The sequence below is a fragment of the Fistularia commersonii genome, chromosome 24 (assembly GCF_037954325.1).
Source record: "Fistularia commersonii isolate RoL2024-O1a breed Wild chromosome 24, RoL_Fcom_v1.0, whole genome shotgun sequence".
In the NCBI taxonomy this organism is placed as follows: domain Eukaryota; kingdom Metazoa; phylum Chordata; class Actinopteri; order Syngnathiformes; family Fistulariidae; genus Fistularia; species Fistularia commersonii.
The window spans coordinates 1,494,674-1,565,784 of NC_141307.1; the positions used below are offsets into that span (position 1 = coordinate 1,494,674).

Sequence of the window (71,111 nt, forward strand, 5' to 3'; positions counted from 1 at the left end):
AAACTTTTTTTTTTTTTGAGCACGACTGCTACTTTACACAAAGAAAAGCATCGTCCTAAAGTTGACTTTGACTTCTTTAAAAAAGGGACAATTTACTGAGCTTTGCACTAAACTGTTCACCAAAAACCCTCTCGTCTCATCAAATATCAGCCTGTATCTGCGTGCATTTTTAGACTTCATATCTCATTGTTTCATGTCTGTCACTTTATTGCTAATTTGTACTCTATTATTTACTTCATTTCATGTCAACGTTGGCTGGTGAAAAATGTCTTCTCCATTCCTGTGTACGTCCAGGCACAGACATTTACAAAGCTGACTCTTGAGCAAAAAGTACTCGCCTTATTTTAGACCTTTTCTATAAGTGTATTGATTTCGTGGGTCGGATCAGGTAAGCGGACCACGCCTGCAGGAGCAGAGATGGTCGAAACGCCACGCATGCTTTCTGTGGTTCTTGTTTCTTTTTCTACCTTTGGGTGACTTGGAGGTCCTGGACAGGTTCGGCTGCTTCAGGCCCATCAGAGGCTCTGCTAGCTGGGCGCTCAGAGCAGACACACCTGAGGGACACCACACACACACACAGCTCCTTCCAACCTGTCAGAGTTTAACTGAAAGAAAAGGGACATTAACTGATATTTGCTGGAGGAGAAAGTCAAGAGTCATGTTTCTACAGGAGGACAGGGTTTATTCATGAGAAGGAGGTGATTACCAGTCTGTAGTCTTTGGCCAACAGCTTGGTGAACCACTGGTTGTATTCCAGGGACCTATTGAGGGGAACCAGGTCCCTGCAGGACACACACACACCTCGAAATCCGTTGAACATTAAGCATGTACTTTCCCCAGAAACATGCAAGAGATTTGCAAAACACTGGCGAAAAATATATATATCCAGTGGCCATTCACTACTTTCATCTACACAATTAGATTCCCTGAACCGAATAAGCGAAGCTTCCGCCGCTAACTTCCGGTTCAGCCCTTGGCTGCTTCATCCGAAATACATCGAGTGATTCTACGTCTTTTAAATTGTAATGTTGACACAGATCCAAGTCAATCAAGTCGGAATCGTTCAACGGGTCATTCTCTGGCTTTTGAAATCAATAAAACGATAACCTGTGTTAATGTCGCACCTTTCTTAATGCATTTCCAGGCAAGCTTTGGGCAAACTCCGTCACTTTAGCGCCGCCATATTTGCCATCTTCAAAACCAAGGAATCTCACAACAGCGCGGTTGGAATTGTGGCGCCCTCTTGTGGACTGGCGGGGTAATTGCAGCTAATTGCCATTATCCGTCCTGTTTACCGTCGGGTTCTAATGACCACTTTGGGGGGAATTTCTTGCTCCTTTTTACCACAATTGTAGCAGATATTTTGTGATTTTGTGCATATTAAACATGATGTATTTTTGGATATTTCACGCATTGTCTTGAATGTCTTTTCGATTTTTAAGCAGTGAAAGGTTGTCTTTTGAGAGTCTACGTCTGGCAAATTTGAACAGAGCGGAAGTATGGAGTATTTACAAATGTCCTTTCTGTCACCAAGCAAGGAGAAAAAAAGCAACATTTATCCATCATTATTCAAAGCCCCATTCAGTGCCTCTTGTCGCTGTTCTGCAATGTAAAAAAATACAAGAATTTCGAGAATAATTGTTGGTGATTATGAATGATTACAAAGGACGTTACATATAATCTTTATTTTAAAGCATTTAAAATCGAGGACTATCTTAAGGCAACACACCGTATTCAGACCAATTTTTGAGCCCGATAAGAATCCCCTGTCTCAGAATAGGACCAAATCTGCACAGACTATCTGATAAGTATTATTGATTTCTGCAAATCACAGCCAAAATCTCACCTGAGAAGAAACAGCAACAGCGCCATCTTGTGGTCATTCTGAAGAAGACACCCAGCCCAGCGAGTTTTTGAAGAAATACAAGAGTCGACCAGCTGTTTTTAACCAGAAAGAAAACCTTGAATCATCCTGCACTCGTTTGCAGAAGGCATGCTGCTGCGAAGATGGAAGGATGATGACGAGGGTTTCCACTTCTCAGCCACATGCTTGCCGTCCAGTTGTCCAGTCAGAATACATTCTGTCAACTCGATAAAAAGAAATAATAAACAGTGTTTGAATCAGTTTCATTCTCTCTCACTCACACACACATGTAACTACTAGCACATGCAAAGTCTTCCCATTTCAACTGGACCCATCCTTTCACCTGCCCTGAGTCACAAACCAAGCTGCACTCAAATGTTTTATTTCACTGCTAACACTGCTCATATTCATAATAATTTTACTATCATTATTTCCTATCAATACATATCCAAATGCAGTGGGGACAGCAAAGTATGAATTTCACTGTACATGCGAAATACGTTGCCACACTGTGTATGTGACAAAAAATACAATATTTAAAAAACAAATTAGTCCGCTATCCGTTACTCACCTGTATGTTCAGTTTCTTTTAAACTGTCAACACAGAAGGGGAAAATTTGATATGCAATACCCACTCCGACCACCAGGGGGCGCTCAATATATTTTTCGCATCTGAACTACTTTTTTGTTCTTTTTTGATTGAACATAAATAGTATAAACAAATATACATATGTACAAATAAACATGGCAAGGTAGAATTGAATGTCAATGAAACGACCGGGGATGAGGAATGATTGGACATAAGAACATTTGTTCTGTATGTAATTACTGAACCGTAGGTTAACAGTGTTAAAGGTTTGTGAGAAATGTGCTAGAATGAAAATAAAAAAACAGACTAAAAAGAAAAACGGCAAAGAAGGATACATTATGTATTTAACTAGGTGGTTCATAAGGAATAGGCATCAGATCTACACATTTAGATTCCCTGAACCGAATTAGCGAAGCTTCCGCCACTAATTTCCGGTTTAGCCCTTGGCTGCTTCATCCGAAATACTTCGAGTGATTCTACGTCTTTAAAGCTGTAGAAATGTCACATATCCAAGTCAATCAGGTCGGAATCGTTCAACGACTCATTCTCTGGCTTTCGAAATCAATAAAACGATCTCCTGTGTTGTTATCGTACCTTTCTCAACGCATTGGGAGGCAAGTTTTGGGCAAACTCCGTCACGCTAGCGCCGCCATACTTGCCATCTTAAAAACCAAGGAATGTCACAACAGCGCGGGTGGAATCATAGCGCCCCCTTGTGGACTGGCGGGGTAATAGCAGCTAATCGGCATTTTCAGTCGTGTTCACCTTCGGGTTCTAATGACCACTTTGGGAGGAATTTCTTGCTCGTTTTTACCACAATTGTAGCAGATGTTTTGTGATTTAATGCATTTTCAACATGGTGATTTTTTTTTGAGATTTCACGCATTGCTTTGAATGTCTTTTCGATTTTATAGCTGAAAGGTTGTCTTTTGAGAGTTTATATCTGGCTAATTTGAACAGAGTGGAGGCATGGAGTATTTACAAATGTCCTTTCTGTCACTAAGCAAGGAGGAAAAAAAAAGGCAAATTTGCTCTGTAGTTATCTTTTTTCAGATGAATGAAACGATTGAAAAGAATAAAGAAAAAATAAGAATTGATAAAGCACTACAAAACCTGCACAACAGCGGGAATGAAAAAACATCCAGAGGCAGTTGGTTGAAACGGCCACAGAATGTTGCTGTTCTGCATTGTAAAGTCACCGGAATTTCGATAGTAATTTTTGTAAATTATGAATGTTTACAAAGGTTGTTTCATATCTAGATATTTTCTTTCAAAGCACTTAAAATCTAGTTCAATCTTCAGGAGGCCACACAACACAGTGCTCATAGTAAGATTACACGGCATTGATTACGCTTCAATTCAACTTTTATTTACTGCATGGTTTTTGCTGTTTTTTTTTTTTTTGTCTCCCCATTTTTGGATCTTTGGAGGAACAAATACTTTTTTTTTTTTAAAATGTGTTTTGACAGTGCATCCCTAAATGTTGTTTGTGCTTGTAGGTGTGGCGAGCCAAGAAGTACGGCATGTAAGCGAGCCAAGGTAGTGTCTGCAATCTGGCTAGTTTTGTGTAATGTTTGTAAAGTATTTGGGCAGTTTTTTTTTTTTTTTTTTTTAATGCTTGTAGTTGTGTGTTTTTTTGTTTTTTTTTTAATCTCTCCCTTTTTTGGGGGGGGAAACATGTGAACCAGGTTGTCAAGAACCATGGCCACATTCCTGTGGATTTCCAGGGCGATCGATTTAACACCTTGTCCCACGTGCATCGAGAGCATCCACTTGGATTTGCTGTGGTTGCTTGAGGACGGGTGTCTGATGGAGCGGTTCTTGGCCGGCCACACCAGCAGGGTGGTCCAGTCCAGACCTGAGCAGAGGACGGGTCTGTCTGAGAAGTCAGAAAGCAGGGGTTTCTAAACAGCTGGAGTGACTCAGAATGTTCTACAGATTCTGGGAAGGACAAACAAAGAAGTGCTGAAGGAAAAAAAAGTTTTTTTCCAAATACTGTCAGCTCTTTTGTATTCTGATAACATATCAAAACTTTTTTTTTTTTTTGAGCACGACTGCTACTTTACACAAAGAAAAGCATCGTCCTAAACTGGACTTTGACTTCTTTAAAAAAGGGACAATTTACTGAGCTTTGCACTAAACTGTTCACCAAAAACCCTCTCGTCTCATCAAATATCAGCCTGTATCTGCGTGCATTTTTAGACTTCATATCTCATTGTTTCATGTCTGTCACTTTATTGCTAATATGCACTCTATTATTTACTTCATTTCATGCCAGTGTTGGATGGTGAAAAATGTCTTCTCCGTTCCTGTGTACGTCCAGGCACAGACATTTACAAAGCTGACTCTTGAGCAAAAAGTACTCGCCTTATTTTAGACCTTTTCTATAAGTGTATTGATTTCGTGGGTCGGATCAGGTAAGCGGACCACGCCTGCAGGAGCAGAGATGGTCGAAACTCCACGCATGCTTTCTGTGGTTCTTGTTTCTTTTTCTACCTTTGGGTGACTTGGAGGTCCTGGACAGGTTCGGCTGCTTCAGGCCCATCAGAGGCTCTGCTAGCTGGGCGCTCAGAGCAGACACACCTGAGGGACACCACACACACACACAGCTCCTTCCAACCTGTCAGAGTTTAACTGAAAGTAAAGGGACATTAACTGATATTTGCTGGAGGAGAAAGTCAAGAGTCAGGTTTGCACAGGAGGACAGGGTTTATTCATGAAAAGGAGGTGATTACCAGTTTGTAGTCTTTGGCCAACAGCTTGGTGAACCACTGGTTGTATTCCAGGGACCTATTGAGGGGAACCAGGTCCCTGCAGGACAAACACACAGCTTGAAATCCGTTGAACATTAAGCATGTACTTTCCCTAAACACATCCAAGAGATTTGCAAAACACTGGGGAAAATATATATATATCCAGTGGCCAATCACTACTTTCATCTACACATGTAGATTGCCTGAACCGAATAAGCGAAGCTTCCGCCGCTAACTTCCGGTTTAGCCCTCGGCTGCTTCATCCGAAATACATCGAGTGATTCTATGTTTTTTAAGCTGTAGAAATGTCACAGATCCAAGTCAATCAGGTCGGAATCGTTCAACGAGTAATTCTCTGGCTTTAGAAATCAACAAAACGATCACCTGTGTTGTTATCGCACCTTTCTCAGTGCATTTCGAAGCAAGTTTTGGGCAAACTCCGTCACGATAGCGCCGCCATATTTGCCATCTTCAAACCTGAGGAATCTCACAACAGCGCAGTTGAATTTACAGCGCCCCCTTGTGGACTGACGGGGTAATTGCAACTAATTGGAATTTTCAGTCCTGTTTCCCGTCGGGTTCTAATGACCACTTTGGGGGAATTTCTTGCTCGTTTTTACCACAATTGTAGCAGATATTTTATGATTTTGTGCATATTAAACATGATGTATTTATTGGAGATTTCATGCATTGTCTCGAATGTCTTTTCGATTTTTAAGCAGTGAAAGGTTGTCTTTTGAGAGTCTATATCTGGCTAATTTGAACAGCGTGGAAGCATGGAGTATTTACAAATGTCCTTTCTGTCACCAAGCAAGGAGAAAAAAAGCAATAGTTATCCGTCATTATTCAAAGCCCCATTCAGCGCCTCTTGTCGCTGTTCTGCAATGTAAAAAACACTAGAATTTCGAGAATAATTGTTGGTGATTATGAATGATTACAAAGGATGTTACATACAATCTTTATTTTAAAGCATTTAAAATCTAGGACTATCTTAAGGCAACACACCGTATTCAGACCAATTTTTGAGCCCGATAAGAATCCCCTGTCTCAGAATAGGACCAAATCTGCACAGACTATCTGATAAGTATTATTGATTTCTGCAAATCACAGCCAAAATCTCACCTGAGAAGAAACAGCAACAGCGCCATCTTGTGGTCATTCTGAAGAAGACACTCATCCCAGCGAGGTTTGGAAGAAATACAAGAGTCGACCAGCTGTTTTTTACCAGAAAGAAAACCTTGAATCATCCTGCACTCGTTTGCAGAAGGCGTGCTGCTGCGAAGATGGAAGGATGATGACGAGGGTTTCCACTTCTCAGCCACATGCTTGCCGTCCAGTTGTCCAGTCAGAATACATTCTGTCAACTCGATAAAAAGAAATAATAAACAGTGTTTGAATCAGTTTCATTCTCTTTCTCACTCACACACATGTAACTACTAGCACATGCAAAGTCTTCCCATTTCAACTGGACCCATCCTTTCACCTGCCCTGAGTCATAAACCAAGCTGCACTCAAATGTTTTATTTCACTGCTAACACTGCTCATATTCATAATAATTTTACTATCATTATTTCCTATCAATACATATCCAAATGCAGTGGGGACAGCAAAGTATGAATTTCACTGTACATGCAAAATATGTTGCCACACTTTGCATGTGACAAAAAATACTATGAATATTCAAAAAACAAATTAGTCCGCTATCCGTTACTCACCTGTATGTTCAGTTTCTTTTAAACTGTCATTCAACACAGAAGGGGAAAATTTGATGTGCAATACCCACTCCGACCACCAGGGGGCGCTCAATATATTTTTCGCATCTGACCTACTTTTTTGTTCTTTTTTTTATTGAACATAAATAGTATAAACAAATATACATATGTACAAATAAACATGGCAAGGTAGAATTGAATGTCAATGAAACAACCGGGGATGACGAATGACAGGACATAAGAACATTTGTTCTGTATGTAATTACTGAACCGTAGGTTAACAGTGTTAAAGGTTTGTGAGAAATGTGCTAGAAGAAAAAGAAAATAAAGAATAGACTGAAAAGAAAAACGGCAAAGAAGGATACATTATGTATTTAACTAGGTGGTTCATAAGGATTAGGCATCAGATCTACACATTTAGATTCCCTGAACCGAATTAGCGAAGCTTCCGCCGCTAATTTCCGGTTTAGCCCTCGGCTGCTTCATCCGAAATACTTCGAGTGATTCTACGTCTTTAAAGCTGTAGAAATGTCACATATCCAAGTCAATCAGGTCGGAATCGTTCAACGACTCATTCTCTGGCTTTCGAAATCAATAAAACGATCTCCTGTGTTGTTATCGTACCTTTCTCAACGCATTGGGAGGCAAGTTTTGGGCAAACTCCGTCACGCTAGCGCCGCCATACTTGCCATCTTAAAAACCAAGGAATGTCACAACAGCGCGGGTGGAATCATAGCGCCCCCTTGTGGACTGGCGGGGTAATTGCAGCTAATCGGCATTTTCAGTCGTGTTCACCTTCGGGTTCTAATGACCACTTTGGGAGGAATTTCTTGCTCGTTTTTACCACAATTGTAGCAGATATTTTGTGATTTAATGCATTTTCAACATGGTGATTTTTTTTTGAGATTTCACGCATTGCTTTGAATGTCTTTTCGATTTTATAGCTGAAAGGTTGTCTTTTGAGAGTTTATATCTGGCTAATTTGAACAGAGTGGATGCATGGAGTATTTACAAATGTCCTTTCTGTCACTATGCAAGGAGGAAAAAAAGGCAAATTTGCTCTGTAGTTATCTATTTTTAGATGAATGAAACGATTGAAAAGAATAAAGAAAAATAAGAATTGATAAGCACAACAAAACCTGCACAACAGCGGGAATGAAAAAACATCCAGAGGCAGTTGGTTGAAACGGCCATAGAATGTTGCTGTTCTGCATTGTAAAGTCACCGGAATTTCGATAGTAATTTTTGTAAATTATGAATGATTACAAAGGTTGTTTCATATCTGGATATTTTCTTTCAAAGCACTTAAAATCTAGTTCAATCTTCAGGAGGCCACACAACACAGTGCTCATAGTAAGATTTAAGGAAAATAAGAACTCTTTGTCTTGAAACCAAATTCGCATAGAACATCTGATAATATCAATTATTATTCATATGTGAAATTCACATTAAAATCTTAGAACTGAGAACATACAACAGCGCCATCTTGTGGCCTTTCTGAAGAAGGCATGTCAGTCGAGCAGCTCTTTTTAACAAGATTATATATTACAGAAACAAGGATTTTTACTTCCAGACATTATAAAATAATACTTATCTTTTCAGCACCATATTTCACCGTCGAAATGTTTGTCCCCACCAAACTGAAAACAAACAAGGAATTGAGGTCATTATTCGGAGAATCTCAAGTTTTCCTTTTTTTTTTTCATTTGAATTTTGTCCGTCGCACCCCGTCTCCCTCGTCTGTTATTTTAAAAATGAACGAACACATCAAACCGTAAACCTCGCACAAAACTCGCCATGAAATGCTTTTGAATCTTACGCGGGCTCTTCCCTCGCGCGCTCCCCTCCGGCCTGCCGTCCCAAAAACAAAGCTCAAAGATAACGTCTCACTGTTTTATTTCTTTCTTTGCAAACCTTAATCCTGATAAACGCAGGGCTCGGCCGACTCAGACCTGCTTGCAGAGCCTTTAAAATAACCTGAGAGCACACGTCGAGGAGATGTGACAGAACTGGAGAGTCACCTTTTAATCATTACAGTGGAAGCAAAATTTAACAGCACAGTACAGTTGATAAACACTAAAAAAAGGGATATTAGGATGAAAATATGGCCACAGATTCTTTGGTTGTACACAATGAGTTTGGACGGGGCTTGAACAGGCCGGCAGCTACAGGGAATAAATACAAATGAAATATATCACATTTGTCCGAAGTATTAGGTGGTCCGTTTTTATCCTTTTTTTTTTTTTTTTTTTTTAACACCCCCTTTTTTAGTTTTCTGAGCAAAGTTGCAAAGCGGTTGAGGAAAAATGTTTAATGGTACCTTTTTGTAATTTTTGTTGCACACATACAGACAAAAAAAAATGAACAAACAAACTTGGCTGAATAGAATCGAATGTCAATGATATAAACAACTACAAGGAAACAGAAGGGCATTCATATTGTATGCAATCAATTACTGGAAGAGTAAAATTCATAAATTAAAATAATAAAATTGACAAGGGTAATATAACATGTATTTAACTCGATGGATCTAAAGGAATATTTTTTGGGTTTTTCCATAACTTTTAAGGATTTCTTAGATAATTCAACATCATTCATAAGAAAGGAAAATTGGGGCGACATTTTTGCATTCTGTTTTTGTGTATGAAGAACTTGACGAGACCTAAAATAACATTGACACAGAGTTTATCTCTTTTGTGGCTTAAAAGTAAACTAAATGTTATATCACCTCTTGAGACAGAAGTTGGTGACAATGAAATTTGTCTGGAATCCATTTTTGAGTTTTAGCTCAGAAGCCTTGTACTTTTTCGCGAGAGAAAAATGTATGATCTGTGGTTTCAATGTTGTCTTCATAAAATGTACAAAAATTATCTTCAATGGCTATCATTGATAGCTATCGTTGACGGCTATCATTATTAAGTACGTCTCTTTTGACTTGGGGGGTAATGGTAGAATCAGATACATAATCCGCAGAGTCTCAATCGTTTCCTTATCAAATTTATTTTGAAATATTATTTTTGTTTTGACGTCAAGGGAATAAATTTTCTGGAAAACATTTTCATAAAACACAAATGTAGCTTCCTACCGAGAGTAGCTGGGTCATGACGTCACGTCCGGGTATTTGCCGCCGAAAGACGTGATTGGTTTGTTTAACAGTGACGTAATGCCTCTGCTGCCCTCTGCTGGCAGCATCTGGTCATTACAAGTAATAAACAAATAGACAAATAAAAAACACAATCATTAGCTGTTGCACAAAAAAAAAAAAAAAACACAAGGCAGAACTGCAAAAAAATAAATTAATCAAAATAACAACAATTAGGACTATGTTAAGGAACAACAAGGAAAACGCAAACGGTATTGATTTAAATCAATACTGGAAATCGAAAGTCGAATTGAAAAGAAGAAGTGACAGGGAAAAAGAAATTCACTTCACAGAATAATAGAGGAATTATATGAACATTGAAATGATACATTGATTACATAAAGTGTGATAAAGTTTATGTATTATTGTGATATTGTGATATTATTGTGATATAATATTCCTGTCTCTACCGGTCCTACGTTCTCGACTCGTTACTGTCCTCCAGTGGCGTAAAGTGGTACTGCATGCTGTACATCTTACGTCTGATAGTTGTTAAATAAAGTCCTTTAAAATCAAATAAATTCTCCGATTTTTAATTCGTTACATGAAATAAAGGAATATTTTAAGAAATTTCAAAGCTGTTTTCTAATATTTTAGGCCCTGCCTTGCAGCCGGATCATCTCTCTGTCTTCATTTTAAAATATTATTTGGGTTTTATCAGAGCTTATTATTTAAGCTAATTATTAAAGCGCATCACTTTAGGCCAATTATTAAGGTTGATAATTAAGACTCATTGCATTCTCGATATTTTTCCCAAACGTTGAATGACCTAGAAACTTATATTCCAATTTTTTATAATTGTGATTTGAATAAAACCCCAGACACATGAAAACAACGGCAACGGTAATGCAGCCTCAGGGCGGCACTGGCCCGTGCCTCTCCAAGCCTGCCTTGGGGGGACACGGAGCAGTGTCTCCCTGTGCCGGTCCCAAGCCCGGATAAATGCAGAGGGTTGCGTCAGGAAGGGCATCCGGCGGAAAACTTTTGCCAAAACAAAATATGCGAGACAAAAAACTATACCATACCGGATCGGTCACGGACCGGGTTAACAACGACCGCCATTGGTACTGATGACCTACAGGGTACTAATGGAAATTGGGCTACTGTGGGTCGAAGAACAAGAACAAGAAGAAGAGGAGGAGTGCGTGTTCGGAAGCAGAGAGAGAGGAGGAAAGGAAAGAGTCTGGGACTGAGACTAGGGACTTTGAATGTTGGGACTATGACAGGAAAAGGTAGAGAGTTGGTCGACATGATGCAGAGAAGGAAGGTGGATATACTGTGTGTCCAGGAGACCAGGTGGAAAGGTAGTAAGGCTAGAAGCTTAGGAGCAGGCTTTAAGTTGTACTATTATGGTACTGACAAGAAGAGAAATGGAGTAGGAGTTATCTTGAAGGAGGAGTTTGTTAGGAATGTCCTAGAGGTGAAAAGAATGTCAGATAGACTTATGAGTCTGAAACTGGAAATTGAAGGTGTGATGCTCAATGTTGTTAGTGGCTATGCCCCGCAGGTGGGATGTGAATCTGAAGAGAAGGAGAAGTGAGTTAGATGAAGTGATGCAGAATATTCCGAGAAATGAGAGAGTGGTCATTGGTGCAGACTTCAATGGACATGTCGGTGAAGGCAATAGAGGGGATGAAGAAGTGATGGGCAGATTTGGTATCCAGGATAGGAATGCAGAAGGACAGGTGGTGGTAGATTTTGCAAAAAGGATGGAAATGGCTGGTGTGAACACCTTTTTCCAGAAAAAACAGGAACATAGGGTAACTTATAAGAGCGGAGGTAGGAGCACGCAGGTAGACTACATCTTGTATAGACGAGGTCACCTGAAAGAGATCAGTGACTGCAAAGTAGTTGTAGGTGAGAGTGTAGCCAGACAGCATAGGATGGTGGTTTGTAGGATGACTCTGGTGACAAGGAAGATGAAGAGGACAAAGGCAGCGCAGAGGACAAAATGGTGGAAGCTGAAAAGGGAGGAGTGTTGCATGGTTTTCAGGGAGGAGTTGAGAAAGGGTCTGGGTGGTCAGGGTGACCTTCCAGATGATTGGACAACAACAGCTAGTGTTATCAGGGAGACAGGTAGAAGAGTACTTGGTGTGTCATCTGGAAGGAAAGTAGATAAGGAGACTTGGTGATGGAATGAGGAAGTGCAGGAGTGTATACAGAGAAAGCGGTTAGCGAAAAAGAAGTGGGATACTGAGAGGACTGAAGAGAACAGACAGGAGTTCAGGGAGATGCGGCGAAAGGTAAAGATAGAGGTAGCAAAGGCAAAACAAAGGGCTTATGATGACTTGTATGCTCGGTTGGATAGTAAGGAGGGTGAGAATGATCTATACAGGTTGGCGAAACAGAGAGATAAAGATGGAAAGGATGTACAACAGGTCCGGGTGATAAAGGACAGAGAGGGAAATGTATTGACAGATGCTAGAAGAGTGATGGGAAGATGGAAAGAGTACTTTGAAGAACTGATGAATGTGGAAAATGAAAGAGAGGCAAGGGTAGAAGAGGTGATTTTCGTAGACCACAAAGTAGCAAAAATTAGTAAAAGTGAGGAAGGCATTGAAGAGGATGAAGACTGGAAAAGCAGTTGGTCCTGATGATATACCTGTGGAGGTGTGGAAGTGTCTAGGAGAGGCAGCGGTAGATTTCCTGACTAGATTATTCAACAGGATCTTAGAGAGTGAGAAGATGCCTGAAAAATGGAGACGACGTGTGATGGTGCCTATTTTTAAGAATAAAGGGGATGTGCAGAATTGTGGAAACTACAGAGGGATAAAGTTGATGAGCCATACAATGAAGTTATGGGAAAGAGTAGTGGAAACTAGACTGAGAGCAGAAGTCAGCATTTGTGAACAGCAGTATGGCTTCATGCCTAGGAAGAGTACTACAGATGCAGTATTTGCGTTGAGAATGCTAATAGAAAAGTACAGAGAAGGCCAGAGGGAGTCGCATTGCGTTTTTGTAGACCTAGAAAAAGCATATGACAGGGTGCCAAGAGAGGAGCTCTGGTATTGTATGAGGAAGTCTGGAGTGGCAGAGAAGTATGTTAGACTGGTGCAGGACATGTATGCTCGCTGTGAGACACTAGTACGGTGTGCTGTAGGGGTAACAGAGAAGTTCAAGGTGGAGGTGGGACTCCATCAGGGATCAGCTCCGAGCCCCTTCTTGTTCGCAATGGTGATGGACAGGCTGATAGATGAGGTTAGACAGGAATCCCCATGGACCATGATGTTTGCGGATGACATTGTGATCTGTAGTGAGAGCAGACAACAGGTAGAGGAAAATCTAGAGAGGTGGAAGTATGCTCTGGAAAGGAGAAGAATGAAAGTTAGTCGCAGCAAGACAGAATATATGTGTGTGAACGAGAGGAACTCGGGTGGAGCGGTGAGGCTACAGGGAGTGGAGATCAAGAAGCTGGAGGATTTCAGGTACTTAGGGTCAACAGTCCAGAGCAACGGAGAGTGTGGAAAAGAGGTGAAGAGACGGGTCCAAGCAGGTTGCAATGGGTGGAGAAAAGTGTCAGGGGTACTATGTGATAGAAGACTTTCAGCCAGAATAAAAGGAAAGGTGTACAAGACAGTGGTGAGACCAGCGATGATGTTTGGACTGGAAACTGTTACAATGACCAAAAGACAGCAGGCAGAACTAGAGGTTGCAGAGATGAAGATGTTGAGGTTCTCTTTGGGAGTGACCAGGATGGAGAGGATCAGGAATGAGTCTATCAGAGGGACGGCGCATGTTCGATGTTTTGGAGAGAAGGTCAGAGAAGCCAGACTGAGATGGTTCGGTCATGTACAGAGAAGAGATAGTGAATATATTGGTAGATGGATGCTGGAATTGGAGCTGCCAGGCAAGAGGTCTCGAGGAAGACCAAAGAGAAGATTTATGGATGTAGTGAGAGAGGATATGAAGGTGGCTGGTGTGAGAGAGGAAGATACAGAGAATAGGGTTAGATGGAGAAAGTTGACTCGCTGTGGCGACACCTAATGGGAAAAGCCGAAAGAAGAAGAAGAAGTTCAGTTCTGGTTGTGTATTTTCCCCCTTTACTATTCCTTTATGTTGTCCATTATTATGCCTAATGTTGTTGTTGTTGTTGTTGTATCTGTTGTGTATTTATATTGATACTATGTATACATATTTATACATGTATTTTTTTATTTTTTGACATTATAAGTGTTACACTGCTGTAAAAAATGACTTTCTCCCCGTAGATGGATGGAGTTAATCTTATATTATTCTATGTAGCAGATAATGTGCAGCAGGTGAAAGCGTTTAGTAAATGCTAATTGGTGGCGGCCTCCTATTGGTCCCTGCCAGGGCACGGGGCTTATTATACTGGCCGGACGTCATTTCCGGGAAACGCCAGGGCTATGGGGAGAGCGAGCCGAACCCTGCAAGGTCGCTTTTCACTCTTTTACTCGGGAATTGCTTCTTTAAGGGGTATCAAAAGCACATTTTTGTCTTTTCTTTCAGTTCCGATGAAGATATTTGAGGTTTGTCTTCGTGTCGGGAAGGTAAGTAGGGACCAGAGTTCGCGTGGGTTCGGCGTTTGCTTCCGCGTTGGGTGAGTTGGCACTTCCGTTTTTCTTTTTTTTTAATCAAATTCAATAAAATTGTGCTTGAATAAGTTATAAATACTGCAATCTTTGCACCTGTGCTCGTCTGTTTAGGTTCATGGAAAGCTGTCTCCACGTGACTGAAGATTCTCGTGGATGGTGAGGATTTATTTTTGTACTGCAGTGTTTTTGCTGCCTTTTTTCCCGCTATTTTAGTCTGTTTGAAGAACCTTTCTGTGTTTTTTCCTTTCTCTCCCTCCAAGTAGGTGTTGCTGATTCGTCTCCTCTGATGGGCGATCGTGACCCCGTGCCTTCACAAGAGACTCCTCAGGCTCGTCTGTCCGGAACGCAATGCTTGGCTTTCGTTTGGATCACCACCTCTGGATGTCAGTCGGTATGTTTGCATGATTCTCCTTTCAATGTATGTGAGGTGGAGAAACCGTTCATTTTGGGAGGGTAGAGTGACACGAGTGGCCCTGAGACATTTGGACATTGCTATTGCAAACTGTCCTGAGTGACAAGATGCAGTCTTAGTATTCTGCATGAACTGCAACAGGGCTCAGAATCAGGCAATACTGCCTAGGAGGTGGTACCAGAGGTGTAGACAAAGTCTGATGTGTTTGTAAAAGTGACAGGATAACATTTGTAGCGTTTAAGAGTTGGTGCATTTAGAACCTGCCGATGTTGCTAGAAAAGCTTAGAAAACCAAAATGATGTCTGGCTGTTTCTTGCCCCATGTCTGGCAATAAATGGGAGCAGCTCCCAAAAAGCTCTGGTTTTGTGCAATCTGCTCAGCTTTTTTGATAGCTACTGTGGAACGGCCGTATTAGCATGTGATTTGAGATACAACTTCCTTTGCACAGCGCTTGTGTCTGCTTGTTAAAGTGGTGTCTGTTAACCTATGGAAGTGCTTTAGTGTTGTAACTCTTTGCAGTGTATGTCGGTTTCACTGTCTGTTCATCTGTGGCTCTGTTTCCCTCTGTATGTTGCAGGTAGTTCTGAGCAGCTGAGAGCATTTAGTAAATGGGAACCAGTTGCCGTCCCCTATTGGTCCTGGGCGACGCCAGATACCCTCTGGGAGCTGCACGCTCTCTGAACTGGGGAATTGCTTTTGGAGGAGGCAGCGGTTGTCAAGCCACAAACTGCTTAGGAGCCGAGGACTTTCTGCTTTGTACCATTGTTTTTGCAAATTTTGAATAAATACCCTTTCCTATAACTTGTGTCTGGATACTTTGGTTCCTGTTGTTTGGTCTCCCTGGCCTAGACGGACCTGATAAATGCCATGAATGAATGCACAAGTTGCATCAGACATAACTTGTGCCATGAAAGGAAAGTCTGATGCAGAGAAGGAAGGTGGATGAGCAGGTGCAAAGCTAAAGACTTGGCAGAGTCAGTTGTACTGACAGGAAGTGACTTGGCGACACCTTGAGGAATGTTTTGGAGGTGAAAGTCAGGATTAATTCTGTCATGGAAGATGTGGTGGGTAGGTTTGGTGTCCAGCATAGGCTTTAGTGAATACATTTTATAAGGTGACTTAAGAGCGGAGGTAGACATCTTGTCTAAGAGTTCATCTGAGGTTCAGTGAGTAACTATTTTGCAGATTGAAATGTTCTCTGACATGCTTGTGGTTTCTTGGAACGTCGTCTACTAGCTGGTCTTTATGTGAATCTAGTCACTATATAGCTGTTGGACACAGGATGTAAAATCTGTCTCAAAGCAGGTTCTTCTCCTGCATAGATCAATATATATATATATACTTCAAATCAGCTTGGCAGGAAGGATCCCAGTGCATTTGCTTCATATTGCAAATGCTTATGTAGATTTATGTTTACCAGATCAGGCATCAGCAGGCTGATCTTCTGAAACAGAAGGGCGCTGGTTCAAGTCCATGTATATAGTATATATCTTTGTAGTCTCTGTAAATAGAGAAGTAATTGTGTCTTATCTGTAAAACAGCTCAATGGATTGCATGTATTCCTCGGGACGCTCCTGTTTGAAGGGCAAACTAAAAATTGTCTTGATATACCAAAAGTAGACTCAATGTGGACATTCACAAATATTAAATAGTCAAATATGTAAATTGTCACTAAAGATGTCTGGCCACTGAGGTGACTGTTGGGTTTCAATGCAGACTGTGAATTAGCATCTAGAAACAGGGTTGAAGGTAAAAGAAGCCTTGATGGAACGTCATTGTATTGTTTGTTTTGCAAAGTGTGATGAGAATCTGTGTTTTTCAGATTGTCCTGAGAGTGGAGAAATGTACATCCCAAGTGTTTGTAAATATAATGGTAAGTGATGTCTTGAATTGTTGTTGTTAATTTTGTATAATGTTATTTAGTGTTAAGCACAATGTTAATTGCTGATATTTAAGATGGATTGTTGTGTAGTTGAGGAGGTTTTCTTTGTATGTGTTGAAATGAAAGTATTGTGTGACAGTGCATCACTAATTGTTGTTTGTGCTTGTTGCAGGTGTGGTGAGGCCAGAAGTTGTGCATGTAAGAGTGTGCACTCTGGCTAGCTTTGCAAAAATGAATAAAGTATGTATCCCCTCCAAATGTGTGTGTGGGGCCCCTATGTGTAATTTTCCAAAAAGTAAAATTTAGAAATTTCTCTAGCAGGGCTGTTTCTACGGTGCTCGTCTGCCTGCCCCCCTCTCTCTACCCCCAAAGTCCCCCCGGGGGGCCCTGGTTAGTGGGGCCCCCCCTCCTCCCTATCTCGGCCTGTCTGCCTCCCGCCCTCCTCCTTGCTTCGCCTGACTCCCCCACGTCGGCCTTGTATCGGGGTTGGGACCCGACCTGGCTGTTGTCGGCCTTCCACCGGGCGGGTACCCGATGTGGCTGTGTGACTGGTACTGGACTTGAACCAGCGGTATCACATACAGCGTCAGTGGCTTATGGCACTGCGCTAACCAGTCACAGAGGGAAATCCGGGTTTCTCCTACATAACGTCACACTCAGAGGGAAAAAGCACTTAGAAAAAAAAGAAATTGTACTTAGATACATTTGGCAAAGGGAGACTTGATGTAGGCAATATTGACCGGTGCTGGACTCGATCCAGCAGTTTCCACATGCAGTGTCGGCAGCTTATGGCACTGAGCTAACCAGTAAGTTTCACGTTTCCGGGTTTCACGTATACAGCCCTACTCTTAGAGAAAAGCACTTAGAAGGAAAAAAACTCTTAGGCAAGATGCAGAGCATGCTGTGTCAGGTAGAAAGTAAATAGGCAAAAGGACTTAGGATTTGATTCAGAAAACACTTGGAGGGGAAAAAAAAAAAAAAAATCACCAAATGTCGATGAGACACTGAGCTTTCCAGTTTGCATGTGTCTAACTTTACACTTAGAGAAAAATACTTAGGAAAAAAAATGGATGAAGCACTTAGGTTTTGAACCACATAGGACCCACTGACTTTGCACATGGATACTTTATTTTACTTTAGCATTAAAAAAAAAAAACATTTTGCTGACTATACACAAAACACTTAGGAGGGGAAAGAAAAAATCACTAAATGTAATTTCGTCATACACAAACGTGTGCACGTATAAAAACATACCGGCAACCGTATTTTGTCGGTCTGGGAACGGAACCTTCTCCACCATGTGGACACTGACTTGTTTATCCAGAAATCTCTGAATTCATGGAAAGGAAAAGATCAACTTGACAGAACCAGTCCTGAAGAGTTGTGTGTCAATAAATTGTCCGACTGGTGATTGATGCTCATGTGTGTTCTGGGTTTATTGGACAGAATCGGACATTTTACAAATGATGGCACTTACATCTATGTGGACCTTCAGGCCGTAAAGCAGAAGAAGCTTATTTACATTTCGGTCCAAAAAAAATTGGGGTGTGTTTCCCCTTCACACCCAGGTAGGGTCAAGTTGTCTTCCCGCTCCTGCAGATACAATTTCATACAACAGAACAGCGACCCAGTCAGAGATCAGCATCTGCAGGTCTTGGTCTCCCGCTGTATGTATCCCTTGTGGCGGTCGAGGTCTTCCTTCGGACGTGAGCGCCGACCACGGAGTTTCTCTCCCTGCAGCTTCCTTGCGAATCCATAAAGGTTCACGACGAAGACGCTGCGCTTGCAAGCCGTCTCCTTGCCCAGCACTTACCTGTAGGTTCTGAACACCTTTAAGGATGAACTATACCGACTCACATGTTCTTTGGCATCACATCTACACATTTTACATTTAGTTTCCCTGAACTAGCACTCGAAGCTTCCGCCGCTAACTTCCGGTTCAGCCCTTGGTTGGTGGTTTCAGGTGAGTGTGTTCTGAGGAGCAAGCTCAGAATTGAACTGAAATGGTTTTTTTCTTACAAGAAAAAAAAGTGGAGCTTCAGCTGAAATTCAGAGAAACAATTCAGCTTTGCCAGAATAGTTTGCAGACAATGTGTCACGACATGGCCAGGCTGAGAGCCTCACTGGGACATTGATAGTTGCAGTGAAGAAACAGCGGGTCAAACATCTGTGGAGGTCACTCACCAGACTCCTCCATAGAGGACGTATCCGACGGCAACCAGAGCAACAGCCATCATGGCTTCGTCCATATTTTCCACTGGAAAGTCACTTCCTACTTTGGCTTCGCTGCATGTTTTGCAGAGCAGACGTTCAAGAACCGCATTGCTTTTACTTTGAGGGGACGCCATGATAAGGCGTTAGCATGTTAGCATCAAATTAACTCTGCCACACTTTTACTGTTCTATAGCGTGTACGGGCAGAGCAAGTAGTGTCAATGCCGTGATTCGATGCGTAATTGCATCGTATGATTGGCTGGACGCCGGGCAGAGTTACAGAAAAATGATACATAACTAATTCATTTGCGGTGCACTGAGTGTGCAGCGTAAAAACATGCAATAGCCACATCCTGGTCATTTCTGACCAGTCAATGATTGAATTATTCTTAATAGTTCAAATTAATCATAAACAGTCCAAAATGCAGACAGAAATACTGCAAGTCAATCTCAAAGTGAAGGATTTCCAAGTGCAATATTTAGAAGAAATACTGAAGATTATCTTTGCACTAAAGAGTCACTGCGTCAGACTCGGAGTCAAACTTAGAAAAATGTTTAACAGGAAAAGGATAAACTAAAAAGGATTTTAAAAAATAAAGTGACACTGATATCAGGGTGTACAAGTACACTTTATTTTCACAGCAGGAAAACTACAAGCATGTTAAATTGCAACAGGTAAAGACAAACATTTTGCTAACTTTACACAAAAGTAAACTTATTGCGCGCGCACACACACACACACACACACACACTACCTTTCTTGTGTTGGACAGGCTTCTTCTGGGGCTCAGGATCCTTGTCAGGAGGCCTACAAGACCAAACACAACATTTATGGACGTCGTCTGAAAGAACACTTTAGAATTAAATGCATTGATTTAACCACGGCCGTAACCTGACATGTAACTCCTGCAGCTCTGAGGCAGAGCCACTAACACTGAGCATCACATCTGCAGTTTCTACTTTCACCTCCAGAACATTACCTTAAGTCCTCCTTCAGGGGAACCCCAGTTCTCTTCTCATGAAGAACTGGTCCCAAACAGTCTTCAGGACTGCAAACAGATGAGCACAGGTACAAAGATCACTGGGGAGGAGAATCTGAAACTTATTGAAGCACTGAAGTCTGCAGCAACACTTGCATTGAAGACAAACAAGGACAATAACTCACCAGAGCTCTCAGGACACAAACACTCCAAACAAATGCATCAGATCTGAAAGACAAAACACAAAGTAGTTTTTCATCACCAAAAAAAAAAAAAAAAAAAAAAAATTGAAAAAAAAAAAAAAGCAGCAATTTCCCAGTGAACCTCAACCTCTCAGCTGGCTCTCCACAGAGATCAGGCGTCGCCCAAAATGACGCCAGTATAAAAAGCCCAGCGTCCTGGCAGGGACCAATAGGAGGCCGCATTTACTAAACGCTTTCACCTGCTGCACATGACCTGCAACATGGAGTAAGATCTGATCCACTGTATTCATCTCCAGAGGGGAAATTCCTTTTTTCACACCAGTGTAAAAGTTATAAAGGAATAAAGTTGCTCCGATCTTATGTGTTGTAGGAAATTCGCAGCAGGTGAAAGCGTTTAGTAAATGCTAATTGGTCGCGGCCTCCTATTGGTCCGTGCCAGGATGGCGGCCTTTTTATACCGGCCGTGATGTCATTTCCTGGCGATGCCGAGGCTCTGAGGAGAACCTGCTGAGTGCTGGATGGTCGCTTTCGGCTGTGGAATCGCAAGAGGTGTCTTGCACACATTGAGTTGCTGCGCTTCATCTTAGTGTTGGAAGGTAAGAAGGGACCAGAGGTTGTGCTTCAATTTAACTTTTATTTACTGCCCATTTTTGGATCTTTGGAGGAACAAAAACTGTTTTGCTCTTATTTCTGTCCAAGTAGGTGTTGCTGATTCGTCTCTGATGGGCGATCGTGACCCCGTGCCTTCACAAGAGACTCCTCAGGCTCGTCTGTACGGAACGCAATGCTTGGCTTTCGTTTGGATCACCACCTCTGGATGTCAGTCGGTATGTTTGCATGATTCTCCTTTCAATGTATGTGAGGTGGAGAAACTGTTCATTTTGGGAGGGTAGAGTGATACGAGTGGCCCTGAGACATTTGGACATTGCTATTGCAAACTGTCCTGAGTGACAAGATGCAGTCTTAGTATTCTGCATGAACTGCAACAGGGCTCAGAATCAGGCTGTGGGAAAAAAAATCAATACTGCCTAGGAGGTGGTACCAGAGGTGTAGGTGTTTGTTAAAGTGACAAGATAACATTTGTAGCATTTGACAGTTGGTGCACTTAGAACCTGCCATCATGAGAGCTGATGTTGCCAGAAGAGCTTAGAAAACCAAAATGATGTTTGGCTGTTTCTTGCCCCATGTCTGGCAATAAATGGGAGCAGCTCCCAAAAAGCTCTGGTTTTGTTTGATCTGCTCAGCTTTTCTGGTAGCTACTGTGGAACGGCTGTATTAGCATGAGATTTGAAATACAACTTCCTTTGCACAGCGCTTGTCTGCTTGTTAAAGTGGTGTCTGTTAACCTATGGAAGTGCTTTAGTGTTGTAACTCTTTGCAGTGCATGTTGGTTTCACTGTCTGTTCATCTGTGGCTCTGTTTCCCTCTGTATGTTGCAGGTAGTTCTGAGCAGCTGAGAGCATTTAGTAAATGGGAACCAGTTGCCGTCCCCTATTGGTCCTGGGCGACGCCAGATACCCTCTGGGAGCTGCACGCTCTCTGAACTGGGGAATTGCTTTTGGAGGAGGCAGCGGTTGTCAAGCCACAAACTGCTTAGGAGCCGAGGACTTTCTGCTTTGTACCATTGTTTTTGCAAATTTTGAATAAATACTCTTTCCTATAACTTGTGTCTGGATAATTCGGTTCCTCTTGTTTGGTCTCCCTGGCCTAGACGGACCTGATAAATGCCATGAATGAATGCACAAGTTGCATCAGAATAAACTTGTGCCATAAGAGGAAAGGTGGATGAGCAGGTGCAAAGCTAAAGACTTGGCAGAGTCAGTTGTACTGACAGGAAGTGACTTGGCGACACCTTGAGGAATGTTTTGGAGGTGAAAGTCAGGCTTAATTCTGAAACGGTGGGTAGGCTTGGTGTCCACCATAGGCTTTCCTGAATAAATTTATAAGGTGACTCAAGAGCGGAGGTAGACATCTTGTATAGGAGGTCATCTGAAGATGAGTGAGGAACTATTTTGCAGATTGAAATGTTCTCTGCAGTTTCTTGGAATGTCTTTATGTGAATCTATTCAGCTGTTGGACACAGGATGTTAAATCTGGCTCAAAGCAGGTTCTGTCCCTGCATAGATCTATATATATATATATACTTCCAATCAGCTTGGCAGGAAGGATCCCAGTGCATTTGCTTCATATTTTGCACATGTTTATGTGGATTTATGTTTACCAGATCTGGCTGATCTTCTGAACCAGAAGGGCACTGGTTCAAGTCCATGTATATAGTATATATCTTTGTAGTCTCTGTAAATAGAGAAGTAATTGTGTCTTATCTGTAAAACAGCTCAATGGATTGCATGTATTCCTCAGGATGCTCCTGTTTGACTGAAGGGCAAACTAAAAATTGTCTTGATATACCAAAAGTAGACTCAATGTGGACATTCACAAATAGTCAAATATGTAAATTGTCACTAAAGATGTCTGGCCACTGAGGTGACTGTTGGGTTTCAATGCAGACTGTGAATTAGCATCCAGAAACAGGGTTGAAGGTAAAAGAAGGCTTGATGGAACGTCATTGTATTGTTTGTTTTGCAAAGTGTGATGAGAATCTGTGTTTTTCAGATTGTCCTGAGAGTGGAGAAATGTACATCCCAAGTGTTTGTAAATATAATGGTAAGTGATGTCTTGAATTGTTGTTGTTAATTTTGTATAATGTTATTTAGTGTTAAGCACAATGTTAATTGCTGATATTTAAGATGGATTGTTGTGTAGTTGAGGAGGTTTTCTTTGTATGCGTTGAAATGAAAGTATTGTTTGACAGTGCATCTCTAATTGTTGTTTGTGCTTGTTGCAGGTGTGGTGAGGCCAGACGTTGTGCATGTAAGAGTGATGCGCACTCTGGCTAGCTTTGCAAAAATGAATAAAGTATGTATCCCCTCCAAATGTGTTTCTGGGCCCCCTATGTGTAATTTTCCAAAAAATAGAAATTTCTCTAGCAGGGCTGTTTCTACGGTGCTCGTCTGCCTGCCCCCCTCTCTCTACCCCCAAAGTCCCCCCGGGGGGCCCTGGTTAGTGGGGCCCCCCCTCCTCCCTATCTCGGCCTGTCTGCCTCCTGCCCTCCTCCTTGCTTCGCCTGACTCCCCCACGTCGGCCTTGTATCGGGGTTGGGACCCGACCTGGCTGTTGTCGGCCTTCCACCGGGCGGGTACCCGATGTGGCTGTGTGACTGGTACTGGACTTGAACCAGCGGTATCACATACAGCGTCAGTGGCTTATGGCACTGCGCTAACCAGTCACAGAGGGAAATCCGGGTTTCTCCTATATAACGTCACACTTAGAGGGAAAAAGCACTTAGAAAAAAAACAAATTGTACTTAGATACATTTGGCAAAGGAAGACTTGAACCCGATATTGCCAATATTGACCGGCGCTGGACTCGAACCAGCAGTTTCCACATGCAGTGTCGGCAGCTTATGGCACTGAGCTAACCAGTTAGGTTCATGTTTTCGGGTTTCACGTATACAACCCTACTCTTAGAGAAAAGCACTTAGAAGGAAAAAAAAAAAACTCTTTGGCAGAGGCAGAGCATGCTGTGTCAGGTAGAAAGTAAATAGGAAAAAGGACTTAGGATTTGATTCAGAAAACACTTGAAAAAAAAAAATCACCAAATGTCGATGAGACACTGAGCTTTCCAGTTTGCATGTGTCTAACTTTACACTTAGAGAAAAATACTTAGGAAAAAAAATGGATGGAGCACTTAGGTTTTGAACCACATAGGACCCACTGACTTTGCACATGGATACTTTATTTTACTTTAGCATAAAAAAAACATCTTGCTAACTTTACACAAAACACTAAGGAGGGGGGAAAAAAGAATCACCAAATGTCATTTCTCCACACACAAATGTGTGCACGTATAAAAACATACCTGCGACCGTATTTTGTCGGTCTGGGAACGGAACCTTCTCCACCATGTGGACACTGACTTGTATATCCAGAAATCTCTGAATTCATTAAAAGGAAAAGATCAACTTGACAGAACCAGTCCTGAAGAGTTGTGTGTCAATAAATTGTCCGACTGGTGATTGATGCTCATGTGTGTTCTGGGTTTATTTGACCAAATCGGACGTTTCACTAATGATGGCACTTACATCGTTGTGGACCTTCAGGCTGTGATACAGTAAAGTTTATTTACATTTTGGTCCAAAAAATTGGGGTGTGTTTCCCCTTCACACCCAGGTAGGGTCAAGTTGTCTTCCCGCTCCTGCAGATGCAATATCATACAACAGCACCGCGACCCAATCAGAGATCAGCATCTGCAGGTCTCGCCCTCATGTGGCGGTCGAGGTCTTCCTTCGGACGTGAGCGCCGACCACTGAGTTTCTCTCCCTGCAGCTTCCTTGCGAATCCAAGAAGGTTCACGACGAAGACGCTGCGCTTGCAAGCCGTCTCCTTGTCCCGTACTTACCTGTAGGTTCTGAACACCTTTTCCTTTTAGTGTCATTCAACACAGAACAGGATGAACTATACAGACTCACTGCATTCTTTGGCATCACATCTACACATTTTAAATTTAGTTTCCCTGAACTAGCACTCGAAGCTTCCATCGCTAACTTCCGGTTCAGCCCTCGGCCGGTGGTTTCAGGTGAGCGTGTTCTGAGGACCGACTCCATTCTGCCAACGACTCAGAATTGAGCTAAAATGGCTTTTTCTTACAAGAAAAAAAAAAAGTGGAGCTTCAGCTGAAATCCAGAGAAACAATTCAGCTTTGCCAGAATAGTTTGCAGACAATGTTTCCCGACATGGCCAGGCTGAGAGCCTCACTGGGACATTGATAGTTGCAGTGAAGAAACAGTCAAACATCTGAGGAGGTCACTCCCCAGACTCCTCCATAGAGGACGTATCCGACGGCAACCAGAGCAACAGCCATCATGGCTTCCATTTCATCCATATTTTCCACTGGAAAAGTCACTTCCTACTTTGGCTTCGCTGCATGTTTTGCAGAGCAGACGTTCAAGAACCGCATTGCTTTTACTTTGAGGGGACGCCATGATAAGGCGTTAGCATGTTAGCATCCAATTAACTCTGCCACACTTTTACTGTTCTATAGCGTGTACGGGCAGAGCAAGTACTGTCAATGCCGTGATTCGATGCGTAATTGCATCGTATGATTGGCTGGACGCCGGGCAGAGTTACAGAAAAATGATACATAACTTACTCATTTGCGGTGCACTGAGTGTGCAGCGTAAAAACATGCAGACACATCCTGGTCATTTCTGACCAGTCAATGATTGAATTATTCTTAATAGTTCAAATTAATCATAAACAGTCCAAAATGCAGACAGAAATACTGCAAGTCAATCTCAGAGTGAAGGATTTGCAAGTGCAATATTTAGAAGAAATACTGAAGATTATCTTTGCACTAAAGAGTCACTGCGTCAGACTCTGAGTCAAACGTAGAAAAATGTTTAACAGGAAAAGGATAAACTAAAAAGGATTTTAAAAAATAAAGTGACACTGATATCAGGGTGTACAAGTACACTTTATTTTCACAGCAGGAAAACTACAAGCATTTAAAATTGCAACAGGTAAAGACACCTCAAACATTTTGCTAACTTTACACAAAAGTAAACTTATTGCGCGCGCGCACACACACACACTACCTTGCTTGTGTCGGACAGGCTTCTTCTGGGGCTCAGGATCCTTGTCAGGACGCCTACAAGACCAAACACAACATTTATGGACGGCATCTGAAAGAACACTTTAGAAATACATACATTGATTTAACCACGGCCGTAACCTGACATGTAACTCCTGCAGCTCTGAGGCAGAGCCACTAACACTGAGCATCACATCTGCAGTTTCTACTTTCACCTCCAGAACATCACCTGAAGTCCTCCAAGGGAAGTCCAGTTCTCTTCTCATGAAGAACCAGTCAAAAACAGTCTTCATGACTGCAAACAGATGAGCACAGGTACAAAGATCACTGGGGAGGAGAATCTGAAACTTATTGAAGCACTGAAGTCTGCAGCAACACTTGCATTGAAGACAAACAAGGACAATAACTCACCAGAGCTCTCAGGACACAAACACTCCAAACAAATGCATCAGATCTGAAAGACAAAACAAAAAGTAGTTTTTCATCACCAAAAAATGAAGGGGAAGAGAAGGAGGAAAAAAAAAAAAAAAAAAAAAAAAAAAAAAAAAAAAAAAAAAAAAAGGCAGTAATTTCCCAGTGAACCTCAACCTCTCAGCTGGCTCTCCACAGAGATCAGGCGTCGCCCAAAATGACGCCAGTATAAAAAGCCCAGCGTCCTGGCAGGGACCAATAGGAGGCCGCATTTACTAAACGCTTTCACCTGCTGCACATCACCTGCAACATGGAGTAAGATCTGATCCACTGTATTCATCTCTAGAGGGGAAATTCCTTTTTCACACCAGTGTAAAAGTTATAAAGGAATAAAGGAACAAAGTTGATCCGATCTTATGTGTTGTAGGAAATTCGCAGCAGGTGAAAGCGTTTAGTAAATGCTAATTGGTCGCGGCCTCCTATTGGTCCGTGCCAGGATGGCGGCCTTTTTATACCGGCCGTGATGTCATTTCCTGGCGATGCCGAGGCTCTGAGGAGAACCTGCTGAGTGCTGGATGGTCGCTTTCGGCTGTGGAATCGCAAGAGGTGTCTTGCACACATTGAGTTGCTGCGCTTCATCTTAGTGTTGGAAGGTAAGAAGGGACCAGAGGTTGTGCTTCAATTTAACTTTTATTTACTGCCTTATTTTTGGATCTTTGGAGGAACAAAAACTGTTTTGCTCTTATTTCTGTCCAAGTAGGTGTTGCTGCTTCGTCTCCTCTGATGGGCGATCGTGACCCCGTGCCTTCACAAGAGACTCCTCAGGCTCGTCTGTACGGAACGCAACGCTTGGCTTTCGTTTGGATCACCACCTCTGGATGTCAGTCGGTATGTTTGCATGATTCTCCTTTCAATGTATGTGAGGTGGAGAAACTGTTCATTTTGAGAGTGTAGAGTGACACGAGTGGCCCTGAGACATTTGGACATTGCTATTGCAAACTGTCCTGAGTGACAAGATGCAGTCTTAGTATTCTGCATGAACTGCAACAGGGCTCAGAATCAGGCTGTGGGAAAAAAAATCAATACTGCCTAGGAGGTGGTACCAGAGGTGTAGGTGTTTGTTAAAGTGACAAGATAACATTTGTAGCATTTGACAGTTGGTGCACTTAGAACCTGCCATCATGAGAGCTGATGTTGCCAGAAGAGCTTAGAAAACCAAAATGATGTTTGGCTGTTTCTTGCCCCATGTCTGGCAATAAATGGGAGCAGCTCCCAAAAAGCTCTGGTTTTGTTTGATCTGCTCAGCTTTTCTGGTAGCTACTGTGGAACGGCTGTATTAGCATGAGATTTGAAATACAACTTCCTTTGCACAGCGCTTGTCTGCTTGTTAAAGTGGTGTCTGTTAACCTATGGAAGTGCTTTAGTGTTGTAACTCTTTGCAGTGCATGTTGGTTTCACTGTCTGTTCATCTGTGGCTCTGTTTCCCTCTGTATGTTGCAGGTAGTTCTGAGCAGCTGAGAGCATTTAGTAAATGGGAACCAGTTGCCGTCCCCTATTGGTCCTGGGCGACGCCAGATACCCTCTGGGAGCTGCACGCTCTCTGAACTGGGGAATTGCTTTTGGAGGAGGCAGCGGTTGTCAAGCCACAAACTGCTTAGGAGCCGAGGACTTTCTGCTTTGTACCATTGTTTTTGCAAATTTTGAATAAATACTCTTTCCTATAACTTGTGTCTGGATAATTCGGTTCCTCTTGTTTGGTCTCCCTGGCCTAGACGGACCTGATAAATGCCATGAATGAATGCACAAGTTGCATCAGAATAAACTTGTGCCATAAGAGGAAAGGTGGATGAGCAGGTGCAAAGCTAAAGACTTGGCAGAGTCAGTTGTACTGACAGGAAGTGACTTGGCGACACCTTGAGGAATGTTTTGGAGGTGAAAGTCAGGCTTAATTCTGAAACGGTGGGTAGGCTTGGTGTCCACCATAGGCTTTCCTGAATAAATTTATAAGGTGACTCAAGAGCGGAGGTAGACATCTTGTATAGGAGGTCATCTGAAGATGAGTGAGGAACTATTTTGCAGATTGAAATGTTCTCTGCAGTTTCTTGGAATGTCTTTATGTGAATCTATTCAGCTGTTGGACACAGGATGTTAAATCTGGCTCAAAGCAGGTTCTGTCCCTGCATAGATCTATATATATATATATACTTCCAATCAGCTTGGCAGGAAGGATCCCAGTGCATTTGCTTCATATTTTGCACATGTTTATGTGGATTTATGTTTACCAGATCTGGCTGATCTTCTGAACCAGAAGGGCACTGGTTCAAGTCCATGTATATAGTATATATCTTTGTAGTCTCTGTAAATAGAGAAGTAATTGTGTCTTATCTGTAAAACAGCTCAATGGATTGCATGTATTCCTCAGGATGCTCCTGTTTGACTGAAGGGCAAACTAAAAATTGTCTTGATATACCAAAAGTAGACTCAATGTGGACATTCACAAATAGTCAAATATGTAAATTGTCACTAAAGATGTCTGGCCACTGAGGTGACTGTTGGGTTTCAATGCAGACTGTGAATTAGCATCCATAAACAAGGTTGAAGGTAAAAGAAGGCTTGATGGAACGTCATTGTATTGTTTGTTTTGCAAAGTGTGATGAGAATCTGTGTTTTTCAGATTGTCCTGAGAGTGGAGAAATGTACATCCCAAGTGTTTGTAAATATAATGGTAAGTGATGTCTTGAATTGTTGTTGTTAATTTTGTATAATGTTATTTAGTGTTAAGCACAATGTTAATTGCTGATATTTAAGATGGATTGTTGTGTAGTTGAGGAGGTTTTCTTTGTATGCGTTGAAATGAAAGTATTGTTTGACAGTGCATCTCTAATTGTTGTTTGTGCTTGTTGCAGGTGTGGTGAGGCCAGACGTTGTGCATGTAAGAGTGATGCGCACTCTGGCTAGCTTTGCAAAAATGAATAAAGTATGTATCCCCTCCAAATGTGTTTCTGGGCCCCCTATGTGTAATTTTCCAAAAAATAGAAATTTCTCTAGCAGGGCTGTTTCTACGGTGCTCGTCTGCCTGCCCCCCTCTCTCTACCCCCAAAGTCCCCCCGGGGGGCCCTGGTTAGTGGGGCCCCCCCTCCTCCCTATCTCGGCCTGTCTGCCTCCTGCCCTCCTCCTTGCTTCGCCTGACTCCCCCACGTCGGCCTTGTATCGGGGTTGGGACCCGACCTGGCTGTTGTCGGCCTTCCACCGGGCGGGTACCCGATGTGGCTGTGTGACTGGTACTGGACTTGAACCAGCGGTATCACATACAGCGTCAGTGGCTTATGGCACTGCGCTAACCAGTCACAGAGGGAAATCCGGGTTTCTCCTATATAACGTCACACTTAGAGGGAAAAAGCACTTAGAAAAAAAACAAATTGTACTTAGATACATTTGGCAAAGGAAGACTTGAACCCGATATTGCCAATATTGACCGGCGCTGGACTCGAACCAGCAGTTTCCACATGCAGTGTCGGCAGCTTATGGCACTGAGCTAACCAGTTAGGTTCATGTTTTCGGGTTTCACGTATACAACCCTACTCTTAGAGAAAAGCACTTAGAAGGAAAAAAAAAAAACTCTTTGGCAGAGGCAGAGCATGCTGTGTCAGGTAGAAAGTAAATAGGAAAAAGGACTTAGGATTTGATTCAGAAAACACTTGAAAAAAAAAAATCACCAAATGTCGATGAGACACTGAGCTTTCCAGTTTGCATGTGTCTAACTTTACACTTAGAGAAAAATACTTAGGAAAAAAAATGGATGGAGCACTTAGGTTTTGAACCACATAGGACCCACTGACTTTGCACATGGATACTTTATTTTACTTTAGCATAAAAAAAACATCTTGCTAACTTTACACAAAACACTAAGGAGGGGGGAAAAAAGAATCACCAAATGTCATTTCTCCACACACAAATGTGTGCACGTATAAAAACATACCTGCGACCGTATTTTGTCGGTCTGGGAACGGAACCTTCTCCACCATGTGGACACTGACTTGTATATCCAGAAATCTCTGAATTCATTAAAAGGAAAAGATCAACTTGACAGAACCAGTCCTGAAGAGTTGTGTGTCAATAAATTGTCCGACTGGTGATTGATGCTCATGTGTGTTCTGGGTTTATTTGACCAAATCGGACGTTTCACTAATGATGGCACTTACATCGTTGTGGACCTTCAGGCTGTGATACAGTAAAGTTTATTTACATTTTGGTCCAAAAAATTGGGGTGTGTTTCCCCTTCACACCCAGGTAGGGTCAAGTTGTCTTCCCGCTCCTGCAGATGCAATATCATACAACAGCACCGCGACCCAATCAGAGATCAGCATCTGCAGGTCTCGCCCTCATGTGGCGGTCGAGGTCTTCCTTCGGACGTGAGCGCCGACCACTGAGTTTCTCTCCCTGCAGCTTCCTTGCGAATCCAAGAAGGTTCACGACGAAGACGCTGCGCTTGCAAGCCGTCTCCTTGTCCCGTACTTACCTGTAGGTTCTGAACACCTTTTCCTTTTAGTGTCATTCAACACAGAACAGGATGAACTATACAGACTCACTGCATTCTTTGGCATCACATCTACACATTTTAAATTTAGTTTCCCTGAACTAGCACTCGAAGCTTCCATCGCTAACTTCCGGTTCAGCCCTCGGCCGGTGGTTTCAGGTGAGCGTGTTCTGAGGACCGACTCCATTCTGCCAACGACTCAGAATTGAGCTAAAATGGCTTTTTCTTACAAGAAAAAAAAAAAGTGGAGCTTCAGCTGAAATCCAGAGAAACAATTCAGCTTTGCCAGAATAGTTTGCAGACAATGTTTCCCGACATGGCCAGGCTGAGAGCCTCACTGGGACATTGATAGTTGCAGTGAAGAAACAGTCAAACATCTGAGGAGGTCACTCCCCAGACTCCTCCATAGAGGACGTATCCGACGGCAACCAGAGCAACAGCCATCATGGCTTCCATTTCATCCATATTTTCCACTGGAAAAGTCACTTCCTACTTTGGCTTCGCTGCATGTTTTGCAGAGCAGACGTTCAAGAACCGCATTGCTTTTACTTTGAGGGGACGCCATGATAAGGCGTTAGCATGTTAGCATCCAATTAACTCTGCCACACTTTTACTGTTCTATAGCGTGTACGGGCAGAGCAAGTACTGTCAATGCCGTGATTCGATGCGTAATTGCATCGTATGATTGGCTGGACGCCGGGCAGAGTTACAGAAAAATGATACATAACTTACTCATTTGCGGTGCACTGAGTGTGCAGCGTAAAAACATGCAGACACATCCTGGTCATTTCTGACCAGTCAATGATTGAATTATTCTTAATAGTTCAAATTAATCATAAACAGTCCAAAATGCAGACAGAAATACTGCAAGTCAATCTCAGAGTGAAGGATTTGCAAGTGCAATATTTAGAAGAAATACTGAAGATTATCTTTGCACTAAAGAGTCACTGCGTCAGACTCTGAGTCAAACGTAGAAAAATGTTTAACAGGAAAAGGATAAACTAAAAAGGATTTTAAAAAATAAAGTGACACTGATATCAGGGTGTACAAGTACACTTTATTTTCACAGCAGGAAAACTACAAGCATTTAAAATTGCAACAGGTAAAGACACCTCAAACATTTTGCTAACTTTACACAAAAGTAAACTTATTGCGCGCGCGCACACACACACACTACCTTGCTTGTGTCGGACAGGCTTCTTCTGGGGCTCAGGATCCTTGTCAGGACGCCTACAAGACCAAACACAACATTTATGGACGGCATCTGAAAGAACACTTTAGAAATACATACATTGATTTAACCACGGCCGTAACCTGACATGTAACTCCTGCAGCTCTGAGGCAGAGCCACTAACACTGAGCATCACATCTGCAGTTTCTACTTTCACCTCCAGAACATCACCTGAAGTCCTCCAAGGGAAGTCCAGTTCTCTTCTCATGAAGAACCAGTCAAAAACAGTCTTCATGACTGCAAACAGATGAGCACAGGTACAAAGATCACTGGGGAGGAGAATCTGAAACTTATTGAAGCACTGAAGTCTGCAGCAACACTTGCATTGAAGACAAACAAGGACAATAACTCACCAGAGCTCTCAGGACACAAACACTCCAAACAAATGCATCAGATCTGAAAGACAAAACAAAAAGTAGTTTTTCATCACCAAAAAATGAAGGGGAAGAGAAGGAGGAAAAAAAAAAAAAAAAAAAAAAAAAAAAAAAAAAAAAAAAAAAAAAAAAAAAAAAAAAGGCAGTAATTTCCCAGTGAACCTCAACCTCTCAGCTGGCTCTCCACAGAGATCAGGCGTCGCCCAAAATGACGCCAGTATAAAAAGCCCAGCGTCCTGGCAGGGACCAATAGGAGGCCGCATTTACTAAACGCTTTCACCTGCTGCACATCACCTGCAACATGGAGTAAGATCTGATCCACTGTATTCATCTCTAGAGGGGAAATTCCTTTTTCACACCAGTGTAAAAGTTATAAAGGAATAAAGGAACAAAGTTGATCCGATCTTATGTGTTGTAGGAAATTCGCAGCAGGTGAAAGCGTTTAGTAAATGCTAATTGGTCGCGGCCTCCTATTGGTCCGTGCCAGGATGGCGGCCTTTTTATACCGGCCGTGATGTCATTTCCTGGCGATGCCGAGGCTCTGAGGAGAACCTGCTGAGTGCTGGATGGTCGCTTTCGGCTGTGGAATCGCAAGAGGTGTCTTGCACACATTGAGTTGCTGCGCTTCATCTTAGTGTTGGAAGGTAAGAAGGGACCAGAGGTTGTGCTTCAATTTAACTTTTATTTACTGCCTTATTTTTGGATCTTTGGAGGAACAAAAACTGTTTTGCTCTTATTTCTGTCCAAGTAGGTGTTGCTGCTTCGTCTCCTCTGATGGGCGATCGTGACCCCGTGCCTTCACAAGAGACTCCTCAGGCTCGTCTGTACGGAACGCAACGCTTGGCTTTCGTTTGGATCACCACCTCTGGATGTCAGTCGGTATGTTTGCATGATTCTCCTTTCAATGTATGTGAGGTGGAGAAACTGTTCATTTTGAGAGTGTAGAGTGACACGAGTGGCCCTGAGACATTTGGACATTGCTATTGCAAACTGTCCTGAGTGACAAGATGCAGTCTTAGTATTCTGCATGAACTGCAACAGGGCTCAGAATCAGGCTGTGGGAAAAAAAATCAATACTGCCTAGGAGGTGGTACCAGAGGTGTAGGTGTTTGTTAAAGTGACAAGATAACATTTGTAGCATTTGACAGTTGGTGCACTTAGAACCTGCCATCATGAGAGCTGATGTTGCCAGAAGAGCTTAGAAAACCAAAATGATGTTTGGCTGTTTCTTGCCCCATGTCTGGCAATAAATGGGAGCAGCTCCCAAAAAGCTCTGGTTTTGTTTGATCTGCTCAGCTTTTCTGGTAGCTACTGTGGAACGGCTGTATTAGCATGAGATTTGAAATACAACTTCCTTTGCACAGCGCTTGTCTGCTTGTTAAAGTGGTGTCTGTTAACCTATGGAAGTGCTTTAGTGTTGTAACTCTTTGCAGTGCATGTTGGTTTCACTGTCTGTTCATCTGTGGCTCTGTTTCCCTCTGTATGTTGCAGGTAGTTCTGAGCAGCTGAGAGCATTTAGTAAATGGGAACCAGTTGCCGTCCCCTATTGGTCCTGGGCGACGCCAGATACCCTCTGGGAGCTGCACGCTCTCTGAACTGGGGAATTGCTTTTGGAGGAGGCAGCGGTTGTCAAGCCACAAACTGCTTAGGAGCCGAGGACTTTCTGCTTTGTACCATTGTTTTTGCAAATTTTGAATAAATACTCTTTCCTATAACTTGTGTCTGGATAATTCGGTTCCTCTTGTTTGGTCTCCCTGGCCTAGACGGACCTGATAAATGCCATGAATGAATGCACAAGTTGCATCAGAATAAACTTGTGCCATAAGAGGAAAGGTGGATGAGCAGGTGCAAAGCTAAAGACTTGGCAGAGTCAGTTGTACTGACAGGAAGTGACTTGGCGACACCTTGAGGAATGTTTTGGAGGTGAAAGTCAGGCTTAATTCTGAAACGGTGGGTAGGCTTGGTGTCCACCATAGGCTTTCCTGAATAAATTTATAAGGTGACTCAAGAGCGGAGGTAGACATCTTGTATAGGAGGTCATCTGAAGATGAGTGAGGAACTATTTTGCAGATTGAAATGTTCTCTGCAGTTTCTTGGAATGTCTTTATGTGAATCTATTCAGCTGTTGGACACAGGATGTTAAATCTGGCTCAAAGCAGGTTCTGTCCCTGCATAGATCTATATATATATATATACTTCCAATCAGCTTGGCAGGAAGGATCCCAGTGCATTTGCTTCATATTTTGCACATGTTTATGTGGATTTATGTTTACCAGATCTGGCTGATCTTCTGAACCAGAAGGGCACTGGTTCAAGTCCATGTATATAGTATATATCTTTGTAGTCTCTGTAAATAGAGAAGTAATTGTGTCTTATCTGTAAAACAGCTCAATGGATTGCATGTATTCCTCAGGATGCTCCTGTTTGACTGAAGGGCAAACTAAAAATTGTCTTGATATACCAAAAGTAGACTCAATGTGGACATTCACAAATAGTCAAATATGTAAATTGTCACTAAAGATGTCTGGCCACTGAGGTGACTGTTGGGTTTCAATGCAGACTGTGAATTAGCATCCATAAACAAGGTTGAAGGTAAAAGAAGGCTTGATGGAACGTCATTGTATTGTTTGTTTTGCAAAGTGTGATGAGAATCTGTGTTTTTCAGATTGTCCTGAGAGTGGAGAAATGTACATCCCAAGTGTTTGTAAATATAATGGTAAGTGATGTCTTGAATTGTTGTTGTTAATTTTGTATAATGTTATTTAGTGTTAAGCACAATGTTAATTGCTGATATTTAAGATGGATTGTTGTGTAGTTGAGGAGGTTTTCTTTGTATGCGTTGAAATGAAAGTATTGTTTGACAGTGCATCTCTAATTGTTGTTTGTGCTTGTTGCAGGTGTGGTGAGGCCAGACGTTGTGCATGTAAGAGTGATGCGCACTCTGGCTAGCTTTGCAAAAATGAATAAAGTATGTATCCCCTCCAAATGTGTTTCTGGGCCCCCTATGTGTAATTTTCCAAAAAATAGAAATTTCTCTAGCAGGGCTGTTTCTACGGTGCTCGTCTGCCTGCCCCCCTCTCTCTACCCCCAAAGTCCCCCCGGGGGGCCCTGGTTAGTGGGGCCCCCCCTCCTCCCTATCTCGGCCTGTCTGCCTCCTGCCCTCCTCCTTGCTTCGCCTGACTCCCCCACGTCGGCCTTGTATCGGGGTTGGGACCCGACCTGGCTGTTGTCGGCCTTCCACCGGGCGGGTACCCGATGTGGCTGTGTGACTGGTACTGGACTTGAACCAGCGGTATCACATACAGCGTCAGTGGCTTATGGCACTGCGCTAACCAGTCACAGAGGGAAATCCGGGTTTCTCCTATATAACGTCACACTTAGAGGGAAAAAGCACTTAGAAAAAAAACAAATTGTACTTAGATACATTTGGCAAAGGAAGACTTGAACCCGATATTGCCAATATTGACCGGCGCTGGACTCGAACCAGCAGTTTCCACATGCAGTGTCGGCAGCTTATGGCACTGAGCTAACCAGTTAGGTTCATGTTTTCGGGTTTCACGTATACAACCCTACTCTTAGAGAAAAGCACTTAGAAGGAAAAAAAAAAAACTCTTTGGCAGAGGCAGAGCATGCTGTGTCAGGTAGAAAGTAAATAGGAAAAAGGACTTAGGATTTGATTCAGAAAACACTTGAAAAAAAAAAATCACCAAATGTCGATGAGACACTGAGCTTTCCAGTTTGCATGTGTCTAACTTTACACTTAGAGAAAAATACTTAGGAAAAAAAATGGATGGAGCACTTAGGTTTTGAACCACATAGGACCCACTGACTTTGCACATGGATACTTTATTTTACTTTAGCATAAAAAAAACATCTTGCTAACTTTACACAAAACACTAAGGAGGGGGGAAAAAAGAATCACCAAATGTCATTTCTCCACACACAAATGTGTGCACGTATAAAAACATACCTGCGACCGTATTTTGTCGGTCTGGGAACGGAACCTTCTCCACCATGTGGACACTGACTTGTATATCCAGAAATCTCTGAATTCATTAAAAGGAAAAGATCAACTTGACAGAACCAGTCCTGAAGAGTTGTGTGTCAATAAATTGTCCGACTGGTGATTGATGCTCATGTGTGTTCTGGGTTTATTTGACCAAATCGGACGTTTCACTAATGATGGCACTTACATCGTTGTGGACCTTCAGGCTGTGATACAGTAAAGTTTATTTACATTTTGGTCCAAAAAATTGGGGTGTGTTTCCCCTTCACACCCAGGTAGGGTCAAGTTGTCTTCCCGCTCCTGCAGATGCAATATCATACAACAGCACCGCGACCCAATCAGAGATCAGCATCTGCAGGTCTCGCCCTCATGTGGCGGTCGAGGTCTTCCTTCGGACGTGAGCGCCGACCACTGAGTTTCTCTCCCTGCAGCTTCCTTGCGAATCCAAGAAGGTTCACGACGAAGACGCTGCGCTTGCAAGCCGTCTCCTTGTCCCGTACTTACCTGTAGGTTCTGAACACCTTTTCCTTTTAGTGTCATTCAACACAGAACAGGATGAACTATACAGACTCACTGCATTCTTTGGCATCACATCTACACATTTTAAATTTAGTTTCCCTGAACTAGCACTCGAAGCTTCCATCGCTAACTTCCGGTTCAGCCCTCGGCCGGTGGTTTCAGGTGAGCGTGTTCTGAGGACCGACTCCATTCTGCCAACGACTCAGAATTGAGCTAAAATGGCTTTTTCTTACAAGAAAAAAAAAAAGTGGAGCTTCAGCTGAAATCCAGAGAAACAATTCAGCTTTGCCAGAATAGTTTGCAGACAATGTTTCCCGACATGGCCAGGCTGAGAGCCTCACTGGGACATTGATAGTTGCAGTGAAGAAACAGTCAAACATCTGAGGAGGTCACTCCCCAGACTCCTCCATAGAGGACGTATCCGACGGCAACCAGAGCAACAGCCATCATGGCTTCCATTTCATCCATATTTTCCACTGGAAAAGTCACTTCCTACTTTGGCTTCGCTGCATGTTTTGCAGAGCAGACGTTCAAGAACCGCATTGCTTTTACTTTGAGGGGACGCCATGATAAGGCGTTAGCATGTTAGCATCCAATTAACTCTGCCACACTTTTACTGTTCTATAGCGTGTACGGGCAGAGCAAGTACTGTCAATGCCGTGATTCGATGCGTAATTGCATCGTATGATTGGCTGGACGCCGGGCAGAGTTACAGAAAAATGATACATAACTTACTCATTTGCGGTGCACTGAGTGTGCAGCGTAAAAACATGCAGACACATCCTGGTCATTTCTGACCAGTCAATGATTGAATTATTCTTAATAGTTCAAATTAATCATAAACAGTCCAAAATGCAGACAGAAATACTGCAAGTCAATCTCAGAGTGAAGGATTTGCAAGTGCAATATTTAGAAGAAATACTGAAGATTATCTTTGCACTAAAGAGTCACTGCGTCAGACTCTGAGTCAAACGTAGAAAAATGTTTAACAGGAAAAGGATAAACTAAAAAGGATTTTAAAAAATAAAGTGACACTGATATCAGGGTGTACAAGTACACTTTATTTTCACAGCAGGAAAACTACAAGCATTTAAAATTGCAACAGGTAAAGACACCTCAAACATTTTGCTAACTTTACACAAAAGTAAACTTATTGCGCGCGCGCACACACACACACTACCTTGCTTGTGTCGGACAGGCTTCTTCTGGGGCTCAGGATCCTTGTCAGGACGCCTACAAGACCAAACACAACATTTATGGACGGCATCTGAAAGAACACTTTAGAAATACATACATTGATTTAACCACGGCCGTAACCTGACATGTAACTCCTGCAGCTCTGAGGCAGAGCCACTAACACTGAGCATCACATCTGCAGTTTCTACTTTCACCTCCAGAACATCACCTGAAGTCCTCCAAGGGAAGTCCAGTTCTCTTCTCATGAAGAACCAGTCAAAAACAGTCTTCATGACTGCAAACAGATGAGCACAGGTACAAAGATCACTGGGGAGGAGAATCTGAAACTTATTGAAGCACTGAAGTCTGCAGCAACACTTGCATTGAAGACAAACAAGGACAATAACTCACCAGAGCTCTCAGGACACAAACACTCCAAACAAATGCATCAGATCTGAAAGACAAAACAAAAAGTAGTTTTTCATCACCAAAAAATGAAGGGGAAGAGAAGGAGGAAAAAAAAAAAAAAAAAAAAAAAAAAAAAAAAAAAAAAAAAAAAAAAAAAAAAAAAAAAAGGCAGTAATTTCCCAGTGAACCTCAACCTCTCAGCTGGCTCTCCACAGAGATCAGGCGTCGCCCAAAATGACGCCAGTATAAAAAGCCCAGCGTCCTGGCAGGGACCAATAGGAGGCCGCATTTACTAAACGCTTTCACCTGCTGCACATCACCTGCAACATGGAGTAAGATCTGATCCACTGTATTCATCTCTAGAGGGGAAATTCCTTTTTCACACCAGTGTAAAAGTTATAAAGGAATAAAGGAACAAAGTTGATCCGATCTTATGTGTTGTAGGAAATTCGCAGCAGGTGAAAGCGTTTAGTAAATGCTAATTGGTCGCGGCCTCCTATTGGTCCGTGCCAGGATGGCGGCCTTTTTATACCGGCCGTGATGTCATTTCCTGGCGATGCCGAGGCTCTGAGGAGAACCTGCTGAGTGCTGGATGGTCGCTTTCGGCTGTGGAATCGCAAGAGGTGTCTTGCACACATTGAGTTGCTGCGCTTCATCTTAGTGTTGGAAGGTAAGAAGGGACCAGAGGTTGTGCTTCAATTTAACTTTTATTTACTGCCTTATTTTTGGATCTTTGGAGGAACAAAAACTGTTTTGCTCTTATTTCTGTCCAAGTAGGTGTTGCTGCTTCGTCTCCTCTGATGGGCGATCGTGACCCCGTGCCTTCACAAGAGACTCCTCAGGCTCGTCTGTACGGAACGCAACGCTTGGCTTTCGTTTGGATCACCACCTCTGGATGTCAGTCGGTATGTTTGCATGATTCTCCTTTCAATGTATGTGAGGTGGAGAAACTGTTCATTTTGAGAGTGTAGAGTGACACGAGTGGCCCTGAGACATTTGGACATTGCTATTGCAAACTGTCCTGAGTGACAAGATGCAGTCTTAGTATTCTGCATGAACTGCAACAGGGCTCAGAATCAGGCTGTGGGAAAAAAAATCAATACTGCCTAGGAGGTGGTACCAGAGGTGTAGGTGTTTGTTAAAGTGACAAGATAACATTTGTAGCATTTGACAGTTGGTGCACTTAGAACCTGCCATCATGAGAGCTGATGTTGCCAGAAGAGCTTAGAAAACCAAAATGATGTTTGGCTGTTTCTTGCCCCATGTCTGGCAATAAATGGGAGCAGCTCCCAAAAAGCTCTGGTTTTGTTTGATCTGCTCAGCTTTTCTGGTAGCTACTGTGGAACGGCTGTATTAGCATGAGATTTGAAATACAACTTCCTTTGCACAGCGCTTGTCTGCTTGTTAAAGTGGTGTCTGTTAACCTATGGAAGTGCTTTAGTGTTGTAACTCTTTGCAGTGCATGTTGGTTTCACTGTCTGTTCATCTGTGGCTCTGTTTCCCTCTGTATGTTGCAGGTAGTTCTGAGCAGCTGAGAGCATTTAGTAAATGGGAACCAGTTGCCGTCCCCTATTGGTCCTGGGCGACGCCAGATACCCTCTGGGAGCTGCACGCTCTCTGAACTGGGGAATTGCTTTTGGAGGAGGCAGCGGTTGTCAAGCCACAAACTGCTTAGGAGCCGAGGACTTTCTGCTTTGTACCATTGTTTTTGCAAATTTTGAATAAATACTCTTTCCTATAACTTGTGTCTGGATAATTCGGTTCCTCTTGTTTGGTCTCCCTGGCCTAGACGGACCTGATAAATGCCATGAATGAATGCACAAGTTGCATCAGAATAAACTTGTGCCATAAGAGGAAAGGTGGATGAGCAGGTGCAAAGCTAAAGACTTGGCAGAGTCAGTTGTACTGACAGGAAGTGACTTGGCGACACCTTGAGGAATGTTTTGGAGGTGAAAGTCAGGCTTAATTCTGAAACGGTGGGTAGGCTTGGTGTCCACCATAGGCTTTCCTGAATAAATTTATAAGGTGACTCAAGAGCGGAGGTAGACATCTTGTATAGGAGGTCATCTGAAGATGAGTGAGGAACTATTTTGCAGATTGAAATGTTCTCTGCAGTTTCTTGGAATGTCTTTATGTGAATCTATTCAGCTGTTGGACACAGGATGTTAAATCTGGCTCAAAGCAGGTTCTGTCCCTGCATAGATCTATATATATATATATACTTCCAATCAGCTTGGCAGGAAGGATCCCAGTGCATTTGCTTCATATTTTGCACATGTTTATGTGGATTTATGTTTACCAGATCTGGCTGATCTTCTGAACCAGAAGGGCACTGGTTCAAGTCCATGTATATAGTATATATCTTTGTAGTCTCTGTAAATAGAGAAGTAATTGTGTCTTATCTGTAAAACAGCTCAATGGATTGCATGTATTCCTCAGGATGCTCCTGTTTGACTGAAGGGCAAACTAAAAATTGTCTTGATATACCAAAAGTAGACTCAATGTGGACATTCACAAATAGTCAAATATGTAAATTGTCACTAAAGATGTCTGGCCACTGAGGTGACTGTTGGGTTTCAATGCAGACTGTGAATTAGCATCCATAAACAAGGTTGAAGGTAAAAGAAGGCTTGATGGAACGTCATTGTATTGTTTGTTTTGCAAAGTGTGATGAGAATCTGTGTTTTTCAGATTGTCCTGAGAGTGGAGAAATGTACATCCCAAGTGTTTGTAAATATAATGGTAAGTGATGTCTTGAATTGTTGTTGTTAATTTTGTATAATGTTATTTAGTGTTAAGCACAATGTTAATTGCTGATATTTAAGATGGATTGTTGTGTAGTTGAGGAGGTTTTCTTTGTATGCGTTGAAATGAAAGTATTGTTTGACAGTGCATCTCTAATTGTTGTTTGTGCTTGTTGCAGGTGTGGTGAGGCCAGACGTTGTGCATGTAAGAGTGATGCGCACTCTGGCTAGCTTTGCAAAAATGAATAAAGTATGTATCCCCTCCAAATGTGTTTCTGGGCCCCCTATGTGTAATTTTCCAAAAAATAGAAATTTCTCTAGCAGGGCTGTTTCTACGGTGCTCGTCTGCCTGCCCCCCTCTCTCTACCCCCAAAGTCCCCCCGGGGGGCCCTGGTTAGTGGGGCCCCCCCTCCTCCCTATCTCGGCCTGTCTGCCTCCTGCCCTCCTCCTTGCTTCGCCTGACTCCCCCACGTCGGCCTTGTATCGGGGTTGGGACCCGACCTGGCTGTTGTCGGCCTTCCACCGGGCGGGTACCCGATGTGGCTGTGTGACTGGTACTGGACTTGAACCAGCGGTATCACATACAGCGTCAGTGGCTTATGGCACTGCGCTAACCAGTCACAGAGGGAAATCCGGGTTTCTCCTATATAACGTCACACTTAGAGGGAAAAAGCACTTAGAAAAAAAACAAATTGTACTTAGATACATTTGGCAAAGGAAGACTTGAACCCGATATTGCCAATATTGACCGGCGCTGGACTCGAACCAGCAGTTTCCACATGCAGTGTCGGCAGCTTATGGCACTGAGCTAACCAGTTAGGTTCATGTTTTCGGGTTTCACGTATACAACCCTACTCTTAGAGAAAAGCACTTAGAAGGAAAAAAAAAAAACTCTTTGGCAGAGGCAGAGCATGCTGTGTCAGGTAGAAAGTAAATAGGAAAAAGGACTTAGGATTTGATTCAGAAAACACTTGAAAAAAAAAAATCACCAAATGTCGATGAGACACTGAGCTTTCCAGTTTGCATGTGTCTAACTTTACACTTAGAGAAAAATACTTAGGAAAAAAAATGGATGGAGCACTTAGGTTTTGAACCACATAGGACCCACTGACTTTGCACATGGATACTTTATTTTACTTTAGCATAAAAAAAACATCTTGCTAACTTTACACAAAACACTAAGGAGGGGGGAAAAAAGAATCACCAAATGTCATTTCTCCACACACAAATGTGTGCACGTATAAAAACATACCTGCGACCGTATTTTGTCGGTCTGGGAACGGAACCTTCTCCACCATGTGGACACTGACTTGTATATCCAGAAATCTCTGAATTCATTAAAAGGAAAAGATCAACTTGACAGAACCAGTCCTGAAGAGTTGTGTGTCAATAAATTGTCCGACTGGTGATTGATGCTCATGTGTGTTCTGGGTTTATTTGACCAAATCGGACGTTTCACTAATGATGGCACTTACATCGTTGTGGACCTTCAGGCTGTGATACAGTAAAGTTTATTTACATTTTGGTCCAAAAAATTGGGGTGTGTTTCCCCTTCACACCCAGGTAGGGTCAAGTTGTCTTCCCGCTCCTGCAGATGCAATATCATACAACAGCACCGCGACCCAATCAGAGATCAGCATCTGCAGGTCTCGCCCTCATGTGGCGGTCGAGGTCTTCCTTCGGACGTGAGCGCCGACCACTGAGTTTCTCTCCCTGCAGCTTCCTTGCGAATCCAAGAAGGTTCACGACGAAGACGCTGCGCTTGCAAGCCGTCTCCTTGTCCCGTACTTACCTGTAGGTTCTGAACACCTTTTCCTTTTAGTGTCATTCAACACAGAACAGGATGAACTATACAGACTCACTGCATTCTTTGGCATCACATCTACACATTTTAAATTTAGTTTCCCTGAACTAGCACTCGAAGCTTCCATCGCTAACTTCCGGTTCAGCCCTCGGCCGGTGGTTTCAGGTGAGCGTGTTCTGAGGACCGACTCCATTCTGCCAACGACTCAGAATTGAGCTAAAATGGCTTTTTCTTACAAGAAAAAAAAAAAGTGGAGCTTCAGCTGAAATCCAGAGAAACAATTCAGCTTTGCCAGAATAGTTTGCAGACAATGTTTCCCGACATGGCCAGGCTGAGAGCCTCACTGGGACATTGATAGTTGCAGTGAAGAAACAGTCAAACATCTGAGGAGGTCACTCCCCAGACTCCTCCATAGAGGACGTATCCGACGGCAACCAGAGCAACAGCCATCATGGCTTCCATTTCATCCATATTTTCCACTGGAAAAGTCACTTCCTACTTTGGCTTCGCTGCATGTTTTGCAGAGCAGACGTTCAAGAACCGCATTGCTTTTACTTTGAGGGGACGCCATGATAAGGCGTTAGCATGTTAGCATCCAATTAACTCTGCCACACTTTTACTGTTCTATAGCGTGTACGGGCAGAGCAAGTACTGTCAATGCCGTGATTCGATGCGTAATTGCATCGTATGATTGGCTGGACGCCGGGCAGAGTTACAGAAAAATGATACATAACTTACTCATTTGCGGTGCACTGAGTGTGCAGCGTAAAAACATGCAGACACATCCTGGTCATTTCTGACCAGTCAATGATTGAATTATTCTTAATAGTTCAAATTAATCATAAACAGTCCAAAATGCAGACAGAAATACTGCAAGTCAATCTCAGAGTGAAGGATTTGCAAGTGCAATATTTAGAAGAAATACTGAAGATTATCTTTGCACTAAAGAGTCACTGCGTCAGACTCTGAGTCAAACGTAGAAAAATGTTTAACAGGAAAAGGATAAACTAAAAAGGATTTTAAAAAATAAAGTGACACTGATATCAGGGTGTACAAGTACACTTTATTTTCACAGCAGGAAAACTACAAGCATTTAAAATTGCAACAGGTAAAGACACCTCAAACATTTTGCTAACTTTACACAAAAGTAAACTTATTGCGCGCGCGCACACACACACACTACCTTGCTTGTGTCGGACAGGCTTCTTCTGGGGCTCAGGATCCTTGTCAGGACGCCTACAAGACCAAACACAACATTTATGGACGTCATCTGAAAGAACACTTTAGAAATGAATGCATTGATTTAACCACGGCCGTAACCTGACATGTAACTCCTGCAGCTCTGAGGCAGAGCCACTAACACTGAGCATCACATCTGCAGTTTCTACTTTCACCTCCAGAACATCACCTTAAGTCCTCCTTCAAGGGAACCCCAGTTCTCTTCACATGAAGAACTGGTCCCAAACAGTCTTCAGGACTGCAAACAGATGAGCACAGGTACAAAGATCACTGGGGAGGAGAATCTGAAACTTATTGAAGCACTGAAGTCTGCAGCAACACTTGCATTGAAGACAAACAAGGACAATAACTCACCAGAGCTCTCAGGACACAAACACTCCAAACAAATGCATCAGATCTGAAAGACAAAACAAAAAGTAGTTTTTCATCACCAAAAAATAAAAAATTAAATAAATTTAAAAAAAAAAAAAAAAAAAAAAAAAAAAAAAAAAAGCAGCAATTTCCCAGTGAACCTCAACCTCTCAGCTGGCTCTCCACAGAGATCAGGCGTCGCCCAAAATGACGCCAGTATAAAAAGCCCAGCGTCCTGGCAGGGACCAATAGGAGGCCGCATTTACTAAACGCTTTCACCTGCTGCACATCACCTGCAACATGGAGTAAGATCTGATCCACTGTATTCATCTCCAGAGGAGAAATTCCTTTTTTCACACCAGTGTAAAAGTTATAAAGGAATAAAGGAATAAAGTTGCTCCGATCTTATGTGTTGTAGGAAATTCGCAGCAGGTGAAAGCGTTTAGTAAATGCTAATTGGTCGCGGCCTCCTATTGGTCCGTGCCAGGATGGCGGCCTTTTTATACCGGCCGTGATGTCATTTCCTGGCGATGCCGAGGCTCTGAGGAGAACCTGCTGAGTGCTGGATGGTCGCTTTCGGCTGTGGAATCGCAAGAGGTGTCTTGCACACATTGAGTTGCTGCGCTTCATCTTAGTGTTGGAAGGTAAGAAGGGACCAGAGGTTGTGCTTCAATTTAACTTTTATTTACTGCCCATTTTTGGATCTTTGGAGGAACAAAAACTGTTTTGCTCTTATTTCTGTCCAAGTAGGTGTTGCTGATTCGTCTCTGATGGGCGATCGTGACCCCGTGCCTTCACAAGAGACTCCTCAGGCTCGTCTGTACGGAACGCAATGCTTGGCTTTCGTTTGGATCACCACCTCTGGATGTCAGTCGGTATGTTTGCATGATTCTCCTTTCAATGTATGTGAGGTGGAGAAACTGTTCATTTTGAGAGGGTAGAGTGACACGAGTGGCCCTGAGACATTTGGACATTGCTATTGCAAACTGTCCTGAGTGACAAGATGCAGTCTTAGTATTCTGCATGAACTGCAACAGGGCTCAGAATCAGGCAATACTGCCTAGGAGGTGGTACCAGAGGTGTAGACAAAGTCTGATGTGTTTGTAAAAGTGACAGGATAACATTTGTAGCGTTTAAGAGTTGGTGCGTTTAGAACCTGCCGATGTTGCTAGAAAAGCTTAGAAAACCAAAATGATGTCTGGCTGTTTCTTGCCATATGTCTGGCAATAAATGGGAGCAGCTCCCAAAAAGCTCTGGTTTTGTTCAATCTGCTCAGCTTCATTTTCAGCTTGTCTGGTAGCTACTGTGGAACGGCTGTATTAGCATGAGATTTGAGATACAACTTCCTTTGCACAGCGCTTGTGTGCTTGTTAAAGTGGCGTCTGTTAACCTATGGAAGTGCTTTAGTGTTGTAACTCTTTGCAGTGTATGTTGGTTTCACTGTCTGTTCATCTGTGGCTCTGTTTCCCTCTGTATGTTGCAGGTAGTTCTGAGCAGCTGAGAGCATTTAGTAAATGGGAACCAGTTGCCGTCCCCTATTGGTCCTGGGCGACGCCAGATACCCTCTGGGAGCTGCACGCTCTCTGAACTGGGGAATTGCTTTTGGAGGCGGCAGCGGTTGTCAAGCCACAAACTGCTTAGGAGCCGAGGACTTTCTGCTTTGTACCATTGTTTTTGCAAATTTTGAATAAATACTCTTTCCTATAACTTGTGTCTGGATAATTCGGTTCCTCTTGTTTGGTCTCCCTGGCCTAGACGGACCTGATAAATGCCATGAATGAATGCACAAGTTGCATCAGAATAAACTTGTGCCATAAGAGGAAAGGTGGATGAGCAGGTGCAAAGCTAAAGACTTGGCAGAGTCAGTTGTACTGACAGGAAGTGACTTGGCGACACCTTGAGGAATGTTTTGGAGGTGAAAGTCAGGATTGATTCTGTCATGGTAGGTTTGGTGTCCAGCATAAGCTTTAGTGAATACATTTTATCAGGTGACTTAAGAGCGGAGGTAGACATCTTGTCTAAGAGTTCATCTGAGGTTCAGTGAGTAACTATTTTGCAGATTGAAATGTTCTCTGACATGCATGTGGTTTCTTGGAACGTCGTCTACTAGCCGGTCTTTATGTGAATCTAGTCACTATATAGCTGTTGGACACAGGATGTAAAATCTGTCTCAAAGCAGGTTCTGCTCCTGCATAGATCAATATATATATACTTCAAATCAGCTTGGTGTGAAGGATCCCAGTGCATTTGCTTCATATTGCAAATGCTTATGTAGATTTATGTTTACCAGATCAGGCATCAGCAGGCTGATCTTCTGAAACAGAAGGGCACTGGTTCAAGTCCATGTATATAGTATATATCTTTGTAGTCTCTGTAAATAGAGAAGTAATTGTGTCTTATCTGTAAAACAGCTCAATGGATTGCATGTATTCCTCGGGACGCTCCTGTTTGAAGGGCAAACTAAAAATTGTCTTGATATACCAAAAGTAGAGTCAATGTGGACATTGACAAATATTAAATAGTCAAATATGCAAATTGTCACTAAAGATGTCTGGCCACTGAGGTGACTGTTGGGTTTCAATGCAGACTGTGAATTAGCATCCATAAACAAGGTTGAAGGTAAAAGAAGGCTTGATGGAACGTCATTGTATTGTTTGTTTTGCAAAGTGTGATGAGAATCTGTGTTTTTCAGATTGTCCTGAGAGTGGAGAAATGTACATCCCAAGTGTTTGTAAATATAATGGTAAGTGATGTCTTGAATTGTTGTTAATTTTGTATAATGTTTGTGTTAGACACAATGTAAATTGATTACTGATATTTGTGTAGTTGAGGAGGTTTTCTTTGTATGTGTTGAATTCAAAGTATTGTTTGACAGTGCATCACTAATTGTTGTTTGTGCTTGTTGCAGGTGTGGTGAGGCCAGACGTTGTGCATGTAAGAGTGTGCACTCTGGCTAGCTTTGCAAAAATGAATAAAGTATGTATCCCCTCCAAATGTATGTGTGGGCCCCCTATGTGTAATTTTCCAAAAAGTAAAATTTAGAAATTTCTCTAGCAGGGCTGTTTCTACGGTGCTCGTCTGCCTGCCCCCCTCTCTCTACCCCCAAAGTCCCCCCGGGGGGCCCTGGTTAGTGGGGCCCCCCCTCCTCCCTATCTCGGCCTGTCTGCCTCCCGCCCTCCTCCTTGCTTCGCCTGACTCCCCCACGTCGGCCTTGTATCGGGGTTGGGACCCGACCTGGCTGTTGTCGGCCTTCCACCGGGCGGGTACCCGATGTGGCTGTGTGACTGGTACTGGACTTGAACCAGCGGTATCACATACAGCGTCAGTGGCTTATGGCACTGCGCTAACCAGTCACAGAGGGAAATCCGGGTTTCTCCTATATAACGTCACACTTAGAGGAAAAAAGCACTTAGGAAAAAAAACAAATTGTACTTAGATACATTTGGCAAAGGAAGACTTGAACCCGATATTGCCAATATTGACCGGCGCTGGACTCGAACCAGCAGTTTCCACATGCAGTGTCGGCAGCTTATGGCACTGAGCTAACCAGTTAGGTTCACAGTTTCGGGTTTCACGTATACAGCCCTACTCTTAGAGAAAAGCACTTAGAAGGAAAAAAACTCTTAGGCAAGATGCAGAGCATGCTGTGTCAGGTAGAAAGTAAATAGGCAAAAGGACTTAGGTTTTGATTCAGAAAACACTTGGAGGGGGGAAAAAAAAAATCACCAAATGTCGATGAGACACTGAGCTTTCCGGTCAGGTGCAGAAATCCAGGTTGCACATGTTTAACTTTACACTTAGAGAAAAATACTTAGGAAAAAAAAAAGAAGCACTTAGGTTTTGAACCACATATTTGCCCTGATTTTGCACATGGATACTTTATTTTACTTTAGCGTAAAAAAAAACATTTTGCTAACTTTACACAAAACACTAAGGAGGGTGAAAAAAAGGATCACCAAATGTCATTTCTCCACACACAAATGTGTGCACGTATAAAAACATACCTGCAACCGTATTTTGTCGATCTGGGAACGGAACCTTCTCCACCATGTGGACACTGACTTGTATATCCAGAAATCTCTGAATTCATCAAAAGGAAAAGATCAACTTGTCAGAACCAGTCCTGAAGAGTTGTGTGTCAATAAATTGTCCGACTGGTGATTGATGCTCATGTGTGTTCTGGGTTTATTTGATAGAATCAGACGTTTTACAAAGGATGGCACTTACATCTATGTGGACCTTCAGGCTGTGATACAGTAAAGCTTATTTCCATTTTGGTCCAAAAAATTGGAGTCGTGTTTCCCCTTCCCACCCAGGTAGGGTCAAGTCAGTGTTCCTGCAGACTCTGGAGGGCCTGTGGATGCAATTTCATACAACAGCACCGCGACCCAGTCAGAGATCAGCATCTGCAGGTCTCGCCCTCATGTGGCGGTCGAGGTCTTCCTTCGGACGTGAGCGCCGACCACTGAGTTTCTCTCCCTGCAGCTTCCTTGCAAATCCAAAAAGGTTCACGACGAAGGCACCGCGCTTGCAAGCCGTCTCCTTTTCCCGTACTTACCTGTAGGTTATAAACGCCCTTAAGTTTCTTTTCACGTCATTAAACACTGAAAGGATGAACTATACGGACTCATGTGTTCTTTGGCATCACATCTACACATTTTAAATTTAGTTTCCCTGAACTAGCACACAAAGCTTCCACAGCTAACTTCTGGTTCAGTCCTTGGTTGGTGGTTTCAGGTGAGTGTGTTCTGAGGAGCAAGCTCAGAATTGAACTAAAATGTTTTTTTCTTACAAGAAAAAAAAGTGGAGCTTCAGCTGAAATTCAGAGAAACAATTCAGCTTTGCCAGAATAGTTTGCAGACAATGTGTCACGACATGGCCAGGCTGAGAGCCTCACTGGGACAAAGATCGTTGCAGTGAAGAAACAGTCAAACATCTGAGGAGGTCACTCCCCAGACTCCTCCATAGAGGACGTATCCGACGGCAACCAGAGCAACAGCCATCATGGCTTCCAATTCATCCATATTTTCCACTGGAAAAGTCACTTCCTACTTTGGCTTCGCTGCATGTTTTGCAGAGCAGACGTTCAAGAACCGCATTGCTTTTACTTTGAGGGGACGCCATGATAAGGCGTTAGCATCAAATTAACTCTGCCCGTACACGCGAGAGAACAGTAAAAGTGTGGCAGAGCAAGTACTGTCAATGCCGTGATGCGTAGCGTAATTGCATGGTATGATTGGCTGGACGCCGGGCAGAGTTACAGAAAAATGATACATAACTTATTCATTTGCGGTGCACTGAGTGTGCAGCTTAAAAACATGCAGACACATCGTGGTCATTTCTGACCAGTGAATGATTGAATTATTCTTAAGTTTGAATTAATCATAAACAGTCCAAAATGCAGACAAAAATACTGAAAGTCAATCTCAAAGTGAAGGATTTCCAAGTGCAATATTTAGAAGAAATACTGAAGATTATCTTTGCACTAAAGAGTCACTGCATCAGACTGAGTCAAACGTAGAAAAATGTTTAACAGGAAAAGGATAAACTAAAAAGCATTTTAAAAAAATAAAGTGACACTGATATCAGGGTGTACAAGTACACTTTATTTTCACAGCAGGAAAACTACAAGCATTTAAAATTGCAACAGGTAAAGACATTGCTAACTTTACACAAAAGTAAACCTATTGCACACACTACCTTGCTTGTGTTGGACAGGCTTCTTCTGGGGCTCAGGATCCTTGTCAGGACGCCTACAAGACCAAACACAACATTTATGGACGGCATCTGAAAGAACACTTTAGAAATGAATGCATTGATTTAACCACGGCCATAACCTGACATGTAACTCCTGCAGCTCTGAGGCAGAGCCACTAACACTGAGCATCACATCTGCAGTTTCTACTTTCACCTCCAGAACATCACCTTACGTCCTCCTTCTCTTCACATGAAGAACTGGTCCCAAACAGTCTTCAGGACTGCAAACAGATGAGCACAGGTACAAAGATCACTGGGGAGGAGAATCTGAAACTTATTGAAGCACTGAAGTCTGCAGCACACTTGCATTGAAGACAAACAAGGACAATAACTCACCAGAGCTCTCAGGACACAAACACTCCAAACAAATGCATTGGATCTGAAAGTCAAAACAAAAAGTATTTTTTCATCACACACAAAAAAAGAAACCAGCAGCAATTTCCCAGTAAACCTCAACCTCTCAGCTGGTTCTCCCCGCAGATCAGGCGTCGCCCAGAAATGACGCCGGTATAAAAAGCCCAGCGTCCTGGCAGGGACCAATAGGAGGCCGCGACCAATTAGCATTTACTAAACGCTTTCACCTGCTGCCAATTACCTGCAACATGGAGTAAGATCTGATCCACTGTATTCATCTCCAGAGGGGAAATTCATTTATTCACAGCAGTGTAATAGTTATAATGGAATAAAGGAATAAAGTTGATTTTATGTTATTCCATGTTGCAGGAAATTCACAACAGGTGAGAGCGTTTAGTAAATGCTAATTGGTCGCGCCTTCCTATTGGTCCCTGCCAGGACGCTGGGCTTTTTATACCGGCCGTGACGTCCTTTCCTGCAGACACAAGCCGAGCGCTGTCTGCTCTCTTTGGACTGAGGAATTGCAAGAAGTGTCTTGCGCGCATTGAGTTGCTGCGCTTCATCTTTGTGGCAGAAGGTAAGATGGGACTGAGATTGATTATGCTTCAATTCAACTTTTATTTACTACATGGTATTTGTTGCCCCCCCCCCATTTTTGGATCTTTGTAGGAACAGAGACAGTTTTGGTTTTTTTTTTTTTAAATTAAATGTGTTGACAGTGCATCCCTATATATTGTTTGTACTTGTAGGTGTGGCGAGCCCAGAAGTACGGCATGTGAGAGAGCCAAGGTAGTGTCTGCTAACGTTACACAAAACTAGCCAGATTGCAAAGTATTTGGGCAGTTTTTTTTTTCTTTTAATCCTGTATGTTTTCCTACTTTTTAATGCTTTTTTTTTTTTTTTTTTGAAACCAGGTTGTCCAGGACCATGGACACATTCCAGTCGATTTCCAGAGCGATCAATTAAAAACCTTTAAAAAAAAGTATCTGCGTGCATGTTAAGACTTCAAACCTCAAAGTTTCATGTCTGTCACTTTATTGCTAATTTGCACCCTATTATTTACTTCATTTCATGTCAGCGTTGGATTGTGAGAAACGTCTTCTCCACTCCTGTGTATGTCCAGGCACAGACGTTTACAAAGCTGACTTTTTTTTTTGAGCAAAAAGCACTCTCCTTATTTTGGAACTTTTCTATAAGTGTATTGATTTCTTGGCTTGTGTGTCGGATCAGGTAAGCGCACCACACCTGCGAGAGCAGAGCTGGTTGAAACTCCACACATGTTTACTGCGGTTCTTGTTTCTTTTTCTACCTTTGGGTGACATGGAGGTCCTGGACAGGTTCATTTAACTAAAAGTAATTTGCTGGAGGAGAAAGTCATAAGTCAGGTTTGCACAGAAGCCCAGGCTTTCCTTCATGAGAAGGAGGTGATTACCAGTTTGTAGTCTTTGGCCAACAGCTTGGTGAACCACTGGTTGTATTCCAGGGCCTCTATGAGGGGAACCAGGTCCCTGCAGGACACACACCTGGAAAGCCGTTGAACATTCAGCATGTATTTTCCCCAGAAATCTGCAAGAGATATGTAAAACACGGGGGAAAAATGTATATATATCAAGTGGACAATCACTACTTTCATCGACACATTTAGATTCCCTGAACCGAATAAGGGAAGCTTCCGCCGCTAACTTCCGGTTTAGCCCTCGGCTGCTTCATCCTAAATACATCGAGTGATTCTGTTTTTTAAGCTGTAGAAATATCACAGATCCAAGTCAATCAGGTCGGAATCGTTCAACGAGTCACTCTGGTTTTAGAAATCAATAAAACGATCACCTGTGTTATCGTACCTTTCTCAGCGCATTTCAAAGCAAGTTTTGGGCAAACTCCGTCACGATAGCGCCGCCATATTTGCCATCTACAAACCTGAGGAATCTCACAACAGCGCAGTTGAAGTTATAGCGCCCCCTTGTGGACTGGCGGGGTAATTGCAATTAATTGCCATTTTCAGTCGGGTTCTAAAGACCACTTTGGGGGGGATTTCTTGCTCCTTTTTACCACAATTATAGCAGATATTTTGTGATTTAATCCATCTTCAACATGCTGTATTTTTGGAGATTTCACGTATTGTCTCGAATGTCTTTTCGATTTTTAAGCACTGAAAGGTTGTCTTTTGAGAGTCTACGTCAGGCTAATTTGAACAGCGTGGAAGCATGGAGTATTTACAAATGTCCTTTCTGTCACCAAGCAAGGAGAAAAAAAGCTAAATTTCTCCATCGTTATTAAAAGCCCCATTCAGCGCCTCTTGTCGCTGTTCTGCAATGTAAAAGCCACTAGAATTTCGAGAATAATTGTTGGTGATTATGAATGATTACAAAGGATGTTACATATAATCTTTATTTTAAAGCATTTAAAATCTAGGTCTATCTTAAGGAGGCAACACAACACAGTGTTTAGAATAGTATTTAAAGCCCGATAAGAATGTCCTGTCTCGGAATAGGACCAAATCCGCACAATCTAATAATAATAAGAATGATTAATTTCTGCATATCACATTCAAAATCTCACCTGAGAAGAAAAGGCAACAGCGCCATCTTGTGGTCATTCTGAAGAAGCCGCTCATCCCAGCGAGGTTTGGAAATACAAGAGTCGACCAGTTGTTTTTTACCAGAAAGAAAACCTTGAATCATCCTGCACTCGTTTGCAGGAGAAGACTTGCTGCTGCGAAGATGGAAGGATGATGACGAGGGTTTCCACTTCTCAGCCACATGCTTGCCGTCCAGTTGTCCAGTCAGAATACATCCTGTCAACTCAAAAACAAAGAAAAAATAATCAGTGTTTGAATCAGTTTCATTCTCTCTCTTACTCACACACGCATGTAACTACGAGCACATGCAAAGTCTACCCATTTAAACTGGACCCATCCTTCCACCTGCATTTTGAGTCACACACCAAACTGCACTCAAACGTCTTATTTCACTGCTAACACTGCTCATATTCATGATAATGTTTACTATCATCATTTCCTATCACTACATATCCAAATGCACTGGGGACAGCAAAGTATGAATTTCAATGTACATGCAAAATATGTTGCCACACTGTGCATGTGTCAAAAAATACTATGAATATTTAAAAAACAAATTAGTCCGCTATCCGTTACTCACCTGTATGTTCAGTTTCTTTTAAACTGTCATTCAACACAGAAGGGGAAATTTTGATATGCAATACCCACTCCGACCACCAGGGGGCGCTCAATATATTTTTCGCATCAGATCTACTTTTTTGTTCTTTTTTATTGAACATAAATAGTATAAACAAATATACATATGTACAAATAAACATGGCAAGGTAGAATTGAATGTCAATGAAACAACTGGGGATGAGGAATGACAGGACATAAGAACATTTGTTCTATATGTAATTACTGAACCGTAGGTTAACAGTGTTAAAGGTTTGTGAGAAATGTGCTAGAAGAAAAAGGAAATAAAGACATAGACTAAAAAGGAAAACGGCAAAGAAGGATATATTATGTATCCAACTAGGTGGTTCATAAGGAATAGGCATCAGATCTACACATTTAGATTCCCTGAACCGAATAAGCGAAGATTCCGCCGCTAATTTCCGGTTTAGCCCTTGGCTGCTTCATCCGAAATACTTCGAGTGATTCTACGTCTTTAAAGCTGTAGAAATGTCACAGATCCAAGTCAATCAGGTCGGAATCGTTCAACGAGTCATTCTCTGGCTTTCGAAATCAATAAAACGATCTCCTGTGTTGTTATCGTAACGCATTGGGAGGCAAGTTTTGGGCAAACTCCGTCACGCTAGCGCCGCCATATTTGCTATCTTAAAAACCAAGGAATGCCACAACAGCGCGGGTGGAATCATAGCGCCCCCTTGTGGACTGGCGGGGTAATGGCAGCTAATCGGCATTTTCAGTCCTGTTCACCTTCGGGTTCTAATGACCACTTTGGGAGGAATTTCTTGCTCGTTTTTACCACAATTGTAGCAGATATTTTGTGATTTAATGCATTTTCAACATGGTGATTTTTTTTTTGAGATTTCACGCATTGCTTTGAATGTCTTTTCGATTTTATAGCTGAAAGGTTGTCTTTTGAGAGTTTATATCTGGCTAATTTGAACAGAGTGGAGGCATGGAGTATTTACAAATGTCCTTTCTGTCACTAAGCAAGGAGGAAAAAAAAGGCAAATTTGCTCTGTAGTTATCTATTTTTAGATGAATGAAACGATTGAAAAGAATAAAGAAAAAATAAAAATTGATAAAGCACAGCAAAACCTGCACAACAGCGGGAATGAAAAAAATCCAGAGGCAGTTGGTTGAAACGGCCATAGAATGTTGCTGTTCTGAATTGTAAAGTCACCTGAATTTCGATAGTAATTTTTGTCGATTATGAATGATTACAAAGGTTGTTTCATATCTAGATATTTTCTTTCAAAGCACTTATATCCAATTCTATCTTCAGAAGGCCACACTACACAGTGTTCATAGTAAGATTTAAGGAAAATAAGAACTCTGTGTCTTGAAATTGGACCAAATTCGCATAGAACATCTGATAATATCAATTATTATTCACATGTGAAATTCACATTAAAATCTTGGAACTGAGAACACACAACAGCGCCATCTTGTGGCCTTTCTGAAGAAGGCATGTCAGCCCAGTGACGTTTGGAAGAAAAACTAAAGTCGAGCAGCTCTTTTTAACAAGATTATATATCACAGAAACAAGGATTTTTACTTACTGACCTTATAAAATAATACTTATCTTTTCAGCACCATATTTCACCGTCCAAATGTTTGTCCCCTCCACACTGAAAACAAACAAGTAATTGAGGTCATTATTCGGAGAATCTCAAGTTTTCATTGTTTTTTTTCATTTAAATTTTGTCCGTCGCACCCCGTTTCCCTCGTCTGTTATTTTTAAAAATGAACGAACACATCAAACCGTAAACCTCGCACAAAACTCGCCATGAAATGCTTTTGAATCTTACACCGGCTCTTCCCTCGCGCGCTCCCCTCCGGCCTGCCGTCCCAAAAACAAAGCTCAAAGATAACGTCTCACTGTTTTATTTCTTTCTTTGCAAACCTTAATCCTTATAAACGCAGGGCTCAGCTGACCTGCTTGCGGAGCATTTAAAATAACCTGAGAGCACACGTCGAGGAGATGTGACGGAACTGGAGAGTCACCTTTTAATCATTACAGTGGAAGCAAAATTTAACAGCACAGTACAGTTTATAAACACTAAAAAAAGGGATATTAGGATGAAAATATGGCCACAGATTCTTTGGTTGTACACAAGGAGTTTGGACGGGGCTTGAACAGGCCGGCAGCTACAGGGAATAAATATAAATGAAATATATCACATTTGTCCGAAGTATTAGGTGGTCCGTTTTTATCCTTTTTTTTTTTTTAACACCCCCTTTTTTAGTTTTCTGAGCAAAGTTGCAAAGCGGGTGAGGAAAAATGTTTAATGGTACCTTTTTGTAATTTTTATTGCACACATACAGACAAAAAAAAATGAACAAACAAACTTGGCTGAATAGAATCGAATGTCAATGATATAAACAACTACAAGGAAACAGAAGGACATTCATATTGTATGCAATCAATTACTGGAAGAGTAAAATTAATAAATTAAAATAATAAAATTGACAAGGGTAATATAATATGTATTTAACTCGATGGATCTAAAGGAATATTTTTTGGGGTTTTCCATAACTTTTGAGGATTTCTTAGATAATTCAAAATCATTCATAAGAAAGGAAAATTGGGGCAACATTTTTACATTCTATTTTTGTGTATGAAGAACTTGACGAGACCTAAAATAACATTGACACAGAGTTTATCTCTTTTGTTGCTTAAAAGTAAACTAAATGTTATATCACCTCTTGAGAAAGAAGTTGGCTACAATGAAAATTTGTCTGGAATCCATTTTTAAGTTTTAGCCCAGAAGCCTTGTACTTTTTCGCGAGAGAAAAATGTATGATCTGTGGTTTCAATGTTGTCTTCAAAAAATGTACAAATATTATCATCATTATAAAAGCGTAACCTCAATAATTCCTCAGATGGCTATCATTGATGGCTATCATTTTGAAGTGCGTCTCTTTTGCTTTGGGGGGCTATTGGTAGAGTCAGATACATAATCCGCAGAATCGCAATCGTTTCCTTATCAAATTTATTTTAAAATATTATTTTTGTTTCGACGTCAAGGGTATACATTTTCTGTAAAACATTTTCATTAAACAGAAATGTAGCTTCCTACCGAGAGTAGCTGGGTCATGACGTCACTTCCGGGTCGCTGCCGCCGAAAGACGTGATTGGTTTGTTTGACAGTGACGTAGCACTGCTGCTGCCCTCTGCTGGCAGCATCCGGTCATTACAAGTTATAAACAAATAAACAAATAAAAAACACAATCATTGCCCAAAATAAAAAAACAGAAGGCAGAACTGCAAAAAAATAAATTACTCATAATAACAAGGAATAACAAGGAAAACGCGAGCGGTATTGATTTACATCAATACTGAAAATCGAAAGTAGAATTGAAAGGGAGAAGTGACAGGAAAAAAAATGTAACTTCAAAGAATAATAGAGTAATTATCTGAACATTCAAACGATTCATTGATTACATAAAGTGTGATAAAGTTTATGTTTTATTGTGAAATTAATATTCCTGTCTGTACGGGGCCCATGTTCTCGACTCGTTACTGCCCTCCAGTGGCGTAAAGCGGTACTGCATGGTGTCCTTGTCACGTCTGATAGTTGTTCATTAAAAATCCTTTAAAATCAAATAAATTATTTGATTTTTATTTATTTGAATGAAATAAAGGAATATTTTAAGTAATTTCAAAGCTGTTTTCTAATATTTGAGGCCCTGCCTCGCAGCTGAATCATCTCTCTGTCTTCATTTTAAAATATTATTTGGGTTTTATCAAAGCTAATCATTTAAGCTGATTATTAAAGCTCATCACTTTAGGCCAATTATTAAGGTTGATAATTAAGACTCATTTCATTCTCGATATTTTTCCCAAACGTTGAATGACTCAGAAACTTATGTTCCTTCTTTTTATAATTGTGATTTGAATAAAACCCCAGACACACGAAAACAACGGCCATGTGTTGTTCTGTCACCCGTTTCCTTGGATACGAGGTGCAAAGGGACGCGTCGTCAAGAAAACAAACGAGCCGGGAGGCTGGAGTGAAGAGAAGAGGCAACATGGTGTAACCATTTCTCACCACCAGGTCCACTGGATCTTAGTCCTCATGCATTCCTGACACTGCTCCTCGTGTTCAGATGGGAGCCGACCGAGCATGCTCCGTTCAGAACCGAGTTGGTAGGTGTTTTCGGTATCATTGGATTTGCGGTTGGTGATCCATCATATCGCAGCCCCTCCTCAATGTGGGGCGTCAACATCGAGTTTTGGCTGGTTTGGAACTTCACCAAAGAAGCTACTGCAGAAGTACAGGGTACCAGCTACTGTCCCTGATGGACTTCCAAGAAGAACCCAGTTGGCTCACAGGTACTAAAGAATTAGCAGGTACTAGGTGCTGCAGTATCACAAGGTACCAGGTACTACAGAAATACAGGGTACTAGATACTGTCCCTCATGGACTTCCAAGAATAGCCCAGTCCGCTCACTGGGACAGATACTGAAGAAGTAGCGGGTACCAGGATCCTACAGAATCACCAGTGACCAGTTCGTGCAGAAGAACCGGAGGCCATGCACCTTCCCTGAAGGAGCCCCAGAGAGAACCGATTCGAGTTGGAACTACCTTGTGGGAAAGGTGTCGTATGCTAAAGGAACAGGAAGTACCTCAACTAAACCTTCTAGAAGCCGTAAACAACCAAGAGACCCTCTATGTAAGTGCCGATTGTGCTTGATGCTCACTGACTGCAGGACATGTATGACTTCCTTCTTCTGTTCTGCTGCTCCACAGGAGGCAGGTAGCGCCCCCCCGCTGATGGGCGGTTCAGAATAAACCACATCCGTTTTGGCCTCATGAAATATTTTATTCAAAACTGCAGCTTTTTTTTTTTTACAAACAATTCATCGTGCATTTGTTTTATTTATTTCGACACTTTCGGTTAAAAGTTTTGGCTCTTCAGCGACGGAACACGACAAACGACAAGGTTTATTTACAGCCAAAGATTTCTTTAGCAAACAAGTGAAAACTACAATCGAGGAGGGGGGAGAGGGCTCGTTTCCATGGCGACGGACCCTCCTAGGAGCCCCCAAACATCCCCAGGAAGCGGGACGGAGTCCGAGTTGAACTCGTAGAGACCTTGTTCTTGTTTCGTTCCTGCAGGGTAACGACAACGACACCTGCGCCGGGGCGCTTACGGAAAAAGAACTAGAAAGTACAGGAAAGTGCTTTTGTTTTTGATTTAAAAGCGTACAAGTACCTGCTTGATACACCTTTCAGGTGAGGTTCATAGAAACGGACCAAATCCAACATGTAGAAAAACTAGGGTGTCGTCTATAAAAACCTGAAAGTGCAACTTCATGTGCAGATTGGGAAAAAAAAAAAAACTGTTCTTATTTTATTTTAATTTTATTTAAATATCATTAAATAGGATTAAAAACAAATGAAATTTAAATATGATTTAAATAGAAATATATTTTTTAATTAATTAAATTCACTGTTAACGCTCAGTTAATGTAATACCAGAATTATTTAAAACAAACATTAAATATATGACCTGAGTATTCAGGAAAATGCAAACTAGTACTTTAAAATGTTTCTCTGATTTTATTCATAATTTAAAGTTAAGACAATTTTTGTTGGTTATTATTCATAAAGAGCTGATGTAGTTGAACTAGTTGGGTAAATGAGTGTCAATCCATCAATAATAGATAGATCAATTAATAAATACATCTCATTAGAATAAAAAAAATTCGAGTCAATTAGAAGAGGAATCATTTTAAAATGACCAGGTTGCCTGGGAGTGTGTGTGTGTGTGTGTGTAGTGTGTTCAATGTGCATGTACAGTATATACTTCATTGGTGTGTATGCGTGCGATGTCTGTGTGTATGAACTCTGTATGTGTGCGCATGTATGTACTGCATACATGTGCACGTAAGTGTGTGCTTGTCATGTGCTCCAAGCCGGTGTGTGTGTGTGTGTGTGTGTGTGTGTGTGAGCCCAGAAATAGGGAGGATCAGATCAGCCGTCCACAACAAAATCCCGCTGTAAGCCATCGGTCGCCGAGCAGAGACATCAGCGTTGCCATGGCGACAGGGGGAGGAGGGGGGGCAGCTAACCCGCACGGACGCGGTCATGCGGCTCGCGGCCACGACGAAGGTTTGGACTCTGCGAGGAACGTGAGATTTCCAGGGAGGAAAAAAAAAAAAAAAAAACGGGTGAGAAAATAGGAACCGTCTAAAATCTCGGTGTGCAAAGTCGATTCTCGTCGCTATGGCGACTCGCATCGGAAGCAAGATGAGGAGGGGGGCGCCGTTTTGTCCTCGCTGACGTGGCTAAAGCCAGGAGCGGCGGCGGCGGCGGCGGCGGCGGCGGCGGCGGCGGCGGAGGCCCCCGGCGGGCGGGGAAATCCGATTAGCGGCCACGGTGTTGAACCCGGAGGGCCGGCTAAACCCGTTGGCCTTGAACTCCTCGCCAACTTTGAGGTGGTCGTCACGGCGGCGGAGAAGATGGACCACGGAGTACAAAAATCTAGGTTTTTCATCTTCCCGTTGATGAAAACTACGTCTGTTTACAAGAGCGAGCCGGCGATCCCGCCCTCTGTCCGTCCTCTCGTCGGCGGCCGATTTTTATTTTTCTATTCGTGCGCTGTCGGCGCGCCTCTCAGTGGCAGCGGTCGAAGGGGATCTCGTTCAGCCCGCCGTGCAGCTCCACCGACTCCTGCGTCCACGACATGACGTCTCCGACCAGGTGGCCCCCGCAGGTAGCCTGGGCGTAGATCTCGCCGGCCGTCAGGACCCGGGACCAGAACTGGAGGTCGGACATTTCCCCCGTGAAGGACTGGGTCACGTCGAAGCGGCCGCCCATCGTGTCCTGTGAGAAGGAAAACGACGATGCGTTATGACAACTTTGCAACTTTACATCGATGTAAAAAGCGTACATAAAGTACTCCCTGTTTCGTTTAATTTCGTCTCTCCTTTGACTCGCATCAAATGTGGCGTACCACAAGACTCTGTCCTCGGGCCTCTTACGTTTCCTATCTGCGCCGCTCTTCCTGCGCTCAGGGTCGCTAGCTGTTGTTGCGTAAGAGTTGGGGTTCACCCACGTCTAAAGACATACAACTATTGCACCTCTCAGATACACTTCTAGGCAATTTAGGGTCTTCCTAACTTACTGCATGTTTTTGGACTATGGGAGGAACTCCATGGAGACGTATGAGAGCTTTGAGAGTCTACCCAGAAAGGCCCTCTTTGGGAGTCCAACCAGGGTTCCTTTTTGCCTCGACGCAAAGAGCTGACCACCGTGCCACCATACTGTCCAACTGGCTTAGGTTTTTGTTGACTTCAAGGGAAATAGCATCCCGTTGAATGTGGCGTACCATAAGGCTCAGTCCTCTTGCCTGTTTTATTTGAAATGAACATGCAACCCAATGCTGCCATGCTAGTTCTCTTTATCTTTAAATATTTTCAGATGAACTTACAACAAACAATGGGTGTTTGCAAATGGGTTTGACCCATAACCTCCCTGTTTAGTCAACTTATTCCAGGCTAGCTTCAAGGAAACCCTAAATTTTCAGACGAATGCTCGGGGTCTCACCTGCTCCTGCCCCAGGATGAAGACCCCTCCTGGCTTGATGGGGTGCCAGGGAGACAGATTCTGCCCAGAGCCTTTCTTCACTCCGTCCTGATAGGCCTCCCAGGTGCCGTCACGCGTCGACCACGTCACGCACACGTGGTGCCACTTCCCGTCCGTCATGGCGACGGGCAGCGTCACCGCCTGGACAAGGGGCAGGAAGAAGAAGACGAGTCACCCAGATGCTGCTTTATTTGTTGATTTTGGAGTTTCAAAGTATCAAGGGCACCTCCTCCGATGTTGCCACGGTGAAGGGATGGCCGGGTTATGATCTTATTTGGCTTTAGAAGTACGGAGAATGTTTGTCAAGAGTTAGGATACTGGACTGGAAGCCATCACCCTAATTCCCTGCTTTCACCATTTTCTTGGTAGTGAGTTAGTGTACCTTCATCGTGATATGGTAGGTGTTAGCCGGTGACTCCATCCAAACTTTACCTTTAAATTGGTAAACAAACAAAATGGCGCTCAAGAACGCTTGCTTTTGTAGACAGTTCAAATGTTAACGGCTTAGCTCCCTTTCGCTTAACCCGTTATGCTAACGAGGTGATTGGATAACTGCGTTTTGACCTTACGGCTTAACCAATCATCCGCCGCTCTGATCTCTGGTTTCCCAGGCCCAGCTTTGCACGGGCATGTGGCCGCCTCGCGCTACGCCTCCTCCCAATTTGATTTTCTTTTCCCCATCTTGGGTTTAGAAAAAAAGCAGGAAGGCGCCTGCAGGGGCCGCCGCGGTGCGAGCGGATTGACCGGGCGGGGAGTCCGGAAAATTAATTAAAAGGCGGAGATTAAACCGCTGTCGATCGCCGGTCGAAGCGAACGTTGATCTTTTCCGGTATTGTCACCTGCGCAAACAAATTGGGGTTGATCAATCAACTTAATCCGATTAATTGCTCCGTTAATTTGTTTGCTGGGCTCACAAATGTAGCTCTGGGGGCAGGAGGGGGAAGGGGGTGGGCGGTGTTGACAGTTGCTTAACGTTCAGGAAACAGGAATCAGGTTTTCACTGAATAAAAGATTAGGAGGTTAATCAAATAATCTGTCAACAATCTGTCCACTCGTTCGAACACCTTTGAACAAGGTAGCGCTGTCGCTGCCATGGCGATGACGGGCGGGGGGGGGGGGGGGGGGTCTTTCAAATATTGATTTATAGACAAAACCCTAATGTTATTTTCCTCATGCCGCGATCCACGGCGAGGCTCACCGCTCTGCGCGTGGATCGGCGCGCTAGCAAAGCGAGCATACCCGGGTACTTCTCGACTTGAGACCCTGTGAGTTGCCCGAGCAAGAAGCGTCCAACTAGATACCCAGGTCAAGCCTGGACCAACAATCAACGGCTAACCGACGGCTGTTTGGCACCTGAAAGTAGTTCAAAACATTGGAAGCAAACATTTGGCTCCAGCCGAGCGGTAGGTGTTTGTGGAAATGAGGTCAGCCTTGTCTCATGCATGTTTGGTATCAAACGTCATGCTGGATCTAGGTCACGTCTCATCAACATGGCCGGTGCGGTTTGCCTTTCAGCCAAAAGCAGGTGAAGCTTAAGCTGGAACTCTGGGTCACCTGCGAGACGGATGCCATTTTGTGGAAAAGATACTTGTTCAGCTTCGACATAAAGAGTTAGGGGACCCTTTTAGGGTTCTGTTTGCCTCGGTAAACCCAGGGTGACTTTTGCCTGAACTCGGAGAAACGGTTACTCCACGTGTCCAGCATGTAAACACCACCTCACTCCGATTGTACCTTGTCGTTGATGAGTAGCTCCATGGGGTTACTGCCCCACTCGATGAGCACCAGCTCGTTGGCTTGTCCTGGCACGGCGTAGGAGAACGGAGTGCCGAGTCCAGGTCCCGCCCCGGCCTTCAACCGCAGGCAGATCGTCAGGGCGAAGATCTCGTTGACCACCGTCCGCTTCATCCTGCCGTACATGTAGTTGGTCCTCATGGGGAAGTCGAGCAAGAAGGCGTCGGGGCTCTTCAGCTTCTTGTGGCTTCCTGGTGGCCAGAGAATGATGTTCATCAGTTGAAGGGAGGAGCAAGAAAGTATCTCTTTGCAACTTTTCAGACAACGATGGGTGATTTGACGAGTTAACCCAGCCAGCTAACCCAAAGACCATCTTTACCCGACGACTCGCCAGGGGGGGCAACAACTCTCAGGTTAGCCTTACAACTCCATTGCACCAAACATGTAGCCTATGGTCCCCAAGGACTCCCTTCACCCCAAGCACAGGGGGAACCCCCTCCCGACCCCCTTGGGGTGAAAGGGGAAGCACCGAGGTAAATATTTGTGTGTGAGAGTGTGTGTACCGTGATCAGAGTTGCCGTGGTGCATTTGACTGAGCACCGACTCCAGCTTGCTGTGTCCGCCGGTGGCGTGCAGGCCGGTCTCTTTGCTGCTGAAGGGCAGACGGCGCGGGTGGTGATCGACGCCGTGGTGGTTGTCGTGGTGATCATCGTGGTGGTCGTCGCGGTGACCCCCGTGGTGATCGTCGTGGGTGTCTCCGTGGTGACTGTAGTGGCGGTCGTGGTGGTCGTCGTGGTGACCGGCCCCGCGGTGCTCGTCGCGGTAGCCGTGGTGATCATCGTGGTGGCTGTCGTGATGGTCGTCATGGTAGCCGCTGTGGTGGTTCCCATAGTGACCGTAATGGCGGCCATAGTGGCGGTCTTGGTGGTCATAGTGGTGGTCGTGGTGGCGATTGTCGAGGCCGCCGTGGTAGCTGTAGTGCCGGTTGCCATGGTAATTGCTGTTGTGGCTGTCGTGGTGGTCGTCGTGGTGACCGGGACCATGGTGGTCGTCGTGATGGTCATCGTGGCGGTCGTCATGGTGGCCATCGTGGTGGTCGTCATAGTGGCTACTGCCGTGGTGGTCTTCGTGGTGGTCTTCGTGGTGGTCGTCGTGGTGCTCCCCGTGATGGTCGTTATGGTGACCGTAGTCATGGTGATCCCTGTAGTAGCTGTGCAGCTGTTCCTCCAGGGCGCTGATCTTTCGCTGGAGGAGCTCCCTCAAGGAGCTGGAGTAGGAGCTGGAGGAGTTCCTCGCCTGGAAACAAGCAGAGCGGCTCAGAGGACCGACTCAGAAACCCTCATGGAAAATCTGGGACCCTTTCAGATTCCTCCTCATGGTTGAGGACACATATTTCCCATACATACTTGTTTGTGGCTGAACCCGTTCTCTGAGCCCGAAGCTAATCAGTAATCTACCCGCAACCGCTTAGGAAAACCAGATCACTCATGCTAATGCTAACCCCGGACGTGAGCTATCAGATGCAAGCTGAATAAGCATCTTCATGATGTCCTGGCTAGCAGGTAAGCTCAGGTAGGATATTATTATTGTTGTTGTTTGGGGGATTCGTCCATTTTTATTGTCAACGCATGTTAGCAGTCCGCTAACTATCAGCTAGCAACGCGCTTATGAACGCTAACATGTAAAAGGAGTTTGAAGCTGGGGCCTGGAAGAAGATGCTACGTGTTATATGATTTTAAAAAATGGCAGTCTTGATCTTCTACAATGCACTTCCAAAGAGCAAGAAATCAGGGGTCTTCTTCTGCTAACATCAAGCTAACCATATCTGACATGAGGCCAAATGCGCATGCTCCATCCTTTCTCTGATCGGTCGATCTTTTCTCCCTGCAGGAACAGCCTTGAGGACGCTGCGTTCCACTGATGAATATTGACATTTAATGCTTCACTTTTAAGCTGCCAGAACCGACAGCGCCGGGGATTAAATCGATGCTAACATAAGTAGCGGGATTGTCGCGGAACGCCAACTCCGGACGAGGGGAACCTTCCGGAAGAGCTAGCGGCGAAATCGCGGCCGAGTCGCCATGTGACATTGAAAGTCGCAGGCAGAGGCCGCCGCCCCCTCCAGCTTCCCCCGCCTCGCTCAGCCTCGTCTTCCTCACCAGAAAAGCCGGCTTTGCTGGCTGCCAGCGCACGCCACGGCTAATAGCCTCGTCAGGGAGGATGAGGCTAATTGGAAGCGAGGCCGGCTCGCGCTCCTCGGCGCGTGGACTCTAGACATCTTGTTAGCGGGGCAGGGCGGGGTCGGGGGGTCGGCCTCACACCTCGGCGGCCGCACGTTTCCTGCAGCGTGGCCTCCGACCACCCGCCATGGTGACGAGGCGTTCGGGGGCCGCGGGGAGTTCAAGTCGGAAAAGACCGTTCCGAGAGGCGACCTCCAAATCCCGCTAATGCTTCCAAACACTGAACGGAAGTCGTGACGCATTCAAGCGCTCGAAGGAGACGGCGTTTTCACATGCTAAACAAGTTAGCGCCGATTAACTCATGAATGACAGCTGCTACGGGGGTTTGAACCGTGAACGCGCCCCCTCTTCCTCCTCCTCGCCTCCCTCTCTGACGGGGCGACGCCCCGGCGGTTAATCCACTTCCTGTTTGGGCTGCGCCGCTGATCCGGACCTGAGCCAGATTGACGTCGGAGGGCAGGGATCGACTCTGGGAGCCGATCGTGCAAAAAAACTAAGTCATGCAGTATTTCCATGAGGTTGTTTACATGATACGAGTGGCACCACTTCCTGTTTCCAGTCCACTCCAGGGTTCTGCAGTGCAAAACCATTGAAGATGAAATGATCAATAGGTGTGAATGATTGGATGCAATAGGTGGAGCTGTGATTGACAGCCGACCTGCCTGACGCGCTTCTGGAAATTCTACTTATGTTCCCCCGGTGAGACAAATAAGTCTCCAGGGGATTATTGGTCTGACGTCATACATTCGCCCCTCAAGAGGTGCCGTAATCCGGTCGATATCGAAAAACATCCCGACGTTGAAGAGCGAAGGGTTGGGCGATACGAGCAAGGCTCATATTCTGAAAGATCTGACATCCTCGCGAACACGACAACATCGTCGGCATTAAGATTTCCGTGATGTCCCCTTTTCAAAGCAGGCTAAATGTGCGTTAGCTGAAGTAGCGCGCCGCCAAAAGCTCCGGCGCAGAAGCTTTCAGGAATCAATACAGCGCCATTGGTTTTGTTAGCTTTAGCAGCTGATTCCATTTTTCGTTCTCTCTGCAGTGATGACACTCCGCTCCGCCAAGACGACGATGTGCTAATAATCATAATTGGATCTTTCGGCAGAATCGTGCGGTTCTCCGTGACATCCTGATGGAACGCCGCCCGCTAACCTCTCCCTGGCAGGCGGCGCCGGTGGCGTCCGACTCGACGGCTGAACCCGTGACCCCGAATGACGCAGAGTACGACCCCAATTAAGTCAAATCTCCAAGAGGCTTCACCCCTCCTAAGCAGAACCTCCTGTCAGCTTTCCTCTGCAGGCGGGAGCAGAACATGCCTCTGCAGAATATTCCTGCTGGAACACCGCAAACTTAATTCCGGGATTTTTTTCTTTAGTCGAGTCCAGACATCCTTGTGGCTCCCTTCACTGTCACAAGCTTAGCCTTAGAGACCCTCTTTCTGAGGATCTGGTTAAGCTACTGACCCCTGATTATCTAATGCTACTTTTAAAACAGTTCCCTCAAAGTACGTCGTTTGCTTGCTAAGTTGTTATTTGCCTTTTCGTCTGCCTGAATCTGGCATTTGAGACGTCGGCACTGGCGTTGACTCGTTGTACTCAAGAAAAAACTTGGCACAACTAGATACCTTATGTACTTTTGTAGGGTACTTTTGGGTACCAAAAGGTCAGGCACATCTAGATACATTAGCTTTGTACGACTGGGGGCACATACTTGCCGCACCCTACTTTTGTTTACAGTTGGTTTTTAATGGAGCAAAGTAACCAATCAATGGAGGTCTTGTTTGAGGGGGGAGTTTACAGTCAAAACAAACCAGTTGCAGGGTTGGATTTGGACCAGACTCGGAGAAATGAGAAGAAGCAGCTGGTACACATTGTGTGTCCAGCTAACCTATCACATGAGTTCATGGCTTCGCTAGTGCTGTTCGGACCTCTTGATAAAGACCAGGATCCTCATCCAGGTTCTCAACTCTTACCTGCAAGTTCTCCAGTCGCTCCTTCAAGGTCTGTAGGGTCTTTCCGGTCTGTTCCGGTGAGAAGGAGCTGTGCTTGCCGTAAGACGAGCCTTCCCTGTGATGCGGGTCCGGCCTGTGGCCGCCATGGGAATAGTGGTGGTCGCTGCTGTGGTACGCCGAGGGCCCGTGGTTCGCCGGGTGGTGACCCCCGTGGTGATCGTCGTGGTTGTTGTCGTGGTGATCGTCGTGGTTGTTGTCGTGGTGGTTGTCGTGGTGATTGTCGTGGTGGGTGTCGTGGTGGCCGTTGCTCCGGTGACCCCCGAAGCCCTCGCACAAGGTGAGCTTGGCCGTCAGCTCCCGGATGGTTTCCCGCTGGTCCAAGATGGTCTCCTTCTGCCTCACCAGGCTCTCTCGAAGGTGCAAGATGGTGGCTTTGGCCTCGTCGGACATGGGGGTTCTCCGGCTGTAGTCGTTACCGTGGGTGTTGCCACTCGGTCCGTGGGGCACATTGGGTGGGGAGTAGCAGCTCGGGTCCGCCTCCGGGGGAATCGGAGTGCAGACAAATTTGGGGCTGATGCCATAGTCAGTGTCCATGCCGAGCATGTTGCCCGCCGCCGCTGCAGATGACAGGAAGTAGTAGAAAACTAGAGATCGGAAGGGGAGAAAGGGGAAGGAGGCACCCAGAGAGACGTCGTCCTGTCGCCGTTGCCTTGGATACGACGGCACGAGGCTCGGAGGACTGACGTCTCTGGCCATGCTGAATAGGAGTCCAGGTTGTTCCTTGACGATTCGCAGTCCCGCGAGGCTTTAGCTTTGCTGCGACCACCAACAGCATGAATGGAGGTTTTCTGAGATGGCGGGGCCCGGCATGTTCACCACGAGACTTCTGGTAAGAACTTCAAACTCCTCACGGACAAGAAGCAGTAGCATCCACAAAGTGCAAAGTATTCCAAGGTGCTCTGGTTCGCCTGAGAGCTCCCCTTCACACGAGGTGTATAGGCTCCATGGCAACCGCAGGCGATATAGGTATCCTGATAGGTTTATTCCGTCGTGTCAGGATGGCGGCGTTGGGCGCTTTCCAGCCAGGTGATCGCTCTTGGCTCCAGAGACCTCCTGCGTTTCGACAGCCAAGAATAATCCCTTTAACTTTGGCTCGTGATCTCCATCAGATCCCTAAGTGCCTTTACTGGGAAAGAGGAAGGGGATATAAGAAGATAAAAACAAAGTCACCCACCACAGTAAGGGTTGAAGAGTTCGTCCATCAACTGCAAAGGTGGACTAAAGTCTAGGTGCGAGGCGACGTATTGGAAACGGTTCATTTTTCGAGTATCGACTCTTTCGGTCGGCACTGAGCCAAAGGTCGGTGATGTGATCCAGGCTTCAGGCCACTGTAGATGTGGATCATCTGCACCTAGAACCCCTGGTAACCCACAAACCTGTGGGGAACATATCTGAATTACACTAAACACCTCACTGTTCACCTGCGAAACAGGAAGTCCCATTATAAGGACATGTATGCTTACTTTCTGGCTACTCTCTCTAAGCATCTTCAGCCATCTTGACCCAACCATGATGTGGAATTTGCAAGGTGAGTCAAAACCGCATTAGTCAACCGTAACAGCGTCCTTCCACGGGACGGTACCTCAGGTCAGCCAGGGAGAAGGGAGGCCAAGCCAGGAGGGAAAAAGGCAAGGTACACCACCGCCGCTCCTCTCTAAGCTCCTTACATCCTATCTCCCATCACCTGCAGGAGCTTCTCAGGACAGACCTCTGAGCTTCACAGTCTTTTATTGAGCCGTTCATTTGAAGGGACACGCTAACATCCCGGGAAATCAACGCACGTACCGCCATCCCAAAAATGAGACGACACGCAGTGTCCGTGCAAGCTGGAATGTCCGATCAGCAGCTACGTTTAGCTACTTAGCTTGCCGCCTTTTAATCCCAGGCAGCAGGAAGTTAAAAACCGTCCACCAAGCAGTGACTTCGACATCATTTCTGTGTGGTGGAATTGTGCGGCGCCGTGCAGAAAAGTATTTCACACCACTACATCGCGTTGACTTGACATCCCTCGGGGAATGCAGCTAATGACTCTTAGCTTTATGCTAGGGATGCCGCAAGCTGTCGTGCAAAGCTAACCGGTTCCACAACGCACTCCATTACGGCATGGGTTCGGAGGGGTTTGTTTCCCACCGGGAAGCCTTTAATAAGGCTTTGGGAGCTGCTGGAGCAGCCGGCGGATGAGGATGCTAATCCGCCAAGGAGCCGCAGCGTCCGATACCGAGCGAGATCGAGGAGACACCGGCCGATCAAACTGATTGATTGATTGATAGCTGCATGTTGACGTTGGTGAAACTGAGTCCGGTTGTTTGTCGTCCAGAGAACAATTCAAGCACATTATAATCCTGTCGTTCAAACAGCTGCTGCTGCTAATTCAGCGGATTGTTGAGATTGTTGAGTAAAATGGGGAATATTGGAATGCCGATGCATTTCTCTCTGAAAATACTCTCATCTGAAAGTGGGCTCAAGTTTGGATCCCGATAATCCCACTGTAAATGGCCTAATTTCTGAATATTCCAATTCAAACCATCACACTGGTCACTATATTCAGATTATCAGAATAATCTGTATAATCCAGTTTAGTTGGCATTTTTGCCAAAAACTTGTACCTTAGCATTAGCTTTACTTAGCTTGCTGGGGTGAAGATTAAGAGATTAAGAATGATAATAAACACAGTCGTGTGTTTTATTATGTTCTGAAGGGGCGGAGCCAATCCCGAGAGGCGGGGCTTAACCTGGACGGGTCACCTGTCAATCAACCAATCATTCACCCTCTCATTCACATCTAGTCTAAATTCTAGTCCTCACAACCCTGACCAGAACATGGAGCCCTTTGTGCTGCTAGCTTAGCATTCTAGTCCCTGATTCTGGACTTTGGGAGAAAGATGGAGATCCTGGAGAGAAGCTACTATTTAACATGAGAACCCGCTGACTAACATTACAAAACCACCGGAGCACCATCTCACTGTTCCAGAAGGATCTATATGTGTGAGGTTCTCCATCTCCTCCTGGGTTCTTCACATCTGATCAGAACATCTGCCTCCTCTTCCACCTCCTCGGCTCCTGTGACTCCAGCAGGGTTAATCCCACAACCAGCCGGACGCTAAACTTGACCGGACGCTAAACTTGACCGGACGCTAACACCTGACATGCGCTAATCTCCACTGTACGCTAAACTTGACTGGACGCTAACACCTGACATGCCCTAAGCTCTACTGGAGGCTAAACTTGACGGATGCTAATCCCAATGAGTGCTAAATGTGATGCAAATATTGACAACAAAAACATTAGCGTCCATTAGCTGGCGTTATAGATGGCGGTATCATTGGACCGGACAGTTCCGAGCTGATGTCACGCAGAGTCAGAGTGTGTAAATACACTTCCTGCACCACAAACCGCTTGCTACTTCCTTGCGGCGGTGCTGAGTTCGGGTCTAACTCGGGGATCGGACATTTCAAAATCTCCACTGGAAAACC

The 71,111-nt window shown here is 43.8% G+C and overlaps 2 protein-coding genes and 2 long non-coding RNA genes across 8 annotated transcripts in view; all 4 read right to left on the minus strand.

The window, feature by feature from the left end:
* The window catches only part of LOC147219611 (uncharacterized), a 2,491-nt gene extending 1,296 nt beyond the window's left edge, over positions 1 to 1,195 (minus strand). Inside the window, exons 1-2 of the long non-coding RNA XR_015108045.1 lie at positions 707 to 1,195; positions 468 to 605 (exon numbers count right to left, since the gene is read on the minus strand). This is a non-coding gene — a long non-coding RNA (uncharacterized LOC147219611). The remainder of the gene's footprint in view (positions 1 to 467; positions 606 to 706) is intronic.
* Positions 1,196 to 4,037: 2,842 nt separating this feature from the next.
* On the minus strand, positions 4,038 to 7,813 carry LOC147219612 (uncharacterized). 2 transcript variants are annotated; one of them, XR_015108041.1, is made up of 5 exons: positions 7,543 to 7,813; positions 6,329 to 6,563; positions 5,189 to 5,264; positions 4,950 to 5,087; positions 4,038 to 4,332 (listed from the first exon to the last, which is right to left on the minus strand). It is a non-coding gene; the product is annotated as an uncharacterized LOC147219612 (long non-coding RNA). The 2 variants fall into 2 exon arrangements; XR_015108040.1 differs by having other exon boundaries at positions 6,329 to 6,570.
* Positions 7,814 to 20,135: 12,322 nt separating this feature from the next.
* LOC147219613 (F-actin-uncapping protein LRRC16A-like) lies at positions 20,136 to 54,862 on the minus strand. Of its 3 annotated transcripts, none has more exons than XR_015108027.1 (4): positions 53,426 to 54,862; positions 52,299 to 52,432; positions 44,759 to 44,801; positions 20,136 to 20,172 (listed from the first exon to the last, which is right to left on the minus strand). XR_015108027.1 is itself a non-coding variant. In XM_086171483.1 (4 exons), exons 1-4 carry the CDS (start codon positions 53,478 to 53,480, stop codon positions 50,699 to 50,701), a joined length of 267 nt encoding a protein of 88 aa, XP_086027609.1. In that variant the 5' UTR covers positions 53,481 to 54,862; the 3' UTR covers positions 50,348 to 50,698. The 3 variants fall into 3 exon arrangements, 1 of the variants encoding a protein (XP_086027609.1); XR_015108026.1 differs by lacking the exon at positions 20,136 to 20,172 and adding an exon at positions 44,573 to 44,642; XM_086171483.1 differs by lacking the exons at positions 20,136 to 20,172; positions 44,759 to 44,801 and adding exons at positions 50,348 to 50,733; positions 50,849 to 50,891.
* A 4,014-nt stretch (positions 54,863 to 58,876) lies between these two features.
* The window catches only part of LOC147219614 (uncharacterized), a 16,751-nt gene continuing 4,516 nt past the window's right edge, over positions 58,877 to 71,111 (minus strand). For both annotated transcript variants that reach the window (XM_086171449.1, XM_086171450.1), the window contains exons 2-6: positions 67,601 to 68,765; positions 63,949 to 64,681; positions 63,386 to 63,636; positions 61,616 to 61,795; positions 58,877 to 60,892 (exon numbers count right to left, since the gene is read on the minus strand). In XM_086171449.1, the coding sequence (XP_086027575.1) occupies positions 60,683 to 60,892; positions 61,616 to 61,795; positions 63,386 to 63,636; positions 63,949 to 64,681; positions 67,601 to 68,335 (2,109 nt within the window). In that variant the 5' untranslated portion in view covers positions 68,336 to 68,765 and the 3' untranslated portion in view covers positions 58,877 to 60,682. The remainder of the gene's footprint in view (positions 60,893 to 61,615; positions 61,796 to 63,385; positions 63,637 to 63,948; positions 64,682 to 67,600; positions 68,766 to 71,111) is intronic.

Coding starts and splice junctions, on each gene's coding strand:
- LOC147219613 (XM_086171483.1), bottom strand. CDS start 53,480: ATGAGCGGCTTCTTCAGAATGACCACAAGATGGCGCTGTTGCCTTTTC. Junction 52,433..53,425: donor CTGTTGCCTTTTCTTCTCAG/GTGAGATTTTGA, acceptor TATCTCTTGCAG/ATTTCTGGGGAAAATACATG. Junction 50,734..50,848: donor TTTGTGTCCTGAGAGCTCTG/GTGAGTTATTGT, acceptor ATCTGTTTGCAG/TCCTGAAGACTGTTTGGGAC.